The sequence below is a fragment of the Panthera onca genome, chromosome X (assembly GCF_046562875.1).
Source record: "Panthera onca isolate mPanOnc1 chromosome X, mPanOnc1 haplotype 2, whole genome shotgun sequence".
NCBI classification, from domain to species: Eukaryota; Metazoa; Chordata; class Mammalia; order Carnivora; family Felidae; genus Panthera; species Panthera onca.
Window position 1 is genome coordinate 82,304,281 of NC_138357.1, and position 72,089 is coordinate 82,376,369.

Genomic DNA, 72,089 nt, shown 5'->3' on the forward strand with positions numbered 1-72,089 from the left:
GCTGGCCCTGTAGCGATCTCAGGGGCACACTGAGAGAGAACATTTCCCTTGCTGGGGGAATTTGAGAGGAGGGTTTATTGCCTAACCAAGGACAAAAGACCTTGCAGGTGCTAGCCAAAGGACTTTCATCAGCAGGGTGGGGTGGCACCACTCCAGAACAGGGTCTGCACAATGCAGGGTCCTTTAAGACATGGGGTTTTGAATCCCAGCCGAGCACCTAGAAGGCACGGGAGAATTGTAGAGTAGGGCAAGCTCTGCACCCTCACTGTTCTGTGAGAGCTATCTGAACAGCTTGGATTGAGACGCCCGGTCTGGGGAGATTTTGGGGTGTCGCAGTTTTTCCTCCCCAACAATCCACAGTGGGACTTCAGAGAGTAAGACAGCAGCCCACAGTGGAACCGGGAACTGTTTACACCAAACCCCACCCCACAACTGTTTATCTACTGGAGCAAAACAGAATGACCAGAGGGAGCCGGCATATCCAGACCAGCACAGCCACTGGTCCCAGGCACCAACAGGAAACTGTCTTTTTATTTCTTTATTTGTTTGTTTGTTTCCTTTTCTTTTCTTTCTACTTCTTTTTTTCTTTTGGAATCAGGCTCATAGTTTCTGATTCTTTTTGATCAATTCTTTATGTTCTTATCATATATATAGAGAGAGAAAGAAGAGACGTTACAACAAACATGAAAATTAGAGATAACAGAATGGCACTAAATTCATATCTTTCAGTAATCACTCTGAAGGTAAAAGGAATAAATGCCACAATCAAAAGACAGAATATCAGAATGGATTTTAAAAAAGAAACAAGATCCAAAAAAAAAAAAAAAAAAAAAGAAACAAGATCCATCTATATTATTCCTATAAGAGACTCATTTTAGACCTGATGACATCTGCAGACTGAAAGTGAGTGGATGGGGGACCAAGATGGTGGAACAGCATGGAAGTTCTTGGCTTCTCTCATCTCATCCCTGAAGTGCAGCTAGATCAACAACAAACCATTTTTGACAAGTAGGAAATTGATCTGAGGATTAACACAACAATCTGCATAATGTGAGTCACAGAACTTGGCAGGTACATGTTATGGAGAAGTTACCTGGAGGATAGAGAAGCCAAAGAGGGTAGGGAGCTTTTTTGTGGAGAGAAGACAGAGAAAAGGGGTAGAGTGCAGCAATATCTGGAGAGTACAGGAAAATTACTCACCATGAAAGTAGCTGGAGAGAAAGAGAAAGAGTGGAAACATTCACGGTGGACTAAACAAGAAATCTGTTCCCAAAAACCATTGACAGGGAGAAATGAGAGGGTTTCAATACCATTAGGACTCTATAAACAGGGGAGTGCAGACTTGGAAATTCTGGAGCTAAATACCTGGTGGTATTCTGGTGGGGAGGAAGGGTGAATCCCCAGGAGTAGGCAGCAAAGTCCAAGGGGTCTTTGGGCCACATGGGCAGAAGCAGATCCCTTGCTTGGAGGGCATTTGGTAGAGGCTATATGGCCTCCCCACAGGCAAAGGTCTCAGCGGACCCTGGAGAACAGCCACATTTGCTGGTATTGGAACAAAGATGCCAGAGTGCAGTGAAACCTGGCACTGGCTGTGTTGTAATTTGCCATAATCTCTGAACCTTTGCCACTATGCAATTGCACAAACGTCTTCTGGGGCAAGCAGGCACCCAGCCACAATTTCTGCTGAACCTCTCTGAACCTCTGTCACAGTGCAATCACACAAACATTCTCTAGGGGAAGCCAGCACTGGCCATTTCTCAGTGACACTTTCCCCCAGAGGGTTGGATAGTGTCCAAATTGCTGGGTTCTCAGAAGTAAGGACTTTGGAAACAGAACCACATCTGAGATAAAATTGGGGAGAGAGGTGTCTCCTGGCAGGCTGATGGCTTGCACGTGGACAGTGTAGAAGTGGGGAGTGGACAGAAGCCTGAGACAAAGAAGGGGTGCTTGATTGCAGGTTGGTGATAGCTCAGAGTTCCTGTGCCAGAAACTAGGAAGCTCGGTGATGCCACTCTCACCTCTCCTGCACATGCACATAAATGCACACACAACGTGCATGCATGCCACACCCATCCACCCCAGGAAGCTAAGCAGCGCTACCTAGTGGAGAACAGAGTTGTTACACCAAAGACCACCCAACTGCAACCTACAAGCACATACCCCAGAGTATCACCACAAGTCTCTCCACTTGCTTAGTGTACAGTCTATAGAGTGCTTCATAGTTTGAGATCTAGGGGAAACTGGATACTTCATTCAGATTTCATTCTCTTGCTGGTTCATCTATTCAATTTGTTTTCCTTTGTTTCAATTGTGTTTTCGTTTTTGTTTTTTTCTCTTTTTCTCCTTTCTTTTCTTTTTCATGGATACAGAGAAAGAATATTTTATTTTTATTTCCCTTATTTTAAATTTTTTCTTTTTATTGTATTTTTTTCTAATTTTTAAAATTCTATGTCACTTTCATTTCATTTTATTCTATTTTATTGTATACTTTTTTAATTTTCAAATTTGTTCTTACTTGTTTTTCTTTTTATTTTTCTTTCCCTTTTTCCTCTATTCCATCAAGCTTCTTTCAACAACCAGACAAAAACACTCCTAGGATATAGCTTCTTTTACTTGATTTTTGTGTTGTTTTTAATTTTTTAATATTTTTTTAATTTTTATAATGTTTATTTATTTTTGAAAGAGAGAAAGATCAAGTGGTGAGGGGCAGAGAGACAGACACACACAGAATCCAAAACAGGCTCCAGGCTCTGAGCTGTCAGCACAGAGCTCATGTGGGGCCTGAACTCACAAACCGCAAGATCATGATCTGAGCCAAAGTCAGATGCTTAACCTACTGAGCCACCCAGGCACCCAATATTTATTTTTCATTTTATTTTGTTAATTATCTTTCTTCCTCCAAAATGACAAAACAAAGAAATTGACCCCAAAATAAAGAACAGGAAGAAATGACAGCCAGGGGCTTAATCAACACAGGTATAAGCAAGATCTCTGAACTACAATTTGGAACCACGATAATAAACATACTAGTTGGGGTTGAAAATGGCATAGAATACCTTGCTGTGGAGATAAAAGAAATAAAATCTAGTCAGCACAAAATTAAAAATGCTCTAACGAAGATGCAATCTCCATGATGGCAATGATGGACAAAGCAGAGCAGGGAATCAGTGATATAAAAACAAAATAATGGAAAATAATGAGGCAGAAAAAAAGAGGGAAGCAAAGGCAAAAGGGCACAATACAAGACTTAGAGAACTGAGTAACTTATTAAAAAGGAATAAAGTCCGAATCATAGGAGTCCCAGAAGATGAAGAGAGACAAAAGGGGGCAGAAGATTTATGTGAGCAAATTATAGTGGTAAACTTTCCTAATCTGAGGAAGAACACAGACATCAAAATCTATGAAGCACAGACAACTCCCATTAGATTCAACAATAACCGACCATCACCAAGGCATATCATAGACAAAGTCACAAAATACACAGACAAGGAAAGAATAATGAAAGCAGCAAGGGGGAATAAAAGTCCCTAGCCTATAAGGGAAGACAGATCAGGTTCACAGCAGACCTATCCACAGAAACATAGCAAGCCAGAAACGAGTGGCAGGATATATTCAACATGCTGAATTGGAAAAATATGCAGCCAAGAATTCTTTATCCAGCAAGGCTGTTAGTCAAAATAGTAGGAAACATAAAGAGTTTCCCAGACAAACAAAAGTTACAGAGTTTGTGACTGCTAAACCAACCCTGCAAGAAATTTTAAGAGGGACTCTCTGAGAGGAGAAAATATGAAACAAAACAAAAAAAGACCAAAAACAACAAAAGACTAGAAAGGACTAGAGAACACCACCAGAAACACCAACTCTACAGAAAACACAATGGCAAAAACTTCATATCTTTTGGTACTCACTCTAAATGTCAATGGACTAACTGCTCCAACCAAAAGACATTGCATAACAGAATGGATAAGAAAACAAAATCCATCTATATGCTGTTCACAAGAGACCAATTTTAGACCTAAAGACACATTCAAATTGAAAGTAAAGGAATGGAGAACAATTGATCATGCTAATGGTCATCAAAAGAAAGCTGGAGTAGCCTTATTTATATCAGACAAACTAGGTTTTAAAATGAAGACTGCAACAAGAGATGAAGAAGGCCATTATATCATAATTAAGGTGTCGATCCACAAGCAGATCTAACAATTGTACACATTTATGCCCCCAACGTGGAACACCAAATATATAAATCAATTAATCACAAACATAAAGACACTCATTGATAAGGATTCCATAAGAGTAGGGGACTTCAACACACCACTTACAACAATGGACAGATCATCTAAGCAAAAAATCAACAAGGAAACAATGTATTTGAATGACATACTGGATCAGATGGGCTTAACAGATATCTTCAGAACAGTTCTTCCTAAAGCTGCAGAATACACATTCTTCTCGAGTGCACACGGAACATTCTCCAGAATAGATCACATACTGAGACACAAATCAGCCCTCAACAAGTACAAGATGATCAAGATCATACCTTGCATATTTTCAGATGACAATGCTATGAAACCCAATATCAACCACAAGAAAATATTTGGAAAGACCATGACTACTTGGATATGTAAAAACATCCTACTAAAGAATGAATGGTTAACCAAGAAATTAAAGAGGAAATTTAAAAGTACATGGAATGGAATGAAAATGATAACACAACAGCCCAAAATCTCTGGGATGCAGCAAAGGGAGTCATAAGAGGGCAGTATATAGCAATCTAGGCTTTCCTAAAGAAGGAAGAAATGTCTCAAATACACAACCTAACCTTACAACTTAAAGAGTTGGAAAAAGAACAGCAAATAAAGCCTACAACCAGCAAAAGGGAAAAAATAAAGATTAGAGCAGAAATCAATGATATAAAAAAAAAAAAAAAACAGTAAGACATATCAATGAAACCAGGAGTTAGTTCATTGAAAGAAGTAACAAAATTGATAAGCCACTAGCCAGATCGATCAAAAAAAAAAAAAAAAAAAAAAGGAAAGGACCTAAATAAATAAAATCATGAATGAAAAAAGAGAGATCACAATCAATATTGCAGAAATACAAACAATAATAAGAGAATATTATGAGAAATTATAGGCCAATAAAGTGGGAAATCTGGAAGAAATGGACAAATTACTAGAAACATATAAACTACCAAAACTGAAATAGGAAGAAATAGAAAATTTGAACATACCCATAACCAGTAAAGAAATTGAATTAGTGGGACACCTGGGTGGCTCAGTCAGATGAGCGTCTGACTTTGGCTCAGGTCATAATCTCACAGTCTGTGAGTTCGAGCCCTGCATTGGGCTCTGTGCTGACAGCTCAGGGCCCAGAGCCTGCTTTGGATTTTGTGTCTCCCTCTCTCCCTGCCCCTCCCCCACTCATGTTCTGTCTCTCTCTGTCAAAAATAAATAAACATTAAAATTTTTTTTAAAAAGAGGGCGCCTGGGTGGCGCAGTCGGTTAAGCGTCCGACTTCAACCAGGTCACGATCTCGCGGTCCGTGAGTTCGAGCCCCGCGTCGGGCTCTGGGCTGATGGCTCGGAGCCTGGAGCCTGTTTCCGATTCTGTGTCTCCCTCTCTCTCTGCCCCTCCCCCGTTCATGCTCTGTCTCTCTCTGTCCCAAAAATAAATAAAAAACGTTGAAAAAAAAAATTAAAAAAATTTAAAAAAAAATTTTTTTTAAAAAGAAATTGAATTAGTAATCAAAAATCTCCCAAAAAAACATGAAACTGAGGGGATGGAGAAATATCCACCATGCTAATGGACATCAAAAGAAAGCCAGAGTACCCAAACTTATATCAGACAAACTACATTTTAAAGCAAAAACTGTAACAAGAGATGAAGAGGGCATTATATGATAATGAAAGGATCTATCCATCAAGAAAAGTTGACCATTGTAAGTATCCATGCCCCCAACGTGGAACACCAAAATATATAAATCAATTAATCACAAACTTAAGCAAACTTATTAAAAATAATACCATTATTGTAGGAGACTTTAGTACTCCACTTACAACAATGGGCAGATTATCCAAACAAAATCATGAGGAAATAATGGCTCTGAATGACACACTGGAACAAATGGACTTAACAGATGTATTCAGAACATTTCACCCTAAAGCAGCAGAATACATATTCTTCTCAAGTGCACATGGAACATTCTCCAAAATAGATCCCATAGTGGGTCACAAATCAGCCCTCAACAGGTACAAAGAGATTGAGATCATCCCATGCACATTTTCAGATCACAACGCTATGAAACTTGAAATCAACCACAACAAAAATTTTGGAAAGCCCTCAAATACATGAAGTATAAAGAAAATCCTACTAAAGAATGAATGGGTTAACCAGGAAATTAAAGGAGAAATTTAAAAATATATGGAAGAAGGGGCACCTGGGTGGCTCAGTCGGTTGAGTGTCCAACTTCAGCTCAGGTCATGATCTCACAGTCTGTGAGTTCGAGCCCCGCGTTGGGCTCTGTGCTGACAGCTCAGAGCCTGGAGCCTGTTTCAGATTCTGTGTCTCCCTCTCTCTCTGCCCCTCCCCCACTGTCTCTCTCTCTCTCTGTCAAAAATAAATAAACATTAAAAAAATTTAAAAAAAATATATGGAAGCAAATGAAAATGAAAACATGACAGTCCAAACCCTTTGGGATGCAGTAAAGGCAGTCCTAAGCAGAAAGTACATTGCAATTCAGGCCAGCCTCAAGAAGCAAGAAAAGTCCCAGGTATACAACCTAACTGTACACCCAAAGGAGCTAGAAAAGGAGCAGCAAATAAAGCCCAAAGCCAGCAGCATAAGGTAAATAATAAAGATTAGAGCAGAAATAAATGATATAGAATAAAAAAAATAGTAGAACAGATCAATGAAACTAAGAGCTGGTTTTTTGAAAGAATAAACAAAATGGATAAAACCCTATTCAGACTTCCCAAAAAGAAAATAGAGAAGACCCAAATAGATAAAATCACGAATGAAAGAGGAGAGATCACAACTAACACCACTGAAATACAATTATAAGAGAATACTGTGAAAAACTATATGGCAACAAACTGGACAATCTGGAATAAATGGACAAATTCCTAGATTCTCACACACTACCAAAATTCAAATGGGAAGAAATAGAAAATTTGGACAGATCCATAACCAGCAAAGAAATTGAATCAGCTATCAAAAATCTCCCAACAAATAAGAGTCCTGGGCCAGATGGCTTCCAAGGGGAATTCTACCAGGCATTTAATAAAGAGTTAACAACTATTCTCTTCAAATTGTTCCAAAAAATAGAAATGCAAGGAAAGCTTCCAAACTCATTCTATCAGCATTATCTAGATTCCCAAACCAGACAAAAACCCCCACTAAAAAGGAGACTTACAGCCCAATATCCCTGATGAACCTGGATGCAAAAATTCTCAACAAGATACTAGCAAATTGAATTCAACAGTACATTAAAATAATTATTCACCATGATCAAGTGGCATTTATTCCTGGGCTGCAAGTGTGGTTCAGTATTCACAAATCAATCAATGTGAAACACCACTTTAATAAAAGAAAAGAACTGTATTATCCTCTCAATAGATGCAGAAAAAGCATCTGACAAAGTATAGCATCCATTCTTGATAAAAACCGTCAATAACCTGAATAGCCAAAGCAATTCTTAAAAAAAAAAAAAACAAAGCTGGAGTCATCATGATTCCTGACTTCAAGCTTTATTACAAAGCTATGATCCACAAGACACTATGGTACTGGCCCAAAAACAGACACATAAATTAATGGAACAGAATAGAAAACCCAGAAGTGGACCCATAACTATATGGTCAACTAATAAATGTCCATCTACTGATTAATGGACAAAGAATATGTGGTGTGTATATATATCAAGACTATTGCTCAGCCATCAGAAAGAAGGAAATCTTTCTATTTGCAATGACATGGATGGAGCTAAAGTGTGTTTTGCTAATCAAAATAAGTCAGCCAGAGAAAGACAAATACAATAAGATTTCCCTCATATGTGGAACTTAAGAAACAAAACAGATGAACATATGGGAAGGGGAATGAAATAGAGAGGGAAACAAACCATAAGAGACTCTTAATGATAGAGAAAAAACTGAGGGTTGATGGAGGGAGGAGGGTAGGGGATGAGCTATATGGGTGATGGGTATTAATGAGGGCACTTGTGGTGATGAATCACTGAATTGAACTTCTAAAACCAATATTGAACTGTATGTTAACTAACTAGAATTTAAATAAAAATTTGAAAGGAAAAAATTAAAAAACACAAAACACGCTATAACAAAATTGCTCAAAAATAATAAAGAGAAAATCTAAAAATAACCAGATAAAAGCATTATGGTTAGAAGGAGGAAAATAAGGATGACATCAGATTTCTTATTGGAAACAATACACATCAGAAGGCAGTGAAACATTTTTATAGTACTGAAAGGCAAAACCTATTTACTTGAATTCTATACTGGGGAAAATTATCTTTCAAAGGCATAATAAAGAGTATTTGGACAAAGAAAAGCTGAATGAATTCACTTCCCAACAGACTTACAATATAAGAAATGTTAAAGGAAGTTCTTCAGACAGAAAGAAAATGATATCTTAAAAAAATATGTAGCTACAGAAATGAAAAACACCGAAAATGGTAACTGCATGAGTAAGTATATAATCATATTTTATTATTTAAATTTCTTTAAAAGAGAATTTAAAACATAAAAATAACAATATGTAGGGTTTATAACATCTGTAAGAGTAAAACAGGAGAATAGCATAAAAGGCAGGAGTGGTGAAATGGAAGTATGCTGATTTTACATTTTGTATTACATGTAAAATGACAAGAAATCACTTGCAGATACATTGGGATGAATTAAAGATATATACTATAAACTCTATGGCAACCACTAAAATAACAAAATAATTCATTACAACTAATAAACCAAGGAAGAAGAACAAATGGAATCATAGAAATAGCAATCTAAAAGGAAGACGGGGGGGAAGTGGAACAAAGTATGCAAGGGACAAATAAAAAACAAATAGCTAGATGGTGGACTCAAACCTAAACATACCAACAACAATATTAAATGTAAATGGTCAAAACAATACCTAAAAGGTAGAAATCATCATATTGAATTTTAAAAACAAGAACCAATTATGTGCTGCCTATGAGAAGTGCACTTTTAATATAAACACACAAATAAGCAGAAAAGTAAAAGTATGAAAAAGATATACTATTCCAAAACTAGTCAAAAGAAGCTCAGTGGTTATATTTATATCAGACAAAATACATTTCAAGACAAAAAATATAAAGAAGTTTATTTCATAATGATAACGGGGTTAATTAGTCTAGAGGACATGACACTTTTAAATATTTATGCATTTAAAATAAGAGGTTCAACTGGGGCGCCTATATGGCTCAGTCAGTTGAGCATCCGACTTTGGCTCAGGTCATGATCTCATGGTTCATGGGTTCGAGCCCCACATCAGGCTCTGTGCTTTCAGCCTGCTTTAGATTCTGTGTCTCCTTCTCTCTCTGCCACTCGCTTGCTCACACTGTCTGTCTCTTTCTCTCAAAAATAAATAAACATTTAAAAAATTGTAATAAAATAACAGGTTCAAAATACATGAAGCAAAAACTGATTGAACTGCAAGGAGTAACAGACAAGATCATATTTATGGCTAGAGACTTAAATACTCCCCTGGTAATAACTGACAAAACAAGCAGGCATAAAATCAGCATGTACAGTAGACATAAGCAACACTATCAACCAACTTGACATGTTTTACATTTATAGAACACTCCATCCAACAGCAGAAAAATACATATTCTTCTTAAATACATACGAAACATTTTAGACATATAGACCATATTCTGGGACATAAAACAACTTTTGACATGTTTTATAGTATTCAATCCATAGACTTTATGTTTCCTTATCATAATGAAATAAATTGAAATCAAGAACAGAAAGATCTCTGGAATCTGTCCAAATCTTTGGAAACTAAATAACATGCTTCTAAATAACTGAAAAATCATAAAAGAAATCAAAAGGGAAATTAGAGAGTATTTTTAACTTAATGAAAATGAAAACAGAACATATCAGAATTTGTGGGATGCTGCTAAGGAAATATTTAGGAGAAAGTTTATAACACTAAATGTCTACATTAGAAAAGAATAAAGGTCTCAAATCGATAACCTCAGCTTCTTTCTTAATAAATTAGAAAACGAAGATCAAATTAAATCCAATGTAACCAAAACAAACAATACAGATTAAAGCAGAAACAAATGAACTAGAAAACAGAAAAACAATAAAGAAAATCAATTAAGCCAAAATATGGTTCTTTGAGATGATCAATAAAATTGATAAACTTTAGTCATCTGGGTGGCTCAGTCAGTTAAGCATCTAACTCTTGGTTTAGGCTCAGGTCATGATCTCAGGGTCATGAGATCAAGCCCTGCATCAGGATCTGCACTGGGCATGGAGCCTGTTTAATATTCTCTCTCTCTCTCTACTTATCATGCTTTCTCTATCCCTCTCTCCCTAAAAAAATTGATAAACTTTTAGCCAGCCTGATCCATAAAAAAAAGATACAAATTACCAATATCAGGAATGAGAAAGATGACATATTGTTAGTCCTTTGCTATTTTTTAGAATTGTTTTGGCAATATTCTAAGTTCCATTTCTGTATGAATTTTAGGATCAGCTTGACAATTTATATAAAAAGGATAATAAGAGACTGTTATTAACCAGGTCATGACAATAAATTTAACAAATAACATGAAATGAAGAAATTTCTTGAAAACAAGAAATTCAATCCTCATATAAGTATAACCAGAATAGCCTTATATCTATTTTTAAAATTTTAAATTGTATTCTTAAACATTCTACAAAGAAGACTCCAAGACCAGACAGCATCACTGATCACTTCTAACAAACATTTAAAGAAGGAACGAAACCAATTGTGCAAAAAATATTCTCAAAAAATTAAGATGAGGAAACACTTTCCAATTCATTCTATGAGGCCAGCATTGTCCTGACACCAAAGACAAAGACATTAAGCAAAAGAACCCTTCAGACCAATATCTGTTATGAACATAGATACAAAAATTTTAACCAAAAATTTATCAAATTTCATCTGTGGCAGGCTGAATGATGCTCCCAACCCCCAAAGATATACAAGTACTAATTCCCAGAACCTTTGTACATGTTACTTTACATGGTGAGAAAGACTTCACATATGTCACAAAGTTAAGAATTTTGAGATGTGGAGATTATCCTAGGTTATCCTAATGCACTCAGTATAATCACAAGAGTGATTTATAAGTGGAAAACAAGAGGATCAGAGTCAGAGAGAGAAAATGTAAGGATGGAGGCAGAGGTCATAGAGGAGAGAAGGTACTATATTGCTGCTTTGAAGATGGGGGAAGGGGCAATGACCTGAGAATCTAAGAAGCCTTTAGAAGCTGGAAAGGCAAGAAAATGGATTTTCCACTAGAGTTAGGAGGGAGTGTGGCCCTACTCACATTTTCATTTTGGCCCAATCAAAGCCACTTGGGACTTCCAACATTCATAGTTGCAAGTCACTAAGTCTGTAGTCATTTGTTACAAGAGAATTAGGAAACTAATAAATCACCCAGAAATATATTAAAAGGATAATACATCATGATAAAGTGGAATTTACTCACAGGAATGCAGAGTTGGTTTCCCATTAGAAAATTAACCAATGTAACTCATTATAAAAAGAAAACGAAAAAAGAAAAAACATGTGATTATCTCAGTAGATGTAGAAACACAGTTTGAGAAAATCCAACTTCCATTCCTGAAAAAAAAATTTGGCACCTCATGCTGCTAAAGGGTAATTTTAAAAAGCTACAGCTAACATACATAATGGTTAAGGGCAAAATGCTTCTCCTGTAATATTAGGAAAAATCCTGGGAAACCTACACTCACCCTTCTTATTCAACATAGAACTGGAAGTTCTACCCACCACAATAAGTCAAGAAAAGGAAACAGAGTTGTACAAATTAGAAATGAAGAAGTCAAATTGTCTTTATTCACAGTTGACATGATTGTTTATGTAGAAAGTCCAGGGGCACTGTGTGGCTCATTCGGTAGAGTGCATGACTCTTGATTTCAGCTCAGGTCATGATCCCAGGGTGGTGGGATCAAGCCCTGTGCACAGCTCGGTCTTGAGCATGGACCTTGTGTGAGATCCTCTCTTCATCTCTCTAACTTTTATTTCTTTCTCTTTCTCTCTCTCTCCCTCTGCCCATCTCCCCTGCTCATGTGTTCACTCTTTCTATCTCTACAAAAAAATACTATGGGGTGCCCAGGTGGCTGAGTAAGTTGAGTGTCCAACTCTCGATTTCAGCTCAGGTCATGATTCCAGGGTGATAGGATTGAGCCCCACACTAGATTCCATGCTCAGCACGAAGTATGCTTAAGGTTCTCTCTCCCTCTCCCCCCTTCCACTCCTTCAATTGCTCTCTCTCTTTCTCTCTCTAAAAAATAAAAAATAAATTGAAAAAGAAAGTCCAATAAAATCTACAAAAAGTTACTAGAACTAAGATTAGCACTGTTTCAAGATATAATATCTATATACAGAAATTAATTGTATTTATATATACTAGCAGTAAATGACTGAAAATTGAAATTTTTAAAATACCATTTATAATAAGCTTCAAAAATATGAAATATATTCAACAAAAAAAATGTGATTAAAGTCTAAGCATTTTTGTGTCTTGCATCCACGAAATACAGCCAGATCAACACTAAACCTTCCTGCACACCTAGAAAACTGATTTGAGGATTAACACAACAATCTGCACAACCTGAACCACAGAACTCAACAAGTATGTGGCACAGAGAGGTGAACTGAGGGAGAGAAGCTGCAGAGGGCAGGGAGCTGTTTTTGTATTTGGAGAGATGGAGATGGGGGGAGAATACAGGAAAAGCACTCCCCCAAAAGCAGCTTGAGAGAAAGTGGAAAAGTGGAAACATCCACAGGGACTGAACTAAAAAGGGAGAAAGGAAAAAGGAAAGGGTTTAAATTCCATTAAGACTCTATAAACAGGGGGAGCACAGAATCTGAAACTCCACAGTTCAATACCTGGTGGCACTCTGGTAGGAAGGGAGAAGCCCCAGGAGCAGAGTGAATTCCAGGGGTCTTCGGGCCACATGGGGAGAGGCGGTTCTGCTGCTGTGAGGACATCTGGTAGAGGCTGCATGGCTTCCCCAAAGGCAAAGGCCCCAATGGAAAACAACCACATTCCCTGGTGCTGGAACAAGGTCATTGGGGGTGGAGCCGGCTGCCAGATGCATGTTGAGATTTGCCATTATCCCTGAAACACTGCTTCTACACAATCGCATGAACATTTTCTGGGGCAGGTTGGCACCCAGCCACAGTCTCTGGGCATTGGCAGCAGCACGGTCACAAATGTTCCTGGGTGTGGCCAGCACCCGGCCATTGTACAGTGAGACCCTCCTGCAAAGGGGCAGAATGGGACAAAGCAGCAGTCCCTCAGAAGTAAGGGATCAGAAAACACAGCCACTTCTGAGATATCACTCAGGAGGGAGGTGCTGCCTGAGGTTTGGTCACAGACAGTGTAAAAGCAAGGACTGGACAGAAGCCAGAGACAAAGGACAGGTGCATGATTGCTGATCGGGGAGTACAGAGTTCCGATACTAGAGACTGGGTAGCTGGGTGATGCCATTTTCACCGCTCCTGCGCATGCGCATACACACCTACAAATGCCACAACAATCCACCCCAGTAACCTAAGCAGCTCCATCTAGTGGAGAACGGAGCCATTACACTAAGTCCCACCCAACTGGACCAACCTTGCTCTTCAGGAACATAAGTCTCTCCGCCTGCTTAGTTTACAGACTATAAAGCCCTTCATAGTTTGACTTCTAGGTGAAATAGAAGTAATTTCAATCATATTTCAGTCTGTTCGCTGGTCCATCAATTCAATTTTCTTTTTTTTCTCACGTTTATGTTTCTTTCATTTTTATTGAATACAGAAAGAGAAAAAATTCACTTTTATTTTCAATTTATATTAAAAATATTTTTAATTTTTTTCTACTATATTTTTTACTTGTGTGTAAATTTTTTCAAATTCTATTTTACTTCCATCATTTCATTTTATTCTATTTCAGTGTATGCATTTTTTCAAATTTCAAATGATTCCTTTTTTTGTTCTTTCACCTTCTTTAATCTATGAAGCCCATTTCAACACCAAGAACAAAACACACCTAGGATCTACCATCATTTATTTGATTATTTTGTGTGTGTTTGTTGTTTTTAACTTTTTAACTTATTTAACTTATTTAACTTATTACTTTAATTTTTTAAATTTATTTTAACCTCATTAATCCCTTTTCTCCCTTCAAAATGATGAAACAAAGGTACTCAACCCAAAAGAAAAAGCAGGAAGAAATGACAGCCAGGGACTTCAATAACACAGATACAAGCAAGATATCTAAACCAGAATTTAGAATCATGATAATAAAAATACTAGCTGGAGTCAAAAATAGATAAGAATCCCTTTCTGCAGAGATAAAAGAAGTAAGAGCTAGCCTGGATGAAATAAAAAATGCTATAACCGAGCTGCAATCTCTAATGGATGCCACAGTGGCAAGGATGGATGAGGCAGAACAGAGAATCCGCGATATAGAGGACTAAATTATGGAGCATTATGAAGCAGAAAAAATGAGGGGGACTAAGGCAAAAGAGCACAATTTAAGAATTAGAGAAATCAGTGACTCATTAAAAAGGAACATCAGAATCACGGGGGTCCCAAGATGAAGAGAGAGAAAAGTGGGTAGAAGTGTTATGTGAGCAAATCATAGCAGAACCCTTTCCTAAACAGGGTAAAGACAGACATTAAAATCCAGGAAGCACAGAGGACTCCCATTAGATTCAAAAAAACCGACCATCAACAAGGCATATCATAGTCAAATTCACAAAATACTGAGGCAAAGCAAGAATCCTGAAAGCAGCAAGGGGAAAAAAGTCTTTAACCTACAAGGGTAGGTAGATAAGGTTTGCAGCGGACCTATCCACAGAAACTTGTCAGGCCAGAAAAGAGTGGCAGGATCTCTTCAACGTGCTTAATCGGAGAAATATGCAGCCAAGAATTCTTTACCCGGCAAGGCTGTCATTTAAAATAGAAGGAGAGATTAAAAGTTTCCCAGACAAAAATTAAAGGAGTTAGTGACCACTAAACTAGCCCTGCAAGAAATTTTAAGAGGGACTCTCTGAGGGGAAAAAAGTTGAATAAATAAATACCAAAAGCAGCAAAGACTAAAAAGGACCAGAGAATACCATCAGAAATTCCAACTCCACAAGCAACATAATGCCAATAAATTCATATCTTTCAGTACTCACTCTAAACGTCAATGGACTAATGCTAAACTCAAAAGACATAGGGTAACAGAGTGAATAAAAAACAAGATCCATCTATATGCTGTTTACACAAGACACACTATAGACCTAAAGACACCTTCAGACTGAAAGTAAGGGGATGGAGAACCATCTATCATGCTAATGGTCAACAAAAGAAAGCTGGAGTAGCCATACTTATATCAGACAATCTAGATTTTAAAATAAAGACTATAAGAAGACATGAAGGGACTTATATCATAATCAAGGGATCTATCCACGAAGACCTAACAATTATAAACATTTATGTTCCAAATGTGTAAGAACCCAAATATATAAATCAATTAATCACAAACATAAAGAAACTCATTGATAATAATACCATAATAGTAGAGGACTTCAACACCCCACTTACAACAATGAACAGATCATCTAATCAGAAAATCAACAAGGAAACAATGGCTTTGAATGACACACTGGACCAGATGGACTTAACAGATATATTCAGAACATTTCATCCTAAAGCAGCAGAATATACATTCTTCTCCAGTTCACATGGAACATTCTCCAGAATAGACCACATACTGGTACACAAGTCAACTCTCAACAAGTACAAAAAGATCGAGGTCATACTGTGCATATTTTCAGACCACAATGCTATGAAACTCGAAACCAACCACAAGAAAAAATTTGGAAAGGTAACAAATACTTGGAGACTAAATAACATACTAAGAATGAATGGGCTAACCAAGAAGTTAAAGAGTAAATTAAATTAAAAATACACGGAAGCCGATGAAAATGATAACACCACAACCCAAAACCTCTGGGATGCAGCAAAGGTGGTCATAAGAGGGAAGTATACAGCAATCCAGGCCTTCCTAAAGAAGGAAGAAAGGTCTCAGGCACACAACTTAACCTTACACCTTAAAGATCTGGAAAAAGAACAGCAAATAAAACCCAAAACCAGCAGAAGACAGGAAATAATAAAGATTATACCAGAAATTAATACTATTGAAACCAAAACCAGTAAAACAGATTAATGAAACCAGAAACCGGGTCTTTGAAAGAATTAACAAAATTAATAAACCTCTAACCAGTTTGATCAAAAAGAAAAAGGAAAGTAACCAAATAAAATCAAGAATGAAATAGGAGAGATCACAACCAACACAACAGAAATACAAACAATAATAAAAGAATATTATGAGCAATTATACACCAATAAAGTGGGCAATCTGGAAGAAATGGACAAATTCCTAGAAACATATCCACTACCAAAAATGAAACAGGAAGAAATAGAAAATTTGAACAGACCCATAACCTGTAAAGAAATTGAATTAGTAATCAAAAATCTCCCAAAAAACAAGTCCAGGGCCAGATGGCTTTCCAAGGGAATTCTACCAAACATTTAAGGAAAAGTTAATACCTATTATCTTGAAGCTGTTCTGAAAAATAGAAATGGAACAAAACCTTCCAAACTCTTTCTATGAGGCCAGCATTACCTTGATTCCAAAACCAGACAGAGACCCCACTAAAAAGGAGAACTATAGACCAATTTCCCTGATGAACATGGATGCAAAAATCCTCAACAAGATACTAGCCAACCGGCTCCATCAATACATTAAAAAAATTATTCACCACGACCAAGTGGGATTTATACCTGTAATGCAAGGCTGGTTCAGTATCCGCAAAGCAATCAATGTGATTCATTACATTAATAAAAGAAAGAACAAGAACCATATGATACTCTCAATAGAAGCAGAGAAAGCACTTGACAAAATAGAACATCGTTTCTTGATAAAAACCCTAAGAAAGTAGGGATAGAAGGATCATAACTCGAGATCATAAAAGCCATACACAAAAGACCCAATGCTAATATCATCCTCAATGGGGGAAAACTGAAAGCTTTCTCCCCAAGGTCAGGAATAAGACAGGGAGGTCCACTCTTGCCACTGTTATTCAACATAGTATTGTAAGACTTAGCCTCAGCAATCAGACAACACAAAGAACTAAAAGGCATCCAAATCAGACAGGAGGATGTCAAATTTTCACTCTTCGCATATGACATGATACTCTATATGGAACACCCAAAAGATTCTACCAAAAAACTGCTAGAACTGATTCACAAATTCAGCAAAGTGGCAGGATATAAAATCAATGCACAAATTTGGTTGCATTCCTATACACCAACAATGAAGCAACAGAAAAAGAAATCAAGGAATCAATCCCATTTACAGTTGCACAAAAAAACCATAAAATACCTAGGAATAAATCTAACCAAAGAGGTGAAAAAAACTATAGAAAGCTAATGAAAGAAACTGAGGAAGACACAAAAAAAAAAAAAATGGAAAAAGATTGCATGCTCCTGGATAGGAAGAACAAATATTGTTAAAATGTCAATACCACCCAAAGCAATCTACATATTCAATGCAATCCCTATCAAAGTAACAACAGCATTCTTCACAGAGCTAGAACAAACAATCCTAAAATTTGTATGGAAATGGAAAAGACCCTGAATGGCCATAGTAATCTTCAAAAAGAAAACCAAAGCAGGAGGCATCACAGTCCTGGACTTCAAGCTGTATTACAAACTGTAATCACCAAGACACTATGGTACTAGCACAATAACAGGCACTCAGATCAATGGAACAGATCTGAGAACCCATAAATGGACCCACAAATGTATGGCCAACTAATCTTTGACAAAGCAGGAAAGAATATTCAATGGAATAAAGACAAACTCTTCAGCAAATGGTGCTGGGAAAACTGGACAGTGACATGCAGAAAAATGAACCTGGACCACTTTCTTACACCATACACAAAAATAAACTCAAAATGGATGAAAGACCTCAATGTAAGACAGGAAGCCAGCAAAATCCTCGAGGAGAAAGCAGGCAAAAACCACTTTGACCTTGGACACAGCAACTTCTTACTCAACATATCTCCAGAGGCTAGGGAAACAAAAGCAAAAATAAACTATTGTGACCTTATCAAAATAAAAAACTTCTGCACAGCGAAGGAAACAATCAGCAAAACTAAAAGGCAACCAATGGAATGGGAGAAAATATTTGCAGACAACATATAAGATAAAGGGTTAGTATCCAAAATCTATAAAGAACTTCTCAAACTCAACACCCAAAAAACAAATAATCCAGTGAAGAAATGGGCAAAAGACATGAATAGACACTTCTCCAAAGGAAGACATCCAGATGGCCTACCGACACATGAAAAAATGCTCAACATCACCCATCACCAGGGAAATACAAATCAAAACCACAATGAAATACCACCTCATTTCTGACAGAATGGCTAACATTAACAACTCAGGCAACAACAGATGTTGGCGACGATGCGGAGAAAGAGGATCTCTTTTGCACTGCTGGTGGGAATGCAAATCGGTGCAGCCATTCTGGAAAACAGTATGGGGGTTCCTCAAAAAATTAAAAATAGAACTACCCTACAACCCAGCAATTGCACTACTAGGTATTTATCCAAGGGATACAGGTATGCTGTTTCGAAGGGGCATATGCACACCAATGTTTATAGCAGCACTATCAATAATAGCCAAAGTATGGAAAGGACCCAAATGTCCATCGATGGATGAATGGATAAAGAAGTTGTGGTATATGTATACAATGGAGTATTACTCGGCAATCAAAAAGAATGAAATCTTGCCATTTGCAACTACATGAATGGAACTAGAAGGTATTATGCTAAGTGGATTAGTCATTCAGAGAAAGACAAATATCAAATGACTTCACTCATGAGGACTTTAAGACACAACAGATGAACACAAGGGAAGCAAAGCAAAAATAATATAAAAGCAGGGAGGGAGACAAAACATAAGAGACTCTTAAATACAGAAAACAAACAGAGGTTTACTAGAGGGGTTTTGGGAGAGGGGATAGGCTAAATGGGTAAGGGGCATGAAGGAATCTACCCCAGAAATCATTGTTCAACTATATTCTAACTAACTTGGATGTAAATTTTTAAAAAATAAAATTAATTACTTAATTGATTAATTAATTAATAATAAATAAAAAATTCTAGGCAGAGGATCTCAATAGACATTTCTCCAAAGAAGACATACAGATGGCCATAAATCACATGAAAAGATGCTCAACGTCACTAATCATCAGAGAAATGCAAATCAAAGACACTGAGATATCACATCTCACATCTGTCATAATGGCTAGTATCAAGACAAGAAATGACAATAAAGTTATTCAAGAAATGTGGAGAAAAGCCAAGAATGTAGAGAAAAGGAAATCCTCACACACTGTTAGTAGGTTTATAAATTGGTGCAACCACTGTGGAAAACAGTAAGGTGGTTCCACAAAAATCAAAAATAGAAATATCACCCAATGCTTCCCAGTTCTAAACATAGAGCAGAAAATTCCCAGGCACATTCTATGTATTGAGAATTTTGAGGTCTATTTGCCCAAGGCATTGGCCAACTTGATAAAATATCAAAAAACATGGCAGAGAATTAAGGGAATCCAAAGTTCCCTCTTCTGTCAAACAAAGAAATGTTGAAGCCAAAGGACTTTGAACCCCAAGAGTCCAGGAGGAAAAGAGACAGAGTCACTTCCAGGGACCCACCAGGAAAACCAGATGGGCCATAGGTGAATGATTGCAATCTGGGAGAGATAAAACGAATGGAGAGGAAGGATCCCCTTTTGCAGAGGGGAGGGCTTGCCTTCTACAGAGAGACAAAGGGAAGAGAAAGAGAGACTGAGGAAGCATAGGATTGTATCTGGACAAGAGAAAAACCTCAGACCGGGACAGAGAAAGATCCAATCTCTGAGGGGCTTTCTCCAGACTGGGGGCAGCTGCCCTGATCATGCACCTGGGGAGGAGGGGAGCCAGCCCCGGGCTGGGTGAGTAGGAGAGGGGCACAGTCCACAGTAGGGGAAAGCATTCCCCTCCCTGGAGTTCTGTGGGACAGGACAAAGCCCACATGCATCCACCATCCAGAGACCACATATTGGGCTACGTGGAGTGGTGCTTACCCAGTACCGGGGTGTGCAGAGTGAGAGTTTGAATCCCAGCCAAGTACTAAGGCATGGGAGTCAGTGGAGTGGGAAAAACTGCCTCATTTGCACTCACGGCACAGTGAGGACAGCTCGAACAGTGTGGTTTGGGACACCAGGTCCGTAGAGGAGAGACTGGGGTGCTGCCATTTTCCTCCCCACCACCACCATGGTGGGGCCTTAGGGATCAGACAACGGGGCCCACAGTGAAGGCGGGACCCTCTTACCCCAAACCACACCCCTCCACGCCTGGTAACTGATATCTACTGGAGCGGGATTGAGGCTGAAGACCAAACGGCCCCTCCCTTAGACCAGTGCTGTTGCATTGCCTGGTTTAATTCTCAGACAATTCTTATTATATAGATATACTCTTCCTTCCTTTTCTCCTTCTTATCTCTTCCTTTCTCTAGTCTAGTTACTCTGGTTGTTGGCTGCTTAAGCAGACATATTTAATCCATGCTCTTTATACATGTTCTACACTTCCTTATTTATTTTCCTTTCTCTCTCTCTGGAATAATTAAGCTGTACAGTTTCTCTGTCTGGGCAACTTTGTCTTCTTTTCATTCCCCCCCCCCCCCAACTCCTTCTTTATTTTCCTTTCTCACTCTCTAGATTGAGCTGTATAGTTTCTCTGCCTGGTCAATGTTTATTTTTTCCTTTTCCCCGCCCATGTCATTTCTGCCTTTGTATGGGATAAGGCCTGATCCATCAGCACCACCTCCACACTGTTGCTTACTTGTAGTTGGTGTTTCTGGTTTTTTGTTTTTGTTTTTAATTCGTGTGTTTGTGTGTTTTTGTTTTCTGTTTGTTTGTCTGTTTGTTTTCTTTTCCAGGACTACTTCAATGAACAAATCAAAGCATACCTGGTGCAGGGTACAAAACATCACTACAAGTAGGGAGATAAAATAACCAAAGTCACAACAACAGAGAGCAACTAACAGTCTCCAAAAAACACCTCCTGAAGAGCCATCCCTGGACAATGTATGACCCCTTTTTAATATAGGAGTGCTCGCAGGTTCAGGGCACATAACAAGCTTTTAAAACACATAAGGGACAGAAAACTAGCCAAAATGACAAAATGGAAGAATTCTCCTGAAAATAAATTCTAGGAAGAAATGACAGCTACAGAACTTATCAAAACAGATATAAACAATATAACTGAACAAGAATTCAGAATAATAGTCATAATATTAGTCACTGGGCTTGAAAAAAGCATAGAAGACAGCAGAGAATCTACTGCTACAGAGATCAAGGAACTAAAAAGTAGTCATGATGAATTGAAAAATGTTGTAAATGAGCTGCAAAACAAACTAGATGCAGTGACATCAAGGATTGAAGAGGCAGAGGGGAGAATAAGTGAAATACAAGATAAAATAATGGAAAAAGATAAAGTTGAGAAAAAGAGAGATAAAAAAATTCTGGAACATGAGGGGAGAATTAGAGAACTAAGTGATTAAATAAAATGTAATAATATCCATATCATAGGCATTCCTGAGGAAGAAGAGAGAGAGAACTGGGTGGAAGGTGTACTTGAACAAATCATAGCTGAGAACTTCCCCATTCTGGGGAATGAAACATACATTGAAATCCAGGAGGAACAGAGAAAACCCTTCAGACATAACAGGAATCAACCTTCTGCACAACATATCATAGGGAAACTGGCAAAATACAAAGAGAATTCTGAAAGCATCTAGGGACAAATGGGTCTTAAGCTACAAGGGTAGACACATAAGAGTAGTAGCAGGCCTATCTACTGAAACTTGGCAGGCCAGAAAGGAGTGGCAGGAAATTTTCAATGAGCTGAATAGGAAAAAGATGCATCCAAGAATCCTTTATCCAGCAAGCCTGTCATTCAGAATAGAAGGAGAGATAAATGTTTTCCCAAACAAAAGTTGAAGGAGTTCATCACCACTAAACCAGCCCTACAAGAGACACTAAGGGGTAATCTGTGAGTGGAATGTTGCAAAGATTACGAAGGACCAGAGACATCATTACAAGCATGAAACCTACAGATAACACAATGACACTAAATCCATATCTTTCAATAATAACACTGAATATAAATGGGCTAAATGCTACGATCAAAGACATAGGGTATCAGAATGGATAAAAAATAAGACCCATCTATATGCTGTCTACAAGAGACCCATTTTAGACCTGAGGACACCTTCAGATTGAAAGTGAGGGGATGGAGAATCATCTACCATGCTACTGGAAGTCAAAAGAAAGCTGGAGTAACCATTCTTATATCAGAAAAACTAGATTTTAAACTAAAGCCTGTAACAAGAGATGAAGAAGGGCATTATATCATAATTACGGGGTCTATTCATGTATTTTATTATACATTTTTTTAATTTTTAAACTTCTTTTTACCTTTTTTTCTGTTCTTTCTATTCTTTCCCTTTTTTCTCTATTCTATAAAGCTTCTTTCAACAAGCAGACCAAAACACACCTAAGATCTAGCTCCCTTTATTTGATTTTTTTTATTTTTTATTTTTTATTTTTTTATTTTATTAATTACTTTCTTCCTCCAAAACAACAAAATTAAGAAATTCACTCCAAATAACAGGAAGAAATGACAGCCAGGGCTTAATCAACTCAGATATAAGCAAGATGTCTGAACTAAAATTTAGAACCATGATAATAAGAATCCTAGGTGGGGTTGAAAACAGCATAGAATCCCTTGTTTTCGAGATAAAAGAAATAAAGTCTAGTCAGCACAAAATTAAAAATGCTCTAACCAAGACACAATCTTGAATGGCTGCCATGATGGCAACGATGGATGAAGGAGAGCAGAGAATCAGAGATATAAAGTCAAAATTATAGAGAATAATGAAGCAGAAAAAAAGAGGGAGACTAAGGCAAAAGAGCACAACACAAGACTTAGAGAACTCAGTGACTTATTAAAAACAAATATCATCTGAATCATAGGAGTCCCAGAAGATGAAGAGAGAGAAAAGGGAGTAGAAGATTTATGTGAGCAAATTATAGTGGTAAACTTTCCTAATCTGGGGAAGAACATGAACATCAAAATCCAAGAAACACAGACAACTCCCATTAGATTCAACAAAAACTGACCATCACCAAAACATATCATAGACAAATTCACAAAATACACAGACAAGGAAAGAATTATGAAAGCAGCAAGGGAAAAAAAGTCCCTAAATTATAAGGGAAGACACATCAGGTTTGCAGTAGACCTATCCGCAAAAACTTGGCAGGCCAGAAAGGAGTGGCAGGATATACCCAACGCGCTGAATCAGAGAAATATGCAGCCAAGAATTCTTTATCCTGCAAGGCTGTCAGTCATAACAGAAGGAAGGATAAAGAGTTTCCCAGGCAAACAAAAACTAAAGGAGTTCACGACCACGAAACCAGCCTTACAAGAAATTTTAAGGGGGACTCCTTGAGTGGAGAAAAGACAAAACAAAACAAAAAAGACCAAAAACAACAAAGACTAGAAAGGACTAGAGAACTCCACCAGAAATACGAACTCTACAGACGACACAATGGCAATAAATTCATATCTTTCAGTAATCACTCTAAATGTCAACGGACTAAATGCTCCAATCAAAAGACATAGGGTGGGGCGCCTGGGATACTGAGTCAGTTGAGCATCCAACTTCGGCTCAGGTCATGATCCCACGGTTTGTGGGCTCAAGCCCCACGTTGGGCTCTATTCTGACAGCTCAGAGCCTGGAGCCTGTTTCAGGTTCTGTGTCTCCCTCTCTCTCTGCCCCTCCCCCACTCACACTCTCTCTCTGTCTCGAAAGCAAATAAACATTAAAAAAACAAGACATAGGGTATCAGAATGGGTAAGAAAACAAGACCCATCCATATGCTACTTACAAAGGACTCATTTTGGACCTAGAGACACCTTCAGATTGAAAGTAAGAGAACCATCTATCATGCAAATGGCCGTCAAAAGAAAGCTGGAGTAGCCATACTTATATCAGACAAATAAGATTTTCAAATAAACACTGTAACAAGAGGGGCACCTGGACGACTCAGTCAGTTAAGCATCCAACATCAGCCCAGTTCATGATCTTACAATTCATGAGTTTGAGCCCTGCATCGGGCTACATGCTGTTAGCACAGAGCCTACTTAGGATCCTCTGTCCCCCTCTCTCTCTGCCCCTCACCCATTTGTGCGCTCTGTCTCAAAAATGAAGAAACATTAAATAAGAAAATACATACATACATACATACATACATACATACATAAATGTAATTCCTTTAAAAAAGACTGTAAAAAGAGATGAATAAGGATTATATCACAATGAAGGGGTGTATCCACCAAAAAGATCAAACAATTATAAATATTTATGCCCCCAACATGAAATAACCAAATATATAAGTCAGTGAATCACAAACTAAAAGACAACCATTGATAATAATACCATAATAGTAGGGGACTTCAACACCCAACTTAGAGCAACTGACAGATTATCTAAGCAGGAAATCAATAAGGAAACAATGGCTTTGAATGACACACTTGACTAGATGAACTTAACAGAAATATTCAGAACAGTTCATCCTAAAGCATCAGAATACATATTCTTCTCAAGTGTAGATGGAACATTCTCCAGAATAGATCACATACTGGGACACAAATCAGCCCTCAACAAGTACAAAATGATCAAGATCATACCTTGCATATTTTCAGATCACAATGCTATGAAACTCAATATCAACCACAAGAAAAATTTTGGAAAGACCATTAATCTTGGAGATTAAAGAACATCCTACCAAAGAATGAACGGGTAACCAAGAAATTAAAGAGGAAATTAAAAAGTACATGGAAGCCAATTAAAATGAAAACACGACAGCCCAAAACCTCTGGGATGCAAAGAGGCAGTCATAAGAGGGAAGTATATAGCAATCCAGGCCTTCCTAAAAAAGGAAGAAAGGTCTCAAGTACACAACCTAACCTTACACCTTAAAGAGGTGGGAAAAGAACAGCAAATAAAACCCCAAGCCAGCAGAAGAAGGGAAGTAATAAAGTTTAGAGCAGAAATCAATGACATTGAGATTTAAGAAAAAAAAAGTAGAAAAAAATCAAGGAAACCAGGAGCTAGCTGGTTCTTCGAAAGAATTAACAAAATTGATAAACCCCTAACCAGTTTGATCAAAAAGGAAAAGGAAAGGACCAAATAAATGAAATCACAAATGAAAGAGGAGAGATCACAACCAACACCACAGAAATACAAACAATAATAACAGAATATTATGAGCAATTATATGCCAATAAAGTGGGCAATCTGGAAGAAATGAAAAAATCCCTAGAAACATATAAACTACCAAAACCGAAACAAGGAGAAATAGAAAATTTGAACAGATCCATAGCCAGTAAATAAATTGAATCAATAATCAAAAATGTCCCAACAAGAGTCCTGGGCTGGATGGTTTTCTAGGAGAATTCTGCCAAACATTTAAAGAAGGGTTACCACCTATTCTTTTGAAGCTGTTGAAAAGACAGGAATGAAAGGAAAACTTCCAAACTCATTCTATGAGGCCAGCATTATTTTGATTCCAACACCAGAGAAAGGCCCAACTTAAAAAGGAGAACTACAGACTAATTTCCCTGATGAATGAACATGGATGAAAAAATTCTCAACAAGATACTAGCCACCAGGATCCAAAAATACATTAAAAGAATTATTCACCACGATCAAATGAGATTTATTCCTGGGATGCAGGGCTGGTTCAATATCCACAAACCAATCAATGAGATACATCACATTAATAAAAGAAAGAATAAGAACCACATGATCCTCTCAATAGATGCAGAAAAAGCATTTGACGATATAAAGCATCTCTTCTTGATAAACACCCTCAAGAAAGTAGGGATAGAAGGATCATACCTCAAGATCTTAAAAGCCATATACAAAAGACCCACCACTAATATCATCCCCAATGCAGAAAAACTGAAAGCTTTCCCTCTAAGGTAAGGAACACAATAGGTATGTCCACTCTCACCACTGTTATTCAATATACTGTTGGAAGTCCTTGCCTCAGCAATCAGACAACACAAAGAACTAAAAGGCATCCAAATCGGCAAGGGGGAAGTCAAATTTTTCTCTTCACAGATGACATGATACTCTATGTGGGAAACCCAAAAGACTCCACCAAAAAACTGCTCCAACTGATCCATGAAGTCAGCAATGTGGCAGGATATAAAATCAATGTACAGAAATTGGTTGCATTTCTATACACCAATAATGAAGCAACAGAAAGAAAAATCAAGGAATTGATCCCATTTACAACTGCACCAAGAAAACATAAAATACCTAAGAATAAACCTAACCAAAGAGGTGAAAAATCTATACACTGACAACTATAGAAAGCTTATGAAAGAAATTGAAGAAGACACAAAAAATGGAAAAACATTCCATGTTCATGGATTGGAAGAACAAATATTGTTAAAATGTCAATATTACCCAAGCAATCTACATATTCAATGCAATCCCTGTCAAAATAACACCAGCATTCTTCACAGAGCTAGAAAAATCAATCCTAAAATTTCTATGGAGCCATAAAAGACCCTGAATAGCCAAAGCAATCCTGAAAAAGAAAACCAAAGCTAAGGCGTCACAATCCTGGAATTGAAGCTGCATTACAAAGTTGTAATCAGCAAGACAGTATGGTACTGGCACAAGAACAGACACTCAGATGAATGGAATGGAACAGAGAACCCAGAATGGACCCACAAACATATGGCCAACTCATCTTTGACAAAGCAGGAAATAGTATCTAAAGGAATAAAGACAGTCTCTTCAGCAAATGGCGCAGGGAAAACTGGACAGTGGCATGCAGAAAAATGAACCTGGACCACTTTCCTACACCATACCCAAAAATGAACTCAAAATGAATGAAAGACCTAAATAAAAGGCAGGAAGCCATCAAATTCCTAGAGGAGAAAACAGGCAACAACCTCTTTGACCTTGGACACAGCAACTTCTTACCTGACATGTCTCCAGGGCAAGAGACACAAAAGCAAAAAGGAACTATTGGGACCTCATCAAAATAAAAAGCTTCTGCACAGCATAGGATACAACCAGCAAAACTAAAAGGCAACCAACAGAATGGGAGAAGATATTTGCAAATGACACATCAAATAAAGGGTTAGTATCCAAAATCTACAAAGAACTTATCAAACTCAGCACCCAAAAAACAAATAATCCAGTGAAGAAATGGGGAAAAGACATGAATACACACTTCTCCAAAGAAGACATCCAGATGGCTAACAGACACATGAAAAAAAGCTCAACATCACTCATCATCAGGGAAATACAAATCAAAACCACAATGAGAAACCACCTCACATCTGTCAGAATGGCTAACATTAACAACGCAGGAAACAAAAGATGTTGACGAGGCTGCGGATAAAGAGAAACCCTTTTGCACTGCTGGTGGGAATGCAAATTGGTGCAGCCACTCTGGAGAACAGTATGGAGGTTCCTCAAAAAATTAAAAATAGAACTTACCCTACAACCCAACAATTGCACTATTAGGTATTTATCCAATACAAAAATGCTGATTCGAAGGGGCACATGAACCCCAATGTTTGTAGCAGCACTATCAATAATAGCCTAAGTATGAGACAGCCCAAATGTCCATCGACTGATGAATGGATAAAGAAATGGTATATATATATACAATGGAATATTACTCGACAATCAAAAAGAATGAAATCATGCCATTTGCAACAACGTGGATGAAACTAGAATGTATTATGCTAAGCGAAATAAGTCAGTCAGGGAAAGACAAATATATGATTTCACTCATATGTGGAATTTAAGATACAAAACAATGAACATAAGGGAAGGGAAACAAAAATAAGATAAAAACAGGAAGAAAAACCAAAACAGACTCTTAAATCACAGAACAAACTGAGGGTTGCTGGAGGGATGTTGGGTTGGGGGGATGAGCTAAGTGGGCAAGGGGCATTAAGGAGGACAATTGTTGGGATGAGCACTGGGTTCATATGTAAATGATGAGTCACTAAATTCTATTCCCGAAATTATTATTACACTATATGTTAACTAGCTTGGATTTAAATTTAAAAAGAAGAAAGAAAGAAAGAAAGAAAGAAAGAAAGAAAGAAAGAAAGAAAGAAAGAGGGAGGGAGGGAGGGAGGGAGGGAGGGAGGGAGGGAGGGAGGAAGGAAGGAAGGAAGGAAGGGGACAACATAGAGGGTTTCTGAGGAATTGCTGTAATCATTTGTGAATGCTCAATAAATCTTTGTGGTTTTCTATATTTCTGTTAAACTCAGCTATAGTTAAATGCCTGAATCTCCTCAGCAAATTTATGGATTAAATCTAGTGAAAAAAAAATGTATGTCCTGGGGAGACTGGGAGATGGGAAGAGTGATAGATGATTCACTTAACTTATTGAAAATATGTACAGTGTTGTAAATATTAGCAAATAGTAGTTGAGGTCATTTACATGGTTTGATTATTCAGCTTAAATTTGAACTGTGGCTTATTTATACATGTTGTTGATGTACATTGTTTCATATGGCTTAAAAATTCTTCCTTTAAAAGAATTTCAGAGGGGAGCCTGAGTGGCTCAGTTGGTTCAACATCTGACATTGGCTTAGGTCATGATCTCAGTTTGTGAGTTCAAGCCCCACATTAGGCTTGCTGCTGTCAGTGTAGAGCCCGCTTCAGATCTTCTGTTGCCCTCTCTCTGTCCCTCCCCTGCTCACACTGTCACTCTCAAAAATAAATAAAACAGTAAAAAAAAAATTAAAAAGAAGAAATTCAGAAAATTTGCTTGACATATATCTTGACCTCCTGAGAAATTCATATTTGTTATCAGTATTGAATTTTGTGCTCCAACATAAGGAAGTTACTGTTTTTAAATAAAGCAAACTTATTTCATTGGAAAAAAGTGGCTAAGGTGGTAAATTTTATGTTACATGTATTTTACCACAATTTTTAAAAATAAAAAAAATCTGTTAAAAGAGTTTTGGGGGGCGCCTGGGTGGCTCAGTCAGTTGGGTGTCCAACTTCGGCTCAGGTCATGATCTCAGGTCCATGAGTTCAAGCCCCGCGTCTGGCTCTGTGCTGTCAGTTCGGAGCCTGGAGCCTGCTTCTGATTCTGTGTCTCCCTCTCTCTCTGCCCCTCTCCCACTCACACTCTGTCTCTCTCTATCAAAAAATGAACAAACGTTTAGAAAAAATTTTTTAAGAGTTTTGGAATGGAAAAAATTTTTGGAGAATGAAAAGCAGAACCACAAGCTGGGTAAAAATGTTACAAAGCATATATGATAAAGAAATAGCACTATATATATATATATATATATATATATATATATATATATATATGCAAGAGGTTTGAACACTTTGCCAAAGAACATATATGGATGACAAATAAGCACATGAAAATATTCTCAACTCACTAGTCAGTAAAGAAATACAAATCAAAATCATTAGATACCACTACATCCTACTACAATAACTAACGTCAAAAAACTGACAATGCCAAGTGCTGGAAAGGATGTAAAACAACTTAAACTTTCACACACTAATGGGAATGAAAAATGGTACAGCTACTTTGAGAAACAGCGTAGCAGTTTCTGAGAATGTTAAACACATACTTCCCACATATGCCAGCAATCCAGCTCTTAAGTATTCTCTCAAGAAATGAAAACACAAAAAATTGCATACAAATGTTTATGGCAACTTTATTTGTGATCACCCAAAACTGGAAACCCAATATCCCTTCAACTTGGGAATAAACAAATCGTGGTACATCCATACAATGGAGTATGACTCAGACATAAGGAACTACTGATAAACCCTACAACATGGATGAATCTCGGGTGTATTGTGCTTATTGAAAGAAACCAGTCTCAAAAGGTTACATACTATAGGAGCACCTGGATGACACAGTTGGTTAAGCATTGGATTCTTGGTTTCAGCTCAGGTCATGATCTCACAGCTTCATGGTTTTGAGACCCGCATCAGTCTCTGTGCCGACAGCATGGAGCCTACTTGAGATTCTCTCTCACTCTCCTGCCCCTCCCCCACTCGTGCTGTCTCTCTCAAAACTAAACTTTAAGAAAGGCTACATATAGTATAATTCAACTTGTATGACATTCTCCGAAGGATAAAACTATAAGGATAAACAAATCAAGGTTGCCAGGAGTTAGGGGTAGAGAGGTTTTTACTATAAGTAGCAGGAATGACTTTGTTGGTGGAGGGCAGGAAATAATGGAACTGTTCTGTACCTTGATTGTGTTGTTTACACAACTCTGCGTTTGTCAAAGCTTATAGAAATGTACACCAAGAGGAATTTTATTCTATCTAACTTTTTTTTTAATGTTTATTTATTTTTGAGACAGAGAAAGACAGAGCATGAACGAGGGAGGGTCAGCGAGAGGGACACACAGAATCTGAAGCAGGCTCCAGGCTCTGAGCTGTCAGCACAGAGCCTGACGCGGGGCTCGAACTCACGGACTGTGAGATCATGACCTGAGCCGAAGTCGGCCACTCAACCGACTGAGCCACCCAGGCGCCCCTCTATGTAACTTTTTAAATACAATTTTAAAAATCTATAGGCATAAAATAAGCCTACATGTTGTAGGATTCTTTTCACATGACATTCACATGAAAGCAAAACTATAGAGACAGAAAACATTATCAGTGGTTCCCAGAAACTGAAGGTAGGAATAAAAGGGTTAACTACAAAAGGCCCTAGTGTTTCAGGGATGATAGAACTATTCCATGTCATGATTGTTTTAGTAGTTCACTACTGTATACATTTGTCCAAAGTGAAATAACTTACACTATAAAGGGTGAACTTTATTGTATATACATCAAATCTTAATATTTTTTTAAATGAGGTAAATGACTCAAGAAAGAACTTTTTTAAGTTGTGATACATTGTAGAGAATCTGGAGTCCCAAATTCTTATCCCAACATGACTACTTTAGTTCTTCTGTTTGATTTAGGCCAAATCACATCCCCATGCTTTTTTTTTTAATTAAGCTCTGCACCCAACATGGGGCTTGAACTCCCCAAGATCAAGTCGCATGCCTTACCAACTGAGGCAGCCAGGTGCTCCTCCCATGCTCCTTCTTACTCATTGAGATACCTCATATGTCCAGTGCTTAGTTTCCAGTATCTTAGGAGTACTAGAAAACATTTTCATTTTTTTTTAATTTTAGAAAGAGACTGTGAATGGGAGAGAGGGGTGAATAGGAGAAGGGAGAGAATCTCAAGCAGGCTCCACGCTCAGTGCAGAGCCTGACACAGCTCAATCCCATGACCCTGGGATCATGACCTGAGCCAAAATCAAGAGTCAGATGCTCAACCAACTGAGCCACCCAGACACCTCTAGAAAACACAAAGTTCAATGAAATGCCATATAAGTTTTAAAATGGCCTTAGCTATCCTGGGATCCAATTTTTCATTGTAACATTATTTACCTGCCAGGAGAGTTTGATAAGATACTGTGAAATAAGTTGTACTCCATGCAAAGGGACTTAGAAGTAGAATTTTAGTAAGACTCTTATTTTACTGAAAAAAGCATGTATCTAAAGCTGGCACACGCATAGGCATTTAATCAATGTTAAGGAGGCAGCACAATGCAGAGGAAAGAACCTACATGCGTTTTTTATCATATCTGGTTTCCAATCCTGGCACTGTCTTGGGTACATCCTAACAACTCCCTTAGCCTATCTTTCATATGGGGAGACTAACCCCTTACTGGAATAGCTGTACTGAGGATTAAAGGAGTTAAGAGGTTTCCAGGGTTTGGTGCAGTGTGTGCTCAAGTAGTACTTAATTCTCTTTTTTGGCTGCCCCAGAATGCAGGAGTGGTCTGCACTTCCCCACCAATCAGCCTGCAGCCAAGGGCTCGCCAGTCCATCATGTGATTCTGCTCTTAGGATTTGAATAGGCAAATTAGGGGGTGACAGCATGAGGCAAGACTAAGATGTGGCTGTGGGTCCAAAGATGATGTGGAAGTTTGGGGTGGAGGACAAAGACTGAAGTTATATAACAGCCAATCCCTTCAAATCTGTTCCCAGTAGATTGCTGGGACAGAGGTCATGTACACAGCCCAAACTCTGGTAAAGTAAGATTGTTTTATCTGCTGCCATCTACTCCAGTCCCTTTCTGAGGGCCCCTTGACACTATCTTTGTCTGATGGGGTAGGCTCTCCCAGAGCAGGTGGCTAATTATATTTTAATGGGGTATAGTGACTTCAACCAATGAACCCCTAAAACAGCAGCTAATGGCACCAGATCCCTTTGAATGACGGAATTCGGAATTCAAAGCTGGTGCCGGATGAGAAATGATCATGCAAGGGCTGGGCCCAGCCAGAGTGTCTCACTTCAAGGGATTCCTCCAACCCAATCTGCCTAGAAATGCCCGAAGGTGTGACTTGCCCCCCACCCCCCTGCCATGTAGCCATGCTACCAACAAGCATCCTATATTTTCCCTTCATGTAAACAAGGTAGTGTTTACCACAGCCAGGCTTGTGTTCTCTTCTTCTCTCTATCCTATCCCCAGACCCTTCCACAGACAAGGATCATCACTTCTCCCCCTACTGTCACTGCCACACAGAAGAGGATCTGCAGACTTGGTGGGAGGAAGATGCATAGCCTACAGCCCACCACAGGAATGGCTTGCCACTGAAATATGTTGCCGACTGATAAAGAAATCATCACCCTCCCAGGGACCACCAGGTTACCAAAAGCCTCACCTCTAGTTGCACATTTAGCTATTCAAGAGGGTTTTGTGAGGGCCAGTCTTCTAACCATCCTAACCTACAGGGTGGGGATAAACTGTTAGTATCAGGGATCTGCTGATAATTTTATTTCCCTTGAAAAACAGAGTAGGGGTTAAATAAAGAGTATTAGGTTTGCCAGCTCCAGCAACTTGGGACTCTTTTGTCTTGAAAAATGGAGGGAACAGTGAGAAGGGGACATGGTGGGGGAGGAGTTCTTTTAATATGCAGGTGCTTCAGGGAGAAGCACACCATTTCATCTGTATTCCATCAACCCACTGGAACTGGTGCTTGGAGGGGAAAGGGTGGTGAGATTAGTCGATCAGTCACCAGCACTGTCATCAGCGTTGCCAGAGAGGTCGAGGACAGACATCATGGAATCAGACAACTTGCTGGCGAGTTTATCTGCAGAAGGGAGAAATACAAGCAGTCACTTAATGGGTGGCTTGCCAGCAGGAGGGCCTGCCAGAGCTGGCCTATATCTATCTTGATCTATATCAAACTCCCAAACTGGCTCACTTACCCCCACCACTATACAAAACAACCGGGTGGTGGGGGGGGGGGGGTGGCAGTCAATGCACAAGCTCACAGGTAGACTCATTTATCTACTTGTGAAATGATCACCCCAACATAGGGTCTATCTCAGAGTGTCAGACTCACTGGGCTCCAGGTATTTTTTTTTCCTTTCTAGTATCAAAACAGCAATTTTCTTTTACTGTGTTGAGCTTAGCACTCTGCTACTACCGTTAAAGCTCTCACAGCAAAGGGGTAGCATAAAGTAGGGTCTTTGAGCCTGAATGCTCACCTCCCATCCTCCAGCCTGTTCTTCAAGATTCCCCTCAGATAACATCTCCTCCAGGAAGCCTTCTCTGATCATCCCTACCCCACCACCATCTGGGTTAGGTTCACCACGCTGGGTTAGGTTTCCCCACTCTTCTTTCTCTGTCTGTGACCAATGTCTGTTTTCTTATCTCTTCCTCACTCCCTTATAATAAGACCAGGAGTTCAAGGGTATTTCATCTCCGGATTCCCAGGACTCAGTGTGAAACCAGGCCAAGAGCAAAGAACTGGGCTTATGGGGTCAATAAATCCTAGGTTTACATCTTGGCTCCATCAAATGCTAGTTGTTTTACGTTGAGTATATCATTTAATGTCTCTGGGCCTGTTTCCTCACTTACCAAATCGGGATAAGGTTTGCAATGAGTTAGTGAAGATTAGTACAGCATGAAGACCTAAATTGGCCAACCACACAACAGACCACCATTAAAATGGAGGAAGTTCTTTTATGAATTTACATTACATATTAAATGGAAACATGATATGGCAAAACTGTGTGATCAGTTGACTAGCATCTGCATAGAAAAAGAGAATAAAAAATATATAGCTATTTGCCTGTGTACCTATCTCAGGAATGAGAAGAAATTAACTGGTCACCTCTGTGAGAAGCCCTAGATGACTAGGAGATTGGGAGGAGAGAAACATTTCACTGTATATCCTTTTGTACCTTTCAGATTTTGAGTACATTGCCTACTGATACAGTAAACATTATATATAATCTCTAAGTTCCGTAGAAAGCAACTAATACATAAATGGTAGCTATCTGATACACAGACTAGGTTCTCCAAGTGTGGTTCCCAGAGGCACAACATCAGCATCCACCAGGAACCAGTTAGCAACACAAATTCTCAAGTGCTATGGCCAATATACTCAATCAGAAACTCTGGGGGTGGGTTCCAGTAATCTGTGTTTTAACAAGCCTTCCAGGTGATTCTAATAATAAGCTATAAAGTTTGAGAACCACTGTGCTAATAAGTGAGCCTCCAAACCTATGCCCCCTAACCAGGGTTAGCCTTGCGCTGGACACATGTAAATGTTCGCTCAAGAGCCCCTAATCAAGGCCTAAGTGGGCATTTTTGGAGCATGGGTAAGAGGGGTATGGTCAGGTGCCCCCACCAGTACGCTTCTGCATCTTCTTCTTATTCTTCAGGGCAAATGCCAGAGCCTGGCCCTGCTGCAGGGGGTCTGTCTCCATGATCCTCTGCAGCATTGGACGGCGGTCCACAGGGCAGATGTCCACAGTGCTATTATTCCTGAGGCGGTGGTCCACATTGCGTTTAGCCCACCCCATCTGATGACGGTTTGGATTGGTGCAATACCCAGTAAGATCTCCAATCTGGAGAGAGAGAGGGACAACAGTGAGGTCTGGGTCCTCCAAAGACTTCTGCAGAGGAGGCAGGGACAGATTTGCTTAAGAATAGGAATCCTGGGGTACCTGGGTGGCTCAGCGGGTTAAACATCTGACTCTTGATTTCGGTTCAGGTCAAGATCTCACGGTTTGTGAGTTTGGGCCCCATGTTGGGTTCTGCACTGAGAGTGCAGAGCCTGCTTAGGATTCTCTCTCTCCCTCTCTCTCTGTTCCTTCCTGCTTGTGTTCTCTCTCTCAAAATACATAAACTTAAAAAAGAACAGGTAGAACTAAGCTCCAAGTCTGGCTCTATCACAAACTAGAAGGTGCTTCAGTTAATCTCTCAGCTGCAGTTTGATCATCTGTCAAATGGGATAGACAATGGGTAGCTTGCATGGCTTTTACAAGAATAAAATTTAAAAAACTAGTTACTTGATTAATGACAATTGGTATTATGATGATTCCTTTTTTTTTAACTCAAGTTAATTAACATACAGTGTAGTCGTGGTTTAAGGAATAGAATCCAGCGGTTCATCTTATATGACACCCAGTGCTCATCTCCACAAGTGCCCTCCTTAATGCCCATCACCCCTTTAACCCATCCCCCACCCACCTCCCTTCCAGCAATCCTCAGTTTGTTCACTCTGTATTTGAGTCACCTGTGGTTTGCCTCCCTCTGCTTTTATCTTATTTTTTCTTCTCTTTCCCTATGTTCACCTGTTGTTTCTTAAATTCCACATGACTGAAATCATATTTGTCTTTCTCTGATTGACTTATTTTGCTTAACATAATACCCTCTAGTTCCATCCATGTTGTTGCAAATGTCAAGATTTCATTCTTTTCCTTTGCCAAGTAGTACTTCATTGTATCGGCTTTATCTATTCACCAGTTGATGAAAATTTGGGTTCTTTCCATAATTTGGCTATTGTCAATAGTGCTGCTATAAACATTAGGGTACATGTGTCCCTTCAAATCAGCATTTTTGTATCCTTTGGATAAATACCTAGCAGTGCAATTGCTGGGTCATAGGGTAGTTCTATTGTTAATTTTTTGAGGAATCTCCATACTGTTTTCCAGAGTGGCTGTACCAGTTTGCATTCGCACCTGTAGTGCAAAAGGGTTCCCCCTTTTTCCACATCCTTGCCAATATCTGTTGTTCCCTGAGTTGTTAATTTTAGCCACTCTGCCAGATGTGAGGTGGTATCTCATTATGGTTTTTATTTGTACTTCCCTATGATGAGTGATATTGAACATCTTTTCATGTGTGTAGATATATACACACACATATACGTATTAACTCATTTAATCCTTGTAACAATGCTATGACAAACAAGGCACCTAAGGTCACACAACTAGTAAATAGTGGAATAAATACGAACCCTAGCAGTCACGCTTATATGTATGTATGACTACCCACCACCCTATAGTGGAGAAAAGGCAAGACTACCAAACTACACAATTCTGGGGTTGCAGCCGGGGGCACCATTCACAATATAGCACATCTAAATGGTATCTCCCAGAGTTGTACAATGAAGTGGTCCTACTCAGGTTCCCTGAACCTGAGTCTGAAACCTGTAGCATAGAGTGGGGAACTACTATAGGTCCCTGAGGAAAAATGGTATGTCCTGGGGCTTATGGGCTCATTAAGAAGTATTACCAGAGGATGGCCTTAAACATACAACTTTACACTGGTTTTCCTGTAAGCACCAGGGGAATGATTAAAATTGTGTGAGGATGAGAATGGCGTGATTCCTGCCACTACCTCAGTGCAGGCCTCATCATCTCTTATAGAATACAGATGACAGTTTCCTTCCTTGAACCCCTGCCTCCACCCTGCTCCCTCTCTTTCTAACCTGATTTTTACTCCGGCCACCAGAGTGATACCTATAGTACACAAACCTAACCACGTCACTTCTTTGCTTAAGAAACCCTTCCAAATGGTATGTAGCCATCAAAAAGAAAGGACAGCTCTTTAAGTAATCACGTGAAACAATCTACAAGATGATTTTGTAAGTGACATAAGCAAAATACGGAATAATATAAATACTATGCTATTATTTGAACTAAAACAGATCTCTGTACCTCCTTACACATATATATGTGTGTGCATAAAGATGGAATAGCTCTGAAAGGACATTCAAGTCTGTCACCAAGGAGGGGACAAGGTGGCTGGGAGACAGATGCCAGAGAAACTTTTCACTGCATACCCTTTAGTACCTTTTAAATTTTATGCCATGTACACATATTACCTAGTCGAAATATAAATGTAAAGATATTTTAAATAAAATCAGAAAAAAAGGAAAATGCTTTGACAGAAAAAAATAACCAACTTTCAGTGTTTTCCTAATACCCATGGCTTAAAGTCAAACTCAAGGACTGCTGTAATCTGATTCCAGATTCATCTTTCCTTGACTCCATTCTCATTCCAACTACTCTGCACCACAAACGATTTCCCTAAAACACCACACTATCTCCTTTTTGGGCCTCGGCATAAGCACTGGCTGAGCTCCTAGCCATCGGCTGCTGCCCCCCCACCCCCTGCAACTTGCCCAGAGAATTCCTCAGCCTCCAAGAGGTGACGCAAGCATCAAGGCCTCCAGCAAGACTTCCTTGATTCACAAGTAGCATAGTTACAGCCCTCAGATCCATGCTTTCCCAACCTCTGCTCCCACCTCTAGTCTGTGTGTCTCCCATAACAGTACAGATGTCTGTATCTAAAACCCATTAAACTGCAACCTCTCAAAGGGCAGAGATAGGAGGACTAGCAGAAGAAGCTGAAAAGAGCCTCCAGGAATCATAGCATGGCATATTGAGTTGATCATGTAGGTGCTGGGGAGCCATAACAGGGGAGGTGACATGGTCAGACTGGGCCATTAGAAACCATGGGACATATGTCCAAGTGAGAAAAGGTTAGAAGCTTAGACTAGGGTTATAGAAAGGGTAGGGATCAAAAGAAGCGGATAGTTTCTCAAGAGACTTAGGAGAGAGAGGCCATAGGACTTACTGACTGACTGTATGGGACACTGGATGCTAGTTGGAAAGAAGAGTCAAGGATAACCAGGTTTTCAACTTGAACAACTGGGTGGCCAAATGGGGATACTTATTCTCTAGGCTGGAGCCAGGCAGGCAAAGCTCCTTGAGAGAGTATGCCTCTTCCTTGGACCTGCCATTGCCTGGCAAAGGATACACACCACCTGACACCCAGGGAGCCCACAGGAAGTGAATGAATGACCTACATCTCCCCACCATTATAGGCAAACCTTGTGGTAGCCAGGCAGAAGGGACCAACCACTTCCCAGAGCCCTGGGTAGAGGAGAGGGTTGCTATGAATAAAGAGGATGGGTACCTTATACACGGTGGTTTTATTTTCCATGGCATCTGCTATTTTCATCATCGGAGAATGGAGCCACTTGATCTCCATTTCAAGCGGGTCCACATCACCCAACAGTTCATCTGATTCTCCAGTGGCCAAGCCTTTAACACAACCAAAACCACTGTCAGGGCCCTAGCTCCTTCCTGTGGCCAGGCCCCTGATCCCCACTCATCAGGCCTCAGTGGAAAGGATATGTGGACACTGCCCAAGGGAGTTGGAAAGGAAGACTCTTTCATTCCTGCTGGGAGGACACATGTCAAAGGATTAAAGGCATGTGAGGATTAAATTCACCTGCTGGGAGCTGTTCTTGGAGCCTTACCTTCCTCATCTGGAAAATGAGAATACCACAAGTCTATGACATAAGGCTGCCGTCACAGCAGAGGATGCCTGAAATGCACTGGTCTGAGACACTGCTCAGTAAATGGCAGCCACTGGGTTTCCCTCCCTAAGACCAGGCCTCTCTCCCCCTCGCTCTGGCCCCTTGCCTGGAGTTGGTCTCCACTGCAAACCATTAATGTAACCCATTGCCCTGGGCCCACATTATCCCACCTACTTCTAAACTTTGCCCCTATCCCTTTCCTCTAATCCCTACTCACTCTTCAAGATACAACACTAGGACCAACTCTTCTAGGAAACTCTCACCATTAATTTCTCCCTCTCCTCAATTTCCCAGACCTCAATATTTTGCCAAAGCACATTCTCAGTGATGGAGCCCCTTTTGCCCTCACGTGCAGCCAGGGTCAAGCATCATCATAAGAACGTGAGCTCTAATTCTCCCCAACTGCCCACTTGGTAGAAGAGGGAAGTAAAGTTCTGAAAGGCAATGGACATGCCTAAAGCCACATGGAGAATAAACTCTAGAGAAAGCAAGTCTCCTTGCCCTCATCTAAACTCCAAGGCCTTTTAGGCCCAGAGAAGGAAAGCAAGTGGCCCTCAAGAGAAACAAAGAAACCAGAAGGCAGGCCAGCTAGGGCTTTTTCCACTACCCCAGACAGGTCCAGAGAACACTGGGCACCTTTCCTAGGTGAGATAGAGATGGGGGGGAGGAGCCATAAGCCAAGTTTGCAGATAGTAGTATCTGAAAAGAACAAACTTCCTACAGAAATTTCTGAAAGCCACACCTCTGAACCCCAGCAAATGATCATCTTAATAACACCTAATACTCACCAAGCATGTACTATAAGCCAGGCACTGCTCCAAGTGTTTTTACATATTAAGTAAGTCTTCACAAACAACTTATCGGGTGAGTGCCACTGTCCCCATTTTATAGATGATGTCATTGAGACATGGAAAAATTAAGTAACTTATGCAGCATCACACAGCTAGCAAGAAACAAAACTTGGATTTGAATCCAGGCAATCCATTTTTTAACCACTTAGCTACACTGGGCTAGGACTGTCTTAGACCACAGGGCAGAAGAGCTACTTTAAATGCCACCTCTGCCTGCCACTGACCGGGCACCATTCAGCAAGTATCACCTTTCTGTGACTCAGATGTCTCCCTGCCAATGGGGGTAAGAATGAAAATCTAGGAATGGACATGCAATGGTTGAGGCAAAGCCTAGGGCAACAAGAGAGAAGGGGTTTTGCATAGGAGTGTCTTAGTCCATTCCAGGTCCCAAGAGATGGGGAAAGGACCCTCATATTTCCTGAGCACCCCACCGTGTACATAGTACTTTGCTGACTTTTTTCCTATCTACCAAAAGACCACAACCACCCCCATGGTCCAGATTAGAATTCTCCACCTTGTGGGAGAAAACATTAAGCTTAGAGTTGGTTAAACAATTTTCTCAAAGCCAGAGTAGGGCCAGGGCAGGGGCGGGGATCAAACATGGGATTTGTTGTTGGGTCTGTGTGGCTCCCACCCAGGGCAAGACAAAGTGCTGGGCAGGCCATTCCACTTGCCCCCACTTACATTCCATGGTATCTTCATTGGCCTGCTCGGTATCCTCAATGTCAAAGACTTCAGTCATCTCCTTAATGATCTCAGCACTGAGATGAGCAGGCAAAGTGTGGGTGGCAGGTGGGAGTGTATAGAAGCTGATCTTCCCACTGCATTGGGAGGTGGGAGGAAATTGGTGATATCATTAAGAGAACAAATGACCAAAGAGAGGATGAGTTCCCAAGTCAGAAACAATGAGGAACAACAAGAAAACCCACAGTAGCTTCAGAACAACAAGTTGAGTTTCTGGATAACCACTGGCCATAAATTCCTGATCAGAACATGACCTGGTGCCTCAGCCTTCCCCTGCCCTAGGACCCAGGATGTCAGGCTGTCCATCACTAAACACAGATGCACCCCTTTGTGGAGCATGACTCTCAGCAGGTCTCACCCTGACTCCTAGCCCCGTCCTCACCTCACCCAGTCAGCCAAAACAGCTTTGGCTGCCTGTTCCTGACTGTATACGCCTCCCTTCTTCTTCTTCCCCAGGCGGTGAGCCACCGCAGTCAGAAAGTGCTCAGTGGTCTGGAACCCAGAGATCCCATAATAGCTGGAAATCTGGTGAAGAAAGAAGGAAGAGAAACAATGAGGAAAATTGAGGGGCCCTTGGAGTGAGGCAGGGTATGAGCTAGAGCCTTCTGTACCTCCTCCATGTTACAGCGCTGCAGGATGGTCTCTACTGGGGTCACAGGGTCTGCCAACTTCTGTACATGGATGCAGTTGCGCAGGATGGTGCCCACCTCTGAGTTTGGTCCTGGGACAATGCCTGGGGCATCCAGCAGCCTGATGAACTTGTCCAGATAGACCTCCTGCATGAACCTAGGACAGAAAAGAGGAGATAAGAGAGAACACAAGACACTGATGAGCCGGGATGTGTCTGGTATCCTCTAGGCCCCAGGCACACAGCTGGGAGAGGGGTGAGGGGAAGATAGCATACAGATTAAGATGAAGAGATGTGGGGCTGGGGCTCTGCGGCCTACAAACCTGGGACTAATTCTAGTCTAGTCCCTGGCAGTGAGGACTAAGCTGTAAGACCATGGACAAGCTTCTGACTCTCTGAGTCTCTGTTGCTTCATCAAAGAAATAGAGTTGCTTATCTGTAGCCCAATCTTGCATGGCTGCTAAGAGACCTCAAGGAGCTAAGGGGGAAAGCACCCAGCTCAGTACCTGGCCCACACCAAGGGCTGTTAGTGAGACTCCCATGCCCAGAGGAAGAATCAGAGACTGGGCCAAGATAAGGAAAGGGGCAGGGGCTGAAGTCATGGGAGATGGAGGAATGGTAGGGTAAAGGAGCTGTGGAGTCAGGGAACAGGCAGGTGCTTACTTGGTGACCCCAGGAACAGCTCCCACACTGCATGCACGGCTGCGTTTCAGGCTATTGATCAGGCTGCTCTTCCCAACATTGGGAAGGCCTATAAAGGAACAACAGATGGCTCAGGGCAGGAAAGGCCCTCAGGAACACTTGGGCCAGCCTGTGTCCAGGCAGGAACAATGACCAAGCCATGGGGAAGCCAAAAACAGGGCGTGGCCTCCTACCTTCCCATCCCAGGCCCTGGCCAAGCCCCAACATGGCCTTCCTAACCCTTTCCTCCATTTGTGACCATACTGGGTAAACATGTCACTCTCTAGATGTGACACTCACCTCCCACCTACAACCAGCTTGGGAAAGGTGCTCAATGCAAGGCCTCCATAACATGATCCAACAGAAGGTAGATATCAGGACGTGTCCGTGAAACAAAGAACCATCTGTCCTGGTGTAAAATTCACCTGGTGGGGAATGGGAGGGCCCTCTCCAGATGTCAGTCTCTCAGTGCAACTGTCTGCCTGTGGTGCATGTTTTTCTGTTCAAGCATCTGTGAGCACCTTTAGGCCTGTGGATGTCTTTGTGTGCTATTCCCTCACCAGGTCTCTCATTCTCACCATTATCTTTCTCTGTGTGCTAGAATTTATACACAGACCACTCTCTCACGGATGTGCCTATGTGTATGTACTCCTCATACGTAGAAGTCTGTACGTCAATGTGTGTGTGTGCGCGCACGCATCACAGGCGTGTGTGCGCGCGCGCGCGCGCACACACACACACATGCATATCTCGGTTGTCCTCATTCTAAATGTTACTATTTACTTTTCCACTTTTACTTTCTCCCACTCAGTCTTTTTCTCTATCATATATGTCTTTCTTTGTGTATCTCTATCTAAACACCTATTTCTCTGCTGATTTGTCTCCTTATCTCTCATTCTAGCCATTGTCCTTTCTGGTTGTCCTCACCGCACCAATTCTGCCTCTTTTTAATTCCCTCTATGCCAACTTCTCCCAGTCTCTTTTGGTGTTCCTTCTCTCCATGGGCTTGTCTCTGTGTATGCCTCTGTATGTGTTTCACTATGTCTTCTTCTGTCTCCCTGTCTACATCCCTAACCCCTCTCTCTATCTTTATTTCTCTATGAATATACATCTATCTCATCATAGACACGTTTGTATATTTGTCTCCTTCTATGACTGGGTATGTGACTGTGTCTGAGGGTTAAGCGTACCTGGGCACGTGTCTCTCTGTGCCTCTATTTGTTTTGCAGGGAGCAAAGTTGGGATGAGTGTGTAGGAAGAACTTGGTTTGCATATATTTTGCCTCTGGGTCTGGATATGTTTGCACAAGTATAGATCTGTACATGTATTTGTGGACCTGCATGTGTTCACAGGTAGGTGTGTGTGTGTGTGTGTGTGTGTGTGTGTGTGTGTTCCTCCATGTCCACTTCTTTGTTCCTGGCTCTTTCCATGTGTACCTCCCTCTCAATCTCTATCCCTGTGTCTGACTTTCTCATTCTTTCTTTGGTATGGAGTTCTGTCTCTCTAGATGCATGGAGTGTCTAGCCCTCTTATGTGTCTTTCTGCAGGTCTCTGTGCACATGTCTGTCTCTATGTTGCTTCTGGTATCTTTTTGTTTTCATTATCTCCCTCTCTCTACATGCCTCTGTCATTTAAATCCATCTTTCCTTTCTACTCCCCACCAATCCCACCATTTCCCAGTTCTTTTTCTAGGTCTATTCAGGTCTGTATATCTATACCTTTTTCTCAGTGTCCAACTCTCTCCAATGTCTTTCTCTCTTGGCTTTACTTCCTCTCCCTGACAGTCTATCTCTTTTTCTCTCAATTTCCCTATTCTCTCCCCATCATCCTTCCTTTAGTGCCCTGGGTTCCATACAGGCCCAAGTTTGAGCATCAGCTCTACCTTGCCTCACACAGCGTTGATCCCCCCACAAGTCCCTTTCCCTTATCTGGGCCTCAGTGTTCTTATCTGTAAAAGAGATATGTTCACCCCTCCCTCCCCCAACAGTTCTGGTAGGATGAGATGGCACCAACACCAAGCATAGCCCTGTGTATTTGGTCCATAGCTCTAATACTCAATGCATGGTGGTGATTCTGAGTATGCCTTCCTACATTCACCAATACATATCACAAATCACAAAACCCTTCCTGAACTGCTCCTCTCTTCCCCAGAAGGGTAACGTGAAGCTCCCAGAGTCCTTCACCCAGCAAAACCCCTGCCCAAGGAAGGAGCCTGAGACCCATGACCTCCCTCTAGGCCTTACCCACAACACCCACACGAATATGGGTGCGCACTTCACCAAGGCGGCAATAATTCCCCAAAACCCTCATGAGGTTTTCAGCTCCAAAGCAGGCTTTGCTTTTCAGCAGTGACTCAGAGGCTTGATCCACTGGCACAGTGCAACGATTCTGGAAAATGAGGGGTTATTACAGAAGAGGCATCAGGTGGGAAATGTGGTCTGAGTCCAGATTTCCAGCTTCAGTGAAACTTTCAGGGCCACCTCCCTGTGATCGCCAAGATCCCCAAGGCTGAAACTGAGGGCTTCTCACACAGGTCCTGAATACCTGCCATTTCCCTGCTTGCACAAGGCCTCTTTCTCCACTGTCACTGCATCTTCAGTCTTCTCTGTCCTTCCCTCTCTCTAGACACACAGATCTCTTGCCTCCTTCAGCAGGGGAAAGACAGCATCCTGGCCTCTAGTCAAGCCAGGTTTGAATTCCAGCTCTGCCTCTCACAGGTGTGTGTGCATCAAATCCTGTTCCCCTTCTCTGGGCCTCAGTGCCCTCATCCACAAAACAGGTACACTACCTTCCCTGCCTGTGTTGGCAATATAGTGCCTGGCCCATAGCCTACTTTCCCTTGATCCCTCACATAGGACAAAGCCACTCCAGCCTCCAACTCCTTACTCCTGATGCCCTTCCATCTCTTCCTCTTTCCTTACTCACCCAACACAGCAATGCAAAATAGGAATTAAGCTAAATATCCATCAGTAAGAAATAGGTTAAGGAAATATATCCTTAAAGTGGAATACAAATGAAAGAGAGATGTCAGAAGAGGATGCTCACCACGTTTTTTTTGCCATAAAGAAGGCCAAAAATTATAAATGAGATATCAGGTTTCTCCCAAATGAGTAAAGATTAAAAGCTTTAATGATATCAAATGTTGGAAAGGATGTAGGGAAATAAGCCCTCACACATTCATCTACCCCAGTGGTAGGTAGATAAATTGGTATAGCCACTAGAAGAGAGGCAATTTGTCAGTGTCTGGGAAACTGTAAAATACATAAAGTATATGACCTAGCCATTCCACCTCTTAGTACCCAACCTATACAAACACTCACCCACCAGCCAAGATAACATGTGCAAGGGTGTGTGTTAAAGTACTGCTTAGAATGATTAAAAATTAGAAACTAACTTTATTTAGCATAAGAAAAGTACACCTCTACAAAAAATTTGCCACAAAAAAAAGCAAGCCCCAGGATGACACATATGAATGACACTTCCAAACACTTCCTTCTCTATTTCTCTCTATATATACATCTACATACATATAAAACAAAGAAAAACATCTGAAAAAACAGCCACCAAGCTAACAATGGTGGTTACCTGTGGGTATGGATAAAGGAAATTGGAATTAAGGATACTGGTGAAAAGTCACTTAAGCTGTCTATAATTGCTTTTATTTTTTCTACTTTAGGAAATTCTACACCTTAGTGCAAAACTGAAAACATGTCCTGCGACACTCAGTTTCTCTCCTCAGAAGCAACCATGTTACTATAATACTTTAACATTTTACAACAAAACTGTGTTTCTGTGTTAATGATATAATTAGAAAGTAGTGTGATTTGTGTTAAACAGAAAAATGGAGACATTTTTTTAAAAGTTAACAAATAGCTATATTTTCCAAATTTTCTAGGGACAGTATGTATTATCCTTATATATAGGGAAAAAAAGATTTTCCAAAAATCTAAAATATAGAAAGGAGTAAAGTGAAACAAATATTAAAAAGTCATCTAGTAAAGCAAAAAGCTCAAAGTTGAGGCCCAGTTCAATTACCAAAGGGCTGGAGGCCATAGTCCAAGTTATGACCCTCCAACCCTGGCCCTAGGGTACCCTGAAAGAGGCTAAATGCCCCTAGCTCCAGCTTACCAGGTTTTTGACCTGATTCTGTGTGCTGGCCTTGAAAGCCACCGTTGGCAGCTCATTCCGAAGGTAATCAAGCCACTTCTCCACAACCTCTTTGGGGACCAAGTCTGGGTAAAATAGAAAAACATAAGACTTAGTAAGGAGAACATCACTTTGATGGCTCACTCCAAATATACATCCACCCACACCAAGGCTAGGCCCACCTCCTGCCAACAGATGTCTCTCCCTCACCCTACCAGTACCTGTCCAGTTCCCAGGTTATAATCAGAAAGGACAATTTACTCTAGGGGACCAGTTGGCCCTCCGTGAGGGGACCTCTGTCCCTTACGGAATTAATTGTTTGGTCCCAGATGCCTTCCTTCCAAGCAAGGCTTCCTGAAGATTTGTTTCCCATCCTCTCTGTGGATCATTCTAGGTTGGGCCAAATGTCAAGAATAACTCTGAAGAGAAGATGGCTACCATTTGTGGAGTACTAACCATGCATATACCAAGCATTTTATCATGAATTCTCACAGCAACCCTATGAGGCTGGAACAATCACAGCCCACTATACAGCTGGAGAAATGGAAGCTCTGAGGTGACATGACTTGTCCAAGATCCTAGTGAAAATGACTGTACAACTGAGATATGACTCAGATCTCAGTGACTCAAGCCCATGTGATCTTGTGCCCTAGTCTTTGGGTTCCAGCTTAGGGTAGACAGGAACTCTCCCAACTTCTGTTATACGGGGTGTGTGTGTGTGTGTGTGTGTGTGTGTGTGTGTATCTTTCAACAATTAACTTTACCTCTCAGATTCCCGGCTTTAAAAACTGGATAAGAATTCCTACTTTGCAAAACTGTTATAACTACCCTTGAGTTGCTGAGTCTCAGGGTCTGGTTGGAGCTAGTCTTTCAAGGTTTGGTCCCTGCCCTGCCTTATCCAATTCTGCCCAACACCTACCAATCTTGTTCAAGACCAGGACCAGCTTCTTGTTGCCTTCTGCCTGCAGGACAGCCTCCTCCATTTGGAAACAGCGACAGCCCAATGGGTCTCTGGCATCCAGGACTTCCAGAATCACATCAGAGTATTCCACCACCTTCAGAGCAGAGGACAGAGGATGAAGGCAAGGAAAGCACTGGGTATCAATCACAAAGGCCCAGGAAAGAAAAGGTCTCCGTCTCAGTCAGGAAAAACAGAAATGGAGAAGAGATGGGACAGGATTGGTGCCCTCCCTAAAGAGCCTTAAGAAATGGGTCCCAATACCTTACGGAACTCCTTGTAATAAGCCTTCCTTGTAGCCTCATCATCCAATTGAGGAAACATATTTAATTCCTGCAAAACTTCCTCCTAAAGGGAAAAAAACAGAGAGAGGGAAGAAAGAGGGAGTGAAAGTCAGGTCTTTGGAAACCATGACAGGCTGAGGGAGCCATGGGAATCCCAGCCCACCAAAGAGTAACTCTGACCAGCCAATAAAGCTGGGAACTGGAAGAATGGATAGAGCCACATGGTGCATGTATGCATGGTGCAGGCACATGTGTGTGCCTGTGTGTAAGTACGTGCTCAAGTACTAGCTAGAGACCTGAGTATGCATCTGTGTATGTAAGGAAAGAATGTGAGAGGGAGGTATAAGTGAGAAAAACAACCTGTGGGGGGAACATGGGATGGAAGAGGCAAAATATGCACTTTATGTTAGAAAAGGAACTTTGAATTGGAAAGTGCATATTCTGTGAGATGAGAATATGTGCCAGAAGGGCAGTAAGAAGTCCAAGAAGGAAGATGGCACCCCCCTCACACGCACTTTTCTGTTAACACTTCCCTCACACTTATACCTTCTCTCCCCCACTGTCCCCTGGTCTTAGGTCTCCCTTCTCCTACTCCCAACCCCATCTTTGGGTTCCAGCTTAGGGGTTTTCCAGTCACAGATAAGGCTCGAAATGGCCATCTGCCTCCCTCTCATCCCTCCCTTCTTCCCTTTCCACAGTTTCCGATCTTCACTGCACTAATTCCCTACTTCCCCTCCAACAATCTCACATCCTCCTTCTTTCCCTTTCAAGATGCTTCTGAGCAAACCCAAACCAGTCTGACCCAGAAGCAAAGGCTGCTCTCTTACCTTGTGCTCAAATTCCTCCTGGCGTTGCAGGGCATCCTGACAATAGCTCTCGATGGTCCTACGTCTGTGTCTCTCTTGCTCCCGTGCAGCCTGTTGCTTCTCCCTCATCTCCTCAACCTAAGAAGTGAACACACACCAGGACTACAGCTGACTAGATCTGTAGCCTAAGGGAGGGATAGGAGACCTTGAATAACAGGGAGCAGGTGACAGAGGGAAAAAACAGTGTTGATATGGCAGAGGTAGGAGGAACAGGGATACAGGGAGAAAACAGATATAACAGCAGGGGATAAGGGGCTTGAGAGAAAGGAAACAAGAGATGAAGGAAGGGAAAGTGTGGCAGAGAACAAAAGAAAGAGGGCATGTGAAGCTGAGAATGTGTTCTAGGAAAAGGGAACCAATTAAGACCAGAGGGAGAAAAGAGGACAAGCTCCTGGGATGCTCCATCATTTAAAGAGCAAGAAAATGAAGCAGCAGCCAAGGAGACTGGAAGAGAGGAAGGAAAACATCTAGGAGAGTGAAATGACAAGAAAGTCAAAGGGAGGGTGTTTCAAAGAAAGCATGGTCTCAAATCCTGAGAATTCAGATGAGATGACAGAAGGAAACTATCCATGAGTGTGACTATCCATGAGTGTGATGTCAGAGAATGAGCGGACAGTGAGGCTGACAGGATTCAGCGGAGCAGCAGGGCAGCAATGGACTGGGAGGTGAGCAAATGGAGACACTTAAATCAAGTATCAAAGTGACTACCTTCTCTTCTTTATTCTGCAAACAGCCTCAACAACCCTAACAACTCTGGTCTTTGCCCTTCCCTTCACCACTTCTGTGGACCTGGCAGTCAGGACAGGCCCTCTCTCTCCCCCAAGGTCAAGGGCTTACCCTCTTCTTCTTTAATTCAGCCTCCCGACTGGCATGATCATTGGAGTGAACAAACTGGGGAGCAGAGGCTACTTTGGAAGCTGCTTTCTTTCCATTCTGCTTTGTAGGCTGGTCACCGCACAAGAGGAAACAATCAAACAGAGCTAATGAATCCATAGAAATCACCCATCCTGGAGGGTTGCTCAAAAGTAAGCAAAAAGAAAGGCTCCTTTCCCACAGGTCTGCCCATCTGGCTCGAGAGAGACCCTCCCTCTCCTAGACAGGGGTTGACTGAGGAACCCCAGGAAAGGTGGAGACAAATGGAAAAGTTTCCCAATTAAAGGCCAAGAGAAATGCTAAGTAGCTCTCAAAGTGTGGTTCTTGGACCACAGCAGTGACATAACCTGGGAACTTGTTATAAATGTAAATTATGGAAGGCCATGACAGACCTACTGAATCAGAAACTCAAGGCTGGAGGCTAGCAATCTGTGTTTTAACCAGCCCTCCAGTTAATTACCCAAAACTAAAAAAGTGTGAGAACTTTAACACACTAAAATTTAAGAACACTGCTCTGGACCATCTTACTTGTCTACACCTTTCCTAGCAGGACCAGGATCTGGAGCCAAAGATTATATTTTGGCCTCCCTCCTCAACAAGAGCAATTGGGACTTGGGAACCAGACATACTCAAGTTCCAGCTGTGCTACCTTGAACCTAGGAACTTTCTCACTAAGGCTGTTTCCTCATCTTAAAAATGGGACAATCGCAATCCCTACACCAGGGTAACTCAAGCACAAAGCAGTACATGGCTTGTGGTGGAAACTTAATAAACGCTGACTCTGTACTGCAGCCAACCAGAGAGGGGGGAAAAGCCAGATCCTCTAATTCCAATGTGGTGCTCTATCTGGAATGATCCAACATCTACTGGCATTTGTAGGCCTCTTCCAGGGCAGGCAGTCCTGAACTACCCACAACAATGGGTATAGCTTACCTGAGGGTGGAGCCAACTTACCTTCTTGCAGCCTTTGGAACCTTTACCTGGTTTTTTATTTTCTACAAAAGAAAAAAAAAAGCCATTATCCACCTACCCAACATCTGTTTATACCTTAATCAAAGTCAAGTCACACTGGGAACCTAAGGAGGATTCAGATACCATGTCTGTCCAGGCTCAGAACAAGAAAGACATGAAGATGGCAGCAACAGGGTCAGAGGAAGTAATGGATAAAATATTTGAGGCATTATTTTAATGCAAACTGAAATAATGCTTATGGGAATTCTGTGAAAAGTGACCTGAGTGCATGCTTGTGACTCCTCTCTCTCCCCTAAGTTTTGGCTGGGGGCAACTCACCAATTGCCACACCAAGCTGAAGTTGGGTGCTGACAGCATGGGAAGGTAATCTGAGGAGTCCCAGGTGGCTAAGCCAAGGCAGATACCCTCAGCACACAGGGAGAGAACGGCTCCTTCCTGCTGATCCTGCTCTGGCCATCACCTCCAAAAGGACTTGCCCTATTTAGCCAAACTGAGGCCTCCATTGGATATAAGGAAGCGAGAGCTCACCTTCTTCAATCACATCTAAACAAAGCCCAAAAACTTAAGAGGCCTCACCCTCTTCATGAGAAGTCCCATCTGTCATCCTCATCACAGCTGGCCTCTTGAGAAACAATGGCTTCCTAATTCTTACCACCTGCAAGGAAGCTAAAGGAATTACTAAAGGGGGAAGTTCTGGAAGGTCAGAATATATACAAACAAATATAGGGGCAGCTTGGGATTACCAGAGAGAGGCTCCCCAATCACATAAGGTGGTTCACACCAAAGCAGAGTTAACAAAGGAAACAGAGAATTTAAATACTATTGTAAATTCTTAAGGAGATTCAAGAAGATACTTCAAAAGAACTGTAAGAAAAAAAAATTCCCAAAATTTGATATTAAATAAAAATTCAATAGATATAGTGAAAAACAGCACAGACATCATTAACAACCAAACTAACAAGCTGGAAGATCAAGGGAAGAGCCTGCTTAAAACAAAACTCTAAAGAAATGGAAATTCTGGGTAAAAATATAAAATGGAGAATAGACTCAGGAGAGCTAATATCTAAATAACAGGAGTTTCAGAATGAGAAAAAGGTATAAATGAGAGGCATTTGTTTTTTTTAAATGATAGATGAAAGTTCCTTAAATTGAAAATAGGCTTGGGGCGCCTGGGTGGCTCAGTCGGTTAAGCGGCCGACTTTGGCTCAGGTCATGATCTCGCGGTCCGTGAGTTCGAGCCCCGCGTCGGGCTCTGTGCTGACAGCTCAGAGCCTGGAGCCTGTTTCGGATTCTGTGTCTCCCTCTCTCTGACCCTCCCCCGTTCATGCTCTGTCTCTCTCTGTCTCAAAAATAAATAAACGTTAAAAAAAAAAAAAAAATTAAAAAAATAAAAAGAAAAAAAAAAAGAAAAAAAAAAAAAGAAAATAGGCTTGAGGTTTCAGATTAGAAAGACTCATGGAGCAGCAAGATTAACAAAAAAAGACACATCATAGGCATACTCTGATGAAATTTCTCAACTCCAAGGATAAAGAGAAAATCTTATAAACTTCGAAACAGGAGTTTCCAAAGAAGTGAAGAGAAGCAGACAGCCTTCTCAAATCTACAACTCTGAACATTTAAGACAGAAAAACAATTACAAAGTTCTGAAACAAGACACAAGCTGAATTCCTATACCTAACCTTCTTTTACATAAAGGTGAAAGACATTTTCAGATGTGCAAAGATTATTAGCACCTGAATTCGTGTAAAACTATAGCTGACCCCTGAACAACACAAGTTTGAACTCCATGGATCCACTTATACAGATTTTTTATATAAATACAGTGCAGTACTGTAAATGTGTTTTCTCTTCCTTATAATTTTCTTAACATTTTCTTTCCTCTAGCTTCCTTTACTGGAAGAATACAGTATATAACACATTCAACAAAATACATGTTAATCGACTGTTACGTTACTGGTAAGGCTTCTGGTCAACAGTAGGCTATTAGTAGTGAAGTTTTGGGGGAATCAAAAGTTATGTGTGGATTTTTGACTGCATAGAGGCTTGAGGCCACTAACCCCCAAGTTGTTCAAGGGTAAACTATACTTGAGGAAGTAAACCAGTAAAAATAAAAATTAACTCAGATAAAGGTCTCAAGCTAAAGGAAACAAATAATAATAGGCAGAAAATCTATTAAAGCTTTAAGTTGAAAAAATAACAGAAAAACCATTAAATCTTTTAAAATGCTACTAATGTAGCTAAGAACTGTAACACATATTTAGAAAAGATTTTTAAAGTCCAGGAAGCATATCATAAGGAAATAGCTCAGCATCAAAGTATCAAATCACTTCAACAAAATCCTGGAATCAAGCAATAGGGGTTGGAAAAGCAAAATCACGCAAGCATGCTTAATGTCTTACTTTGGAAGGGCAGGATAAAAATAGTTATTATTTAATTTTGGTAAAGTGACAGAGATATTCAAGTTTAATTATGTTTGATATAAACATGAATGCAATTACTACCATAACCTTAATTACTGGTGGAGGATTTTTTTGAGCTTGAAAAGTAAATAAATAAGGGACTAAGAGGAAACAAACAAAAAATATAAAATAATATGGCAGAAATTAGACCAAACATATGATGAATGTTAATGGATCAAATTTATCTGTAATAACAACAACAACAACAACAGACCTCAAGTCTCCTTTTCTTTCAAAGTACTCATGTTGCAATGAAAAGAATGTGAGGTTGGGAATGAACCAGGACTGGCCATTTTACTCAACAATTTCCATCTGCCTAACTTCCCTAGAAACTGGGGCCCTGTGCTGGATACAGGCACACAATAAAAGAAAATATATCACTTAGTGAAGGGGAAAACATCTGCTTCAGAAGGGAGAAGGAAGGCAGGAAGAGAGAATGCAAAGTGAAGAAGAGAGGAAGGACACAGTCATCACTCACAGCACCGCAGCACTCAAGGAGCCATGGTTAACCTGTCTTGTAACAGCTTCACAGAGAAAACAACTATCACTTTGTAGACAGCCAGAACCAGACCTAGGTTTCCATTCTGGCTCAACAGCTACCTAGCTACATGACCCTGAAGAATTTTCTTAAGTCTCTGTAAGCCTCAACTTTTCCACCCACCACTACTTAAAGGCAGATCTCTCACCCTAATTCTTCCATCTCTCCTTGGAAACAATTCCCCAACCTTCTGCCTTAATGGAGACTCAGCTCTCCCGCTTCACCTTCCTACCTCTGGAAAGGTGGCTGTTGTTTCCTCAGGTACACGAATACTTTGTGGGCCAAAAGGTGGAGGAGGTGTCCTCTGGACTCACCATTGCCAAACTAAAACTACTTCTCCTTCTTGTTAAAACAAAGAAATGAAAAAAAAGAGGGGGAAAACCCTGCTCTTTTTGAGACTGCTACTATCCCTGTCACCTGAGTCACTTTTCCTCATTTATTGACACACCTGGTGCATAGCTTTACTTTCAATCTGACTCCTGCCATCATCAACCTGGGTAACTTTGGTGACCCCAGGGCCCCTGCCAATATGGGTTTCACACTTCCTCAACATCCCCACTCCATGAAGTCACCTGCCTACCCACTGCAGTGGTGATGCCTATGATCATCATCTGTAACTGACTGGACTTCACAAAGCAGTCTCAAACATCCCTCTCAGTCATCTTCAAGCTCATTTGTTCACCCCCTAGAGTCTTCCAAAGTGAAGTCTCCACTCTGTTCCTTATTCATCAGCCATACCCCTACCCTCCCTGCGCAGCACACATTCATCTGTCATTACAATGGATTACATACCTGTGCCACCAGCCACAGGCAGCTATAAATCTTTTAATGTTTATTTATTTTTGAGAGAGACAGAGACATAATGCGAGTGGGTTAGGGGCAGAGAGAGAGGGAGACACAGAATCCGAAGCAGGCTCCAGGCTCTGAGCTGTCAGCACAGAGGCCAACACGGGGCTCAAACTCACAAGCTGTGAGATCATGACCTTAGCCAAAGTCAGACACTCAACTGACTGAGCCACCCAGGTGCCCTGGCAGCTATAAATCTTTTAAATGAAAAACACATCCTCCTTTTTAATAACCATTCAAAAATGTACAATTAAAATTGTATTTGACCACTCCTTGTAGGGCTCCTCAATAACCTCCCCAGATTTAATCATTATCATTACCATTTGGGTCCAAGGTATGACTGAGAGCGAGGGTGGCTGCACCATGAGGCACCTCCCCTATCTTCCATTGCAGTCATTCCAGTTAGTATGATCATTACTTTAGCTGCAATTTACCAAAGTCTGTGTTTTGTGAATACATGTAAAGGTTTTGTTTAATATTCACCATTTTTCCCACTCAGGTAGAACAATATGATTGTTCTGTAACAGGTAATAAGTCATATGGTTCCAAACTAAAAAGGTGTATTTTGAAAGGTCTTCCACACTTGTCCCTAACCACCGCACTCTCCTCACTGCAACAACCACTTTATCAGTGCAAATGCAAATACATATAATCTTATTTCCCCCCATTTGCTCCCACTGACAATAACATAGTATGTCCTCCTGTTGACAACTTGCTTTTTTCATTTAACAAATAAATATTGGAGATCTTTTCATCTAATATTTTTTCCATACAATATTCTCTATATATAATCTTTCCATATAATACTTCATTTATTTTTTATTATAATACTTAATTTCTTTTAAACTGCTAGGGTTCTTTTGTATGCATACACTCCACTTCATTTAACCAGCTAATTATTGTCTTTTCCATCAGTATCAATAATTTTATTATCATCTGGTATTTGATATTCTTAAAAGTATAATTAATTTTGTTCATTTTTCTTGTGTTGAAAAAAATGATTATTTACTTTTGGTATTCACATAACCACAGTCTGGTTCTTGTTGAAATTTTTGTGTGATATATAAAGTAAATGTACTGAATTTTTTTTTCACCAAGCCCACATAGGCAGGGCCACCATTCACACAGAATATGGGGTCACTGGGTTGCATAATTCTTGTCCAGTCTATAATGTCATTTTCTATGTGGACTACAGCAAGATAAAGGCAGGAAGCACAGAACCAAACCTGCCTTAATGCTCTTGCCTTCCCTCTTATAAGGGAGAGTCCATGCATCACATTTGTCTTCTCTCTCTAGGCTATAAAAGAACAGTGGTAGGAGGAAGAACTGAGTTAGCACACTGAGACATTCTAGTGCCTGGCACACAGTAAGTACCAAACAGCTATGCCTGGTCATGCTGGGTCCTTGGGACACAAAGATAAACGAAATGTGGGTGAGAAGTTAACAGCACAGTGTAGGAGACAGACTCAATCACACAGTGTCAATAGTTCCAGTTCCTGTGGGTTCAGATGGTAGAAACCAAGGGAGGAGCTTAATGGGAGAGATTCCTAGAGGAAGTGATGTGTAAGTTGAAATCTGAAAAACAAGCAAGGGTTATCCAGTTGAAGAATGAGGAAAAAGGGAGGAAAAGAGTCTCAAAGGCAGAAAGAACAACAATTTGTCTCCACTGTCTGGTATATACTACTATTCACCTCAGATCAAGTCACTTAACCTTGTTGAGCCTGTTTCCTCAACTGTAAAATGGGAATGGGGGATAAGGGGAACACTACCTCCAAGAAGTTAGTAAGACAACAATGATACCATACATAAAAGACAAGACTAAACAATTTGGTATATTTGACACATAATGTTACACTAGTTTCAGGTGTACAACATAGTGATTCCACAAAACAAGTCTATGTCTATGCATTATGCTATGCTCAACACAAGCATAGCCACCATCTGTCACCATACAATGGTACTACAGTACCACTGACTATATTCCCTATACTGTACCTTTTAATTCCATGACTTATTTATTCCATAACTGAAAGCCTGTATCTCTCACTCCCCTCACCCATTTTTCTCATCCCCTCATGCCATACTGAGCATTTTTTAAAAACAGAACTACCCTATGATCCAATAATCACATTTCAGAGTATTTACCCAAAAAATACAAAAACACTAATTCGAAAGGATACTTGCACCCCAATGTTTATAGCAGCATTATCTACAATACACTAGCCAAATTGTGGAAACAGCCCAAGTGTCCATCAACTGATGAATGGGTAAAGATGTAATGTATATATACAATGGAATATTACTCAGCCATAAAAAAGAATGGAATCTTGCCATTTGTAAAAACATGGATGGAACTAGAGTATAATGCTAAGCAAAATAAGTCAGAGAAAGACAAATACCATATGATTTCACTCCTATGTAGAATTTCAGAAACAAAACAAATAAGCAAAGTTAAAAAAAAAGAGACAAACCAAGAAATAGACTCTTGGGGCATCTGGGTGGCTCAGTTGGTTGAACGTCTGACATCAGCTCAGGTCATGATCTCACAGTTCATGAGTTTGAGCCCTGCACTGGGCTCTGCACTGACAACACAGAGCCTGCTTCAGATCCTCTGTCTCCCTCTCTCTCTGCCCCTCCCCTCTGTCTCCCTCTCTCTCTCTGCCCCTCCCCTGCTCTTTCTCTCTCTCAAAAATAAACACTAAAAAAAAAAAAAAGAAACAGACTCCTAACTAAGAGAATAAACTGATAAATAAGAGAATAAATAAGAGAATAAACCAAAGGGGAGGTGGGTTGGGGGCATGGGTGAAATAGGTGATGGGGATTAAGGAGTGTACTTGTCCTGGTAAGCATTGGGTGATGTATGGAATTGTTAAATCACTATATTGTACACCTGAAACTAATATAACCCTCTATGTTAACTCTACTGGAATTAAAATTTTTAAAAGATAATAATTTTTTAAGTTGCCATGAAATACTACAAATATTCATTAAAGCTTAGCATTGAGAGGGGGTAGTAAAAGAAACTCACTGTGTCTATGTTTCATCATGATGACTGACTTGAAAGCAGGTAGGTTCAAATCTGCAGGCTTTCGTCCTGTCAGAATGGAAGAAGAAGCAATGTGAAGACAGAGAGGGGAACCACAATGCCACAAGCTCCCTTCTGAGCCCCCTGTAGGCAAAATGAAATGTTAAAGAACATGATAACAAAGTCCTAACAACTAGAGGAACCAGAAGGGGCTATAATGGAGTTGGGGCCTGGTATAGCTGAATCTACACAGGGAAGGCAGCATCATACTACCCAAAAGGAGGCTATACCTAAACGCCTCTTCCTGGGTGGAGTCACTGCCTTGATGTATCAGATGGGGTCCTTGGCCCTCAATCCTCCATCCTGTAATATTATATACCCTAGTACTAAACTTCTCTATGCTGAGGGGAGAGGGTATACAAGGACGACCTGTTTCTGTATATGATATTAATAGTATCTCTTTTCCCAAGTAGAGGGTTCTATGTCTGATCTACCCTGGAAGTGGGGGAAAGACAGATACCAGAAGTCTACCCTAGGGGAAAGGGACCTCAGAACAATACTTTTAATCTGTGTTTATGTTATACTGAGGCCAAGAGGTCAGTGAAAAATCTTGGGGGCAGGGAATCTATACCTGCATGTATGGGTTGGGATCAGTTCCTTAGTGAATGGGGGTGAGGAGATGCCTTCTGTTGTTCTACTATGGGGTGCAGAGCAACTGGGAAAACCAGCACAGTGGTTGTGTGCATCTCTGGTGCATGGGAGAGAAGTGAAGGTCTGTATATTTGTAAGTGGTCAGGGAGGAGTCCTGGGTCTCTTTGCCCTGCGGAGGGCTGGGGTGAGGGGGAAATGATGTGCCTGTTTCCACTACAAGGTGACATTAGTTGCCACACTAATGAAGGGGGGGAATCATGCAGCTTTGCATGAATGGGGTCTGCACTTTGCCTGTAGTGGGCTATTCCGGACCCTTCCATGGGAGGTGGGATGGGGGACGATGTGTTTATCTTTTAAATGGGTTGAAGTCAGCATTGTGCTAACACTGAAGGGAATAGGACCTCTAGTTCTCCATACGGGAGTGGCGGGTAGGGACACAGCTATAAGTTCAGTGGATCAGCCCTTACACTTTGGGCAGGCAGGGGTGTCTGTGTTTTTATCCTGGATGGAGAAAGAGATCTGAGCTCCTCCACCTTGGGTAAGGGGGGAGCCCATCTGGATCAAAGGTAGGATGATCGGTGATGTCATTGCCTCTCAACACTGCGGGGAGGGGGACCTCCACCTCTCTGCTCCCTTGGGGGTCTCTCCTTGCTACATTTGGTGATTCTAAATCCTTGAGGGAAGAGTAGGAGAGGGATGATCTCTCAAATCTGAGCCCCTCTACCAGGGGACGGGGGAAGGCGGGCACCAGGGGCAGATCTGACAGCATTCCTGGGTTATGGTCTGTTTCTCTTTGCGGCGGGGCATTTGGGGAGCTGGGCCATTACAAATTCGGTAAACCAGTGCCTCCTTATGGGGTGGGGGGAGGAGTCAAGTCTTATTTTCCACAATGGGGTCTCACTCTAGCCAAGGTGAGGAAGATCTGCGTGTTCTCTAAGGGCTGAGAGGTATGCCTCAAACCACTGAAGAGGGGTGATCTAACATCTCTGCAGTAGCGGGGGCGGGGCTTCTGCAACTGGTTACAAGGGGGCTAGGCATGGAAGTCCCCTAGCTCTTCTACCTCGGTATATTAAACGTTTCTGAGCTCCCCTGTACTGGTGGTCCAGCCAGGGTAGGCGGGAGTGGACGTGTGCAGAGGGAGTAATACACCAAAGCCTCTGTCCAAAGGGAACTGTTGCATCAAGGCGGATCTGTGCGCCTTAGCGCCGGTAAAGGCCTGAGTCGCTCAGCTTTTGGGGGAGGGAGGTATGTCTCTATAACCGTGGGATCGATGTCTCCACACGGAGACGCCTGTCTACCCTGAAGGGGTGCAGAATGGGGCCTCGCTATCCTGAAGAGAGGAGGACACTCGATGCTTCTCCACACAAGTGAGGTCTGTGACTTTCTACACAGTATGTCCAGGGCTCTACATCTGCCTAGATGGGGTGAGGCCGTGCCCCTCTACCCAGCAAGAGTGCATTTGGGCACATGCCCATGTGCGGAGCGATCCCTGTCCCTCACCTGGGCCCTTCTACCCTGGATGAGAGCTGGTTCTCTACCTCTCTATTTCAGAGCGGAGGACTCCTCCAGTTTCCACCTCAAATACACGAGCCTTAACGCGCGGCTGGCTGGGAGAGTGCTCACAACGAGAAAAGAGGAGAGTCGTCCCTTACCTCCACTTCCGGCGGGGATCAAAGAGGAGAGAATGGCACTACGATGCGGTTGGTTGGCAGGCTGAGCTAACGCGGATAGGCTCCAACTTCCGGATTCCAGCCTTACGGCGCCGGTCCGCCCGCCTTGCTTCGGATTGACAGCTCGCGCCCGCCCATCCCTATTCCGCAGGCGCGCTGGTCCCGCCTCCCAGCTTCCCTGTGCGGTGAGAAAAGAGCCGAGAAGGGGTAGGCGGGGGACCGAGCGGCCGGGTCGACTAGTGTGGCCATATAACTTACTTGTAAGCCAAGAGCTTGTCCGGTGACCTCTGCCTGGGTCCAAATATGCGTGTTCCCGAATTTTAGTAACCAAGCAATCACCATGACCGCATCATACAAGGGTGGGGGGCAGTCCCTTTGTCTACAAAGGAAGATGGCGACGGGCTGGGTGTGCGAAAATGGCCGCCTAGGTCACATGTTTTGCCGAGTGCTCCCCACCTAAAAGTGACTTGGTTAGCCGTTCCCAACTTCTTCCTGGCTTGTAGGGTCCCAGACAAACCCTGAGGCAGCCGCTCCCAGCGCTTTCTGCCGAAGGTCAAATGCATTGTCAGGCCCAGGAGCTGGACAACTGGAAGCCTCTCCCACCCGTTTGCCCTCTTCTCCTCCTCTCTCCTTATCTTTGGCGCCAGAGCGGCAAATGAAGAAGGGAATGAATGTATATCTCTGAAGTGGGTACAAATAAGGATTTCTTTAGAAACTATCTTGAGAAGCTCCTGACCTGGCTGGAGAATGAGGTCTCCCCTTAAAAATAGTAAATATTAGTCTGACAATGACTTCTTTGTGATTATTTAATTGCAGCCCCTTCTTTTCCTCAAACCTAAACTTTGGGGGTGGGGCCAAGCCCCCAGTACCTCGGGTGTGTGTTCCTCCACCTCAAAAGTATCCAAGCAGAAACTGATTCCCTCTGTCTACTCCTACCCCTTACATATGCACTACTCACTGTGCCTACACTAATGGAAGTCTTCTAACCTCTCACCCTGGAGACACACAAAACTCTGCACCCCAAACCAGCCCTCACCACCTTGACCCTTCCCCCTGCATTAGCAAATTCTTCCTGTTTAAGACCTAACTCTGGTCACTTCTGTGACCTTTCACAGCTGAGTTAGAAACTCAGAACACCTTTCTGCACTTATCTCTTAATACTGTAATCATTTATATGGCTGCATCTCCACACAAATGGAAATGCAGTCTCACTTCCTGAGACTAGGGGCCATATAGATAGGACTGGGAAATTTGGCTCACCATAAAGAGAGAAATAAAACTGGATCCTGACTTGTTTCTACATAAGATAGTGAAGAGTATCTTTGTCACCCACAACTGGGGAAACACTATTTCAACAAAGTCCCAAATGTGCAAACTATAAGGGGAAAATGCAATGAAATCTTTGATAAGAATGAAAATTGGTGTTACTACTTCGGAAAACAATTATCAAGTTATCCGGAATAGTTAAAGATGGGCCCTGGGACCCAGGAATTCTACTGGTAATGATGTATATAACCTCTAGACTCTTAGAGAAATTCTTTTTTTTTAATGTTTATTTTTGAGAGAGAGAGACAGAGACAGGTGAGAGTGGGGGAAGGGCAGAGAGAGACACACACAGAATCCAAAGCACCCTCCAGGCACTGAGCTGTCAGCACAGAGCCCTACTCTGGGCTCAAACTCATGAACTACAAGATCATGACCTGAGCTAAAGTCAGACACTTAACCGACTGAGCCACCCAGGTGCCCCTGTCCTAGAGAAATTCTTAAGCATATGCACAAGGAGGCATGTGCAAGAAAATTCATTGCATAACTTTGTAATAGAGAAGAAATATCAATCTAAAAGTTCACCAACAGAATGAATAAATTGTAGTACAGCTATACAGCAGCAAAAAAATGAAACAGAGTTGCATATATCAACCCAGATAAATTTCAAAAACACAGTGCTGAGATAAAATACAAATTGTAGAAGGATATGTAGATTTTTAAATAAATTTTTAAGTAATCTCTACACCCACCGTGGGGCTTGAACTTTTGACCGCAAGAGATCAAGAATCAGATGCTTTACCGGCTAAGCCAGCCAGGTGACCATATATAGTTGTTTTTTTTTTAATCTAGAAAACAATGCACTGTGTTATTTATAGATTATATAAATATATAACCAATATTTTTAAGACAAGGGAATTAAATACCAAATGCAGAATTGTGATTAGGTCCAGAGAAGAAAACAAAGGAACAGAATGAGAGAGAGATACACAGAGAATTTCAATTGTTTATCCAATATTTTATCCAGGTAGTAAGTACATGGGTGTGTGTTATGTTATTCTCTATACCTATTTGTATAGGTATATTACATACTCTTTTTAGAAAGACTACAAGTATCTATAACAAATTTAATGATGGTTAAATCTAGAAGGGCTTGTCAGAACACTGATTGCTGGGCCCTACGTCCAGGTTTTGTTTCAGTAAGCCTGGTAGGGCCCAGGAATTTGAATTTCTAACAAGTTTCCAAGTGATGATGATGATGATGAAGAAGAAGGAGGGGGAGGAAGAGGAGAATCATCTGCAGCTGCTGCTTGTCCAAGTACCATATTTTGAGAACTACTGACAGAGAAAATGAGATTATTGGTGAATTTTGTTGTCTTCATTGTGCTTTTCTGTGTTTTCTATGTAGTCAATGAATATGAACTACTTTACAGAGAGGTTTTTGTTGTTTTGTTTTTATTTAATTCACCTTAATCTCTACTTCAAACTCTTATTTCCCGCCTGTAGGCATCCATTCTATGGTATTTTATGCATATTTTTTCTTTATATGTGTTCTTGCAAAATATGTATTGCTGTTTTATGTGCATGTAATTCCCCCAAATTTTTATGTTTCACATTTTAAAAATTCAGAACACTTGAAAGAATAGTACAATGAAAACCCATATACCCTTAATATTTTGCCAGACTTGCTCTACTTCTCTTTTTATTGTATGTATACATTTTCTTTTTTGATGAGCCATTTAAAAGTGGCGGGCAATGTAACACTTCACCCCTAAATACTTTGGCAACATCTACAAGAATAAGGACATTCTCCTATTCAACTACAATACCCTTATTATACTTAAGAAAATTTAACAACAATTCAATAATACTATCAAAGGTACCTTATATTCAAATTTTCAAATTGTGGCCAAAATATTTTTAGATCTAATCATTTTTTGATCCCAGGATCTAACCAAATTTTATGCATTATGTTTGGTTGTTGTATTGCTTTAACTTCTTTTCATATAGAATAGTACTCCTATATTTTGTGTGTTTTGTATTACACTAATGTTTTTGAAGAGTCCAGGCAGTTTCTTGCAGAATGTCCCACATTCTAAATTCATCTGCTCTTTTGACATGATTAGATTCAGGTTAAATATTTCCAGCAATAATCATTTGTTTCATATGGTATCACCTCAAGAGGAACATAACATCAGGTTTTGCCACTATGGAGGAAGCTTTATGTGTGCATTTTTATTTTATATAAATGGTATCTCGTTTCTTATTTTTTTCATTTGGCTTTGTGTTTTTAAAGTCTATCCATATGACTGTGTACACATCCAATCCATTGCTCTACTTGCTCATGCTAACTACAGTGTGCCTTCATATTTTCCCTGAATATTCCCCCAGTGATGGACAGCAAGATTGCCTCCAGCTCCCTGATACCACAAATAATAGTGTGATGAACACTCTTGTGCATGTCCCCTTATTGGCCTGTATGAGAATTTCTTTTAGAACATACACTCAGAACCAGGATGATTGCATCATAAAGTGTGCATGTACTTAGTTTGACTAAGAACACCAATACTGCTAGATGGTTCTCTGAGAGAGCTACACCAGTCCACAGTTTTACCATCAATGTACAAGGATTCCTGTGTCCCTACATGCTTACTAACACTTGACATTTTCCAGATTTCTAGTTTTTGCCAGTATAACAAGTATAAAGTAATATCTTTAGTTTGCATTTCTCTGATTACTAATGAATTTTTTAGCATCTCTTTATATGTGTGTTAAATGCCTCTTCTGTAAATTGCCTGCTTGTATAGTTGGCCCATTTTTTCCATTGAGATTCCTATCTTTCCTGTCTATTTGCTAGAGTTCCTTATATAGTCTAGCTATTAGTATCCTATCAGTTTCAGACACTGCAAATATTCTCTCCCTATTTTAACTTTGTCCATGTTAACCTTTTTTTTTAAACAGAAATGGTTATATAATCAAATCCATCAAATTTTTGCTCTATGGTTTTTGGTTTGGAGGTTTGATTTAAAAAGTATTTCCCTCCTCCCAGATCACAAAGATATTCTCCTACTTCTTTTCCCATTAACTTTATGGTTTTACCTTTCACCCTTAGGTTTTAATCTATCTAGAATCCACTATCATATGAAGTGAGAAGTAAGGATGCAATTTTATTTTTTCTGCACAATGAGCCATGTTTCCCACTATCAAATACTAAACAATTCTTACTTTTTCACTGATTTTCTGTGCCACCTTTGTCACATATTATGAAACATACACACACAAATCTGTTTCTGTTCTTCTACTAATACTACCTTATTTTTGATATTTTGTAATATATCATAACATCTAATAGGGCAAGTACCTCCATTGTAGTCTTCTTTTAGTATTGTCTTAGCTATATCTCCACATAATTTTTAGAAAGTGTTTATCAAGCTCTTCAGAAATGCAACTGGAATTTTTATTAGAATCACACTAAATTTATAGATTAAATTGAGGGAGTTGACATCATCAAAATATTAACTCACCTTATCCAAGAACATGAAATATCTCATTTGTTCAATTCACCTTCTATCTGGGTTCTTTATTAAGAATTTCAAGTTTTCTCTTTAGAATTTTGTGTTTTTACTAATTTAATTCCAAATTGCTTTGCAATTCTTCCTATTATTGTGAATATTTTAAATTTATTTCTTTTTGAATAAATAATACATATAAATTTGAAAATCAAAACCATATAAAAATTATACTTTAAGAAGTGTCATTCTTGTCCATTCCACCTGGTTGCCACCATACACACCTCAGCAGTTACCAGGGTTTTTTTTTTTTTTCATTTGTTTTTTATTGAAGTATAATTAACATGCAGTGTTATATTAGTTTCAGGTGTACAATGTAATTATTCAACAATTCTATACATTACTCAGTGCTTATTGGGATAAGTGTACTCTTAATCCCCTTTATCTATTTCACCCTTCCCCTCAGCCACCTCCCCTCTGGCAACCTCCAGTTTGTTCTTTGTATTTAAGAGTCTGGAGTTTTTGTTTGTTTGTTTGTCTCTTTTGTTTGTTCAATTGTTTTGTTTCTTAAATTCCACAGGTGAGTGAAATATAGTATTTGTATTTCCCTGAATGACTTATTTCACTTAGCATTATACCCTCTAGGTCTATCCATGTTGTTGCAAATGACAAGATCTCATTCTTTTTATGGCTACATAGTATTCCATTGTGTGTGTGTGTGTGTGTGTGTGTGTGTGTGTGTGTGTGTATGTGTGTATAAATAAGATGTTATATGTATATATATATATAAAGATATATATAAAGAAGATGTGAGATATATGTACATATATACATATATACATGCAAATATATATATATATGTAACATGCAAATATATATACATACTGTGTATATATATATATTTTTATATACTTGTATTTATGCAGTAAAACCTTGGTTTGCAAGCATAATTTTTTCCAGAAGCATGCTTGTAATCCAAAGCACTTGTATATCAAGGTGAATTTCCCCATAAGAAATAATGGAAACTCAGATGATTTATTCCACAACCCCAAAATATTCATATAAAAATAATTACAATACTATAATATAATATAATATAATAAAGAAAATACAAAATATAAAGAAAAATAAACAAATTAACCTGCACTTACCTTTGAAAACCTTAATTGCTGGTGTGAGAGAGACAAGAGAGAGAAGGGTTATTGCATAAGACAGCTTTCACTATCACTAATGGAATCACTGCTGTCTATTGGCTCAATGAAATCTTTTTCTGCACGAGAGCCATTGTATATGCTTGCATGGACGTTGACTACAGTCCAGTATTAATAAATTCTTTTCATATACTGTATTTAATGTAACTGGCAATAAGGCAGCAGAGGAAAGAGTCTATATCTGCAGGCAGCCTGACCTAGAATAAAGCAAAACATTCCTAAGCTTACTCATGTGGAAAAGCAAAGGACTGTCCATAGGTGCTTCAAAGTGACAAAAAATACACTAGTGCCGGTTGTGGGCACCTTCCAACTTTCTGAAAAATCACTGATTTCTGCCAAACACCATGGCCTGAAACTGAGCTGAGCATCCAAGCATGGGAGATGATCACCCACAACCCCGCAGTGAGCACACGCGAGAAAGACGGACCATTAGCTCAGTTGTGATCATATGACATTTTGCATCACATACTACTCATATTGCAAGACATCACTCATTTATCAAGTTAAAATTTATTATAAATGTTTCCTCCTCTTGCAGAACACTCACAGATGTGGTATGTATATAAAGAAGATGTGAGGGGTGCCTGGATAGCTCAGTCAGCTGAGCGTCCAACTTTGGCTCGGGTCATGATCTCGTGGTTCAGGAGTCGGAGCCCTATATCGGGCTCACTGCTGTCAGCACAGAGCCCACTTTGGATCCTCTGCCCCCCCTCTCTCTCTGCCCCTCCCCCTCTCATGCTCTCTCTCTCTCTAAAAAATAAATAGAAAACATTAAAAGAAAAAGATGTGAGCAGTGCCTGGGTGACTCAGTCAGTTAAGCATACAACTTCAACTCAGGTTATGATCCCACAGTTTGTGAGTTCAGGCTCTGTGCTGACAGCGTGGAGCCTGGAGCCTTCTTCAGATTTTGTGTCTCCCTCTCTCTCTGCCCCTCCCCCACTCACACTCTGTCTCTCTCTCTCAAAAATAAACATTAAAATTTTTTAATAAAATAAAAAAGATGCGAGAATATATATCTCCATTCATCTATTGATGGACACTTGGGTTGCTTCCACATCTTGGCTATTGTAAATAATGCTGCAATAAGCATAGGGGTACAGGTATCTTTTTGAATTAGTGTTTTCATTTTCTTTGGGTAAATACCCACTAGTAGAATTACTGGATCATATAATTCTATTTTTAATTTTTTGAAGAATCTCTATACTGTTTTCCACAGTGGCTGCACCAATTTGCATTCCCACCAATAGTGCACAAGAATTCCCTTTTTCTCCACATCCTCCTCTCCAACACTTGTTTTTTCTTGTCTTTTTGATACTAGCTATTCTGACAGGTATGAGGTGATATCTCATTGAAGTTTTGATTTACATTGCCCTGATAATTAGTGATGTTGAGCATCTTTTCATAGGTCTGTTGGCCACCTGTATGTCTTCTTTGGAAAGTGTCTATTCAAGGTCCTCTGCCCATTTTTTAATCATATTGGTTTTTTTCTTGGTGTTGAGTTGTGTAAGTTCTTTTTTTAATATTTATTTATTTATTTTTGAGAGAGAGAGAGAGATCTGGAGCAGGGGAAGGGCAGAGAGAGGATCCCTAGTAGGCTCTGTTCAGAGCCCAACACAGGGCTCAATCTCACAAACCTCGAGATAATGACCTGAGCTGAAATCAAGAGTCAGACACTTAACAAACTGAACCAAACAAGTGCTCCTATATTTCTTAAATGTTTATTTATTTATTTTGAGGGGGGTAGAGGCAGAGAGAGATGGAGAGAGAGGAATTGTGTAAGTTTTTACATATTTTGGAAATTAACCCCTTATCAGATATATCATTTGCAAATATCTTCTACCATTCAATAGGTCGCCTTTTCACTTTATTGATGATTTCCTTTGCCATGCAAAAGCTTTTTATTTTGGTATAGTCCCAATAGTTTAATTTACTTTTGTTTCCCTTGCTTGAGGAAACTTATCTAGAAAAATATTTCTATAGCTGGCATCCAAGAAATTACTGCCTATGTTGTCTTCTAGGAGTTTTATGGTTACAGGTCTCACATTTAGGTCTTTATTCCATTTTTAATTTGTTTTGTGTATGGTATAAGAAAAATGGTCCAATTTTATTCTTTTGCATATAGCCATCCAGTTTTCCCAGCACTATTTATTGAAGAGACTGTCTTTTCCCCTTTATATATTCTTGCTTCTTTTGTCATAGATTAATTGACTATACAATCATGGGTTTATTTCTGGGCTCTCTATTATGTTCCATTGATCTATGTGCCTATTTTTATGACCATACTGTTTTGCTTCACAGTTACCAGTTTTATTAATTAGTTTTCTATTCTTCCAGTATTTCTTTAGGCAGATACAAGCATAAATGTCTCTTTTTTTATATTTTTAATGTTCATTTTTGAGAGAGAGAGAGTGCATGTGTGTGCACATGAGTGGGGGAGGGGCAGAGAGAGGGAGACAGAGGATCCAAAATGGGCTCCACGCTGACAGCAGAGAGCCCAGTGTGGGACTTGAACTCACAAACTGCGAGATCGTGACTTGAGCTGAAGTGGGATGTTTAATTGACTAAACCACCCAGACACCCCAAACAGAAGTGTATCTTAGTCCATCTCCCCGTTTCTTACACAAAAAGTGACATACTGTATATTCTGTTAAACATGTTGATTATTTCTCCTAATAATACATCCTGGAGGTCTTTCTATATCACAGCATTAGACGTTCCTGTACATAGAAAGTCACTGTATGGAAGCATATAGAGTACTTATTCAAAGTATTACATTATGTGTATATACAGTAGTTCTGTTTTGTTTTTCATTTGTACAAAAGATTTATTCACAAACATTCAGATTCAGCACTGCCAAGAAAGTAGCCATCTAATTTTCTAAGGCTTTAATAACATGAATTTCCTGAACATGAAGTAATTTATAAAAACATTGTAGAATCAAAATAAATAATATTAATTTATTCACCAATTTTGTAAGTGCTGTAACTAAAATTTTTAAAATACAAGTTTTCTATGACACATGTTCCTGAGATTGTGGTTCTTAAAATATTTAAAAATCTGTAATGGTCATTATAAAATCATTATATCAGAAAGAGAGAGAAAAGTAGAGATAGTAAGAGAGAGAGAACTTATTTATTAAAAATGTTTTCTTGATCACAAGTCATCTTTATTGCTAGTTAAGTTGGATTTAAGAACATGGCTTGACCTGTGGCTTAATAAAACAGAATTTAAATTCTTACAATAGTTTTTTTTTTTAAATGACTGCAGTCCCCTACTGATGTATGCTTGGAATGTATTTAGTCCTTTGGTGTTACAAACAGTGCCGTAATGAATAGACATTTTATACATATGCAGATAGTTATGTAGGATAAATTCTGATAATTATATTTGTAACTGGTAGATATTGCCAAAATTTCCCACCATAGGTATACCATTTTGCACTTACCACCCATGTATGAGTTTATCAGTTTTACTGCAGCCTCACCAACAAAGTGTATTATTAAAGACTTAGATTTTTTACAATGTGATAGGTAAGAAATGGTATCTTATGGTAGTTTTAATTTACATTTCTCTTCTTATAAGTGAGGTTGAGTATCTTTTCATATGTTTAAGTGTAAATTTTATGTCTTTTTCTGTGAGGTGTCTATTTATATCCTATATTTTTCTGTTGGATTATTGGCCTTTCCTTGATTTCTAGAATGTTATTATATATAACTAGAGAGATTAGACCTTTGTGAATTATATCATTTTGTCAGTGGTTTTCCCCAATATGTTATACTTTGACTTTGCTAATGGATTTTTTTCTAGGGAAGTTTTTTTTTTAATTTTATGTAAACAAATTTATCTATGTTTTCTTTTATGGATTCTAGATTTTGAGTCATTGTTGGTGGTAGATTGCATTAATGACCCCCAATTTTTCATGGTCTCTATGTATCCACATCCTTTGATAGGGCCCTTTCATATTGACTCTGAATGTGGCCATATAATTTGCTTTAACCAACAGGATACTCACAAACTTGATATAAGAAGAGACTTGAAAAAGTTCTTGCCTATTCTGTTTCCTCCCTTGGACCCAAGCCACTGCTACAAGAACATACCTAAGCTAGCCTTGGAAGGATGTGAGAGAAGTAGAAATGAGCCTGGTCCTCCCAGTCAAGGCATCCTATAGTAGCCAATCTCTAGACAAGCCATAAACTTCGTACAGACACATGAGCTAGCCTAGTTGAGATCAACAGAGCCTGATGCAGATTGTAGAACTTCTCAAATGACCCACAGACTTTAAATTTGGTACATAAATGTTCATTTTGTCTTTTTACAGAGCATTATTGTGGCAATAGTCCCACATCATTGTTCTTCCTTTTCAGAGATATCCTGGCTATGCTTGCTTGTTATTTTTCCATTTGAACTTTAATTCAGTTGTCTAGTATCAGGAAAAGAGGAAAAATGGTATTTTAATGTTTATACTAACATCATAAATTAATTTGACATCTTAATAATTTTGAATCTTCCTGTTTAAGAACATGAATTACCTTTCCATTTGTTCCTTCATAGTGTTATAAATATTTTCTAATAAAGGTTTTGGACATTTCTTATTAAGTTTGTTTCTAGGTATTTGCTATAGACTAAATGTTTGTGTGCCTCAAAATTCAGATGTTGAAACCAAGTCCTCACTGTGATGGTATTTGGAGGTAGGGCTTTTGGAAATCAATTAGGTCATGAGGGTGGAGACCTCATGAGTGGGATGAGTGCCCTTATAAAAGGGGCCCCGGTGGACACAGCTAGAACCAGGAAGCAGCTCTAAATAGACATCAAATCTGTCTGCCCCCATCTTGGGCTTTTCAGCCTCTAGAACTGTGAGAAATACATTTCTGTTGTTTATAAGCCACCCAGTCTATGGCATTCTGTTATAGCACCCACAACGTACTAAGGCAATATTTTACCTTTTCTGTCACTACGCTATCTTCTTCTTTTTTTAATGTTTTTAATGTTTATCTATTTTTGAGAGAGGGAGAGAGAGCACATGAGAGTGGGAGAAGGGCAGAGAGAGGGAAACAGAGGATGTAAAGTGGACTTCAGGCTGACAGCAGAGAGCCCAATGTGGGGCTCAGACTCACAAACTGTGAGATCATGACCTGAGCTGAAGTCGAAGCTTAACAAACTGAGCCACCCAGATGCCCCTCTTATTTTTTTTAAAGATTTTGTTTTTAAGTAATCTCTACACCCAATGTGGACCTGAAACTTACAACCAGGCACCCCTGTTCCATATATCTTCTAACCAAATGATTTAAATATATTAATTTTATATCCTGCTACCTTATCTTGTTTGTAGTGGTTGATTTGTTTGGGTTTTCTGGCTATACAAATTTATCTATAAATAATGATAGCTTTACCTCCTCAATTCCAATTTTATACTTTTAATTTCTCTTTTTAATTACAATGCTTGCTACCTCCAATACAATGTTAACTTGTAGTGGAGAGAGTAAGTATCCTTACCTGGTTTCTGATTTTAGCATATAAATGCTGCTAGTGTTTCCTGGTTAAGTGAAAGGCTGCATTGCTGGATTTGGAGGTACACACATACACGCGCACACACACACACACACACACAATTAAATTATATCAAGGAAGAAACCCTATATTTCTCTTACTGAATATTTTTATAAGGAATGGGTGTTGGAGCATCTGGGTGGCTCAGTCAATTAAGCTTCCAACTTCAGCTCAGTCATGATCTCAAGGTTTGTGAGTTCAAGCCCCGCATGGGGCTCTGTGCTGACAGCTCAGAACCTGGAGCCTGCTTTGGATTCTGTGCCTCCTTCTCTCTGCCCCTCCCCCCTGGCACTCTGTCTCTCTGTCTCTCTCTCAAAAATAAACAAACATTAAAAAAAGAATGGGTATTGAATTCTGCTGAATGATTCTTTGGCATCTCTGAAAATGATGATATGATTTTTTCCTTAGATTTAATAATATTTTAGATTATATTAATGGACTTTGTAATAGTGAATGATTCTTGCTTTCTTGGAATAAACCCTAAACAGTCATGGATTCTATTTGCTAATATTTTATTTAAAATTTTGCATTGCTAAAAAAAGAATTTTGCATTGCTATTCTTAAGTGAATATTGGTCTATATCATTTTCTTTTTCTTGTAGAATCTTTGTCAGATCTTGGTATCAATATTATACTTACTTTATAAAAGAATTGGGAAGTGTTCCTTCTTTATCTAGACTCAGGAAAATAAAAATAGCATTCAAATTATCTGCTTTTTAGTATTAGACTTCCCCTATGAAAGCATGATGGTCTGGTAACCTTTGGGGAAATGTAGCTCTTTTATAGCTTTCTCTATTTCTTCCATGAAAATGGACCTATATGGGTTTTTCTCTTTTAGAATCAAATTAAAGTAAATTATATTTTCCTAGGATGTTTTCCATTTCTTCCAGGTATTTAAAACAATTTGCATAGAATTGGAAAAGGAAGTTTCTTATGTTTAAAATGTCCTCTTACTATGGTTATGTCCAACTTTTCATTTCCTAATTTGTATATTGTGCTTTCTCCTTCTTGATTATGTTATTTAATGACATATATTTCTATCTAACAAAATCAGCTCATCTATTTATTTATTAGTTCTACTGTTATCTCTTTTCTAACTCCTTTATTTGAACTTAACTCTTTTTTTATTTTTTCCTTCCATTTTCCTTAACTTTATTATTTTTTTCCTTCTATAACTTTCTGAGTTGGATGCTTATTCATTTAATATTTTCCCTCGTTTTTAATACAAGTATTTTAAGG

General features: G+C 40.0%; 1 protein-coding gene across 5 annotated transcripts; it reads right to left on the bottom strand.

Annotated features, from left to right (window-relative positions):
* Window positions 1-30,117: 30,117 nt before the first annotated feature.
* On the bottom strand, window positions 30,118-59,482 carry GNL3L (G protein nucleolar 3 like). 5 transcript variants are annotated; one of them, XM_081793334.1, is made up of 16 exons: window positions 59,304-59,482; window positions 57,004-57,144; window positions 50,115-50,155; window positions 49,125-49,232; window positions 48,249-48,365; window positions 47,402-47,485; window positions 47,099-47,234; window positions 46,162-46,265; window positions 44,277-44,421; window positions 42,016-42,103; window positions 41,336-41,510; window positions 41,107-41,249; window positions 40,665-40,801; window positions 38,724-38,851; window positions 35,146-35,365; window positions 30,118-33,597 (listed from the first exon to the last, which is right to left on the bottom strand). In XM_081793334.1, exons 2-16 carry the CDS (start codon window positions 57,020-57,022, stop codon window positions 33,515-33,517), a joined length of 1,728 nt encoding a protein of 575 aa, XP_081649460.1. In that variant the 5' UTR covers window positions 57,023-57,144; window positions 59,304-59,482; the 3' UTR covers window positions 30,118-33,514. The 5 variants fall into 5 exon arrangements, with proteins under 5 accessions (XP_081649460.1, XP_081649456.1, XP_081649458.1 ...); XM_081793330.1 differs by having other exon boundaries at window positions 57,004-57,069; window positions 59,304-59,462; XM_081793332.1 differs by lacking the exon at window positions 48,249-48,365 and having other exon boundaries at window positions 59,304-59,465.
* Between the last annotated feature and the right edge of the window lie 12,607 nt (window positions 59,483-72,089).

Coding starts and splice junctions, on each gene's coding strand:
- GNL3L (XM_081793334.1), bottom strand. Junction 47,235..47,401: donor ATTACAAGGAGTTCCGTAAG/GTATTGGGACCC, acceptor TCTGCTCTGAAG/GTGGTGGAATACTCTGATGT. Junction 35,366..38,723: donor ATAAAACCACCGTGTATAAG/GTACCCATCCTC, acceptor CTCTCTCTCCAG/ATTGGAGATCTTACTGGGTA.